Genomic DNA, 66,676 nt, shown 5'->3' with positions numbered 1-66,676 from the left:
ATTTTATTAAAAAAAGTAGGAGTAATCATGAGCTGAATGAACCCTTACCTTCTAAAATCATACTTAAAATAATTTTTAATTGATTCATATAAACATTTTGCACTAACAGTGCATTAAAATTAAACTCTTAAAATAATTAGTAAAAAAATGTTGCAAAAGAATATAACATTCATTTGACAAACCATCAATGCGACATCCTATAATGTATTAATACAATCTTAAAATATTTAAACTTTGATACTTTATTGTAATATATAATTAGAGAATAATGTAATGTAAGTTTACGCCCACAATAAACTAGAGGTCCGGAGCATTGGAAAAGAACACAGCCAAGTCAAAGAAAATAATGCGTTCGACAACAGAAAGGTGATATTTCCATGATTCCCAAAAACTCAAACAAACTACGCACGACAAACTTGCACATTGATGCTTGCATCTAAAAGATATACTCATTCCTTGAACCAAAACTGACGGTTTTGAATTTGAACCCACAGTGTATGTATGGACCCTCATTTTAGTCATTAAAAACAGCATTAACAAATAGTCAAATAAAAAAGTTCATAAAAAACCACGAGTCCTATTTAATTCCTCGACTTCTTTCTTGACTTGGATGAAGGCTTGGTTTGCTCAGAAACCGCATTCTGCGCAGCTCCTTTGGAGGTTCCCTGGTTTGATTTTGGATTTGAATTGTTAGATGAGGCACCAGTATCATGCTTATCTCTAACTACAGCACCCTGAGACCCTCTCACTTGAGCAGCTCTTTTATCCTTCCTCTTGGGCCTATATGTTGATCTCTCCCTCTTGGGAAGCCACCTTTCTGGATCTGGGGCAGGACCTGGATTTGCAGGGTCAAACCCTTTAGGATACCTTGGCTTTCTCTTTCTCTTTTTCTTAGATTTTGTCTTATTCTTTCCTTCCTCGTATGTTTCAGGGACACCAACACGAGGAGCATCAACTTGTTTCACTCCAGAAGTACGCTCCAAGCTGTCCACATCAATTCCCTTTAAACCAGGTAGAGCCTTCAGCTGCTTTTCATAAAGCTCTGCCTTAACAACATCCATGCGAGCAACTGTTGTTACCAGACCAACTAGTGCTTCTATGCTTCCCTGGCTTTTGACGAGCTGCTCATAGAGTTGAGCAGCATCCTCTTCCTTCCCATGCCTGAGTTTGAAAGAAGCAGCCTCTTGTGTTATAGTATTGAGCTTATTGTCCTCAGTCATAGCATTGGACCACCATTTAATTGCAGCGTCAAGCACAGCAGCTGCGCCATCAATGTCACCAGCTCGTTCTTTTAAAGACACAAGGGTGGCAACAGTAGCAGGCATGTGTTGGATATCTGATATCTTAGCCAGAGAATCCGCTGCAATATGTGGGTGGCCAGCAGCAGCAGCTACCTGAGCCCGGGCTAAGTGAACAACTTTGGACTTCTCAGGGAACTTACTAGCAAACTGTGCTAGTATTTCCTCAGCCCTTCCAGCTTTGTTCTCTCTAACCAAGAGGGCAGCTTGCAGCAATATCGGTATCACACTTTCTGGAAACATATCTGGTAATGCAGAAACAAGTTCTCGTGCCTACAAATTTTAATAGTACAGTAATGATCAACAGTATGCTCCCATGCCCAGTTTCAAAAGAAAGAATAAATACACAAAATTGATGATTCAAGAAGGACAAGACAGAGAAAGAAGAAAGACCTGCTCAATCTTATTGGCATGAAGAAGTAACACAACCCTATTTGCATATATTGCTTCCTTTTCTTTTGCTGAAAGTTTCAAGTCTAGTCCAGGAGCTAGTCGGAAGCTTTGATTCTCCTTGTCTTTAAGTCGATCAAGTTTCCTTAGGCTATCAGAAACATCTTTTGGACCTTTCAGTGAAACAAGATTGTTCACTGCCACCGCGATTGATGATTCATCAGCCATATCTCGTTTAATCACGTCTGTATAAGCTTCAATAGCATCTTGCTTACGCCCAAGAAGCTGTTCATCCATGATAAATTAATATTTCCAGCTCTTTGAAAAAATAATAATTGTTTGAAGGAGAAATAATTTTTTTAGATCTAAACTTTTACCTGGTGAACATAGGCTAATTGGACAGCTATAGGAGACAATTCAATTTCTATGTCATCATCGGCCAGGTTATCTTCCATCAGGACCTCTTGACCAATTCTGATCCAAAATATATGAATAAACATAAGTATATGTGGCTTAACTTAATAGGTTATCATTTATCAATTAATGAGTAAGGAAGTAAAACAAACAATAACATCAAAGCAAATTTAAATTAAAATTAAAACAATCAACTATGAAATTCAGATTGTGCCTCATTTCTAGTGCCCAATAAAATAAGTCACTGAATTTAGTGCACAACAATAGTAAATAGCTTCAAGCAATTCTGTTACACAAGGCCCTCTAAATGGAATTCAATAAACATATTATCAATATGCCCTTTACATATCTAGCTGAAAATTAACAGTGAAAAACAGTTTTTTTTTCAGAAATTTGGTTAAACTACCACATGTTTATTATGTTATCTTCCCCATAATGATGTAGGCATATTAGCATTAGCACAGTATTCACGGTACTTACATAATTCCAATTTCCAACACCCAGCACTTACCATCCTAACAAGTAATAACTCTTATGCAATCTGATATAAATGTCAGCAGAAAGATATCAAGCCATACTCAATGAACCACTGCTGGTTGTGATGTATTGTGAACATGATAGAGATTGTCTTAAAAGTGAAACTCACATGAATCATACTTGGCCGTATTCCTAAGACCTAAGGTTTAAAACTGGAAATGGACACAATACTGCATAACACATTTTTCTTGGAACAAAACTTATACTCACTCAAGCAGACACACAGTACCCAAAATGGTATGAACAGCCAATCCATAATCACACTAGAAAAATCCAAAGCCACAACATAGAATATGGGATAAATGTATTTTGGTCATTAAGAGGAGTTCAAGATGTCAGCAAGGAAAAATTAACAGATGACCATATGCACACCAAAACTCTAGAATTCAATTCGGCAAGTCACATGCCTACATGCACATACCCATACAACAACAACAACAACGCCTTATCCCACTAGGTGGGGTCGGCTACATGGATCAACTTCCGCCATAATGTTCTATCAAGTGTCATACTTCTATCCAAACCATTAATTTCGAGATCCTTTTTGATAACCTCTCTTATAGTCTTTTTGGGTCTTCCTCTGCCTCGAATTGTTTGTCTTCTCTCCATCTGGTCTACTCTCCTCACTACAGAGTCTACCGGTCTTCTCTCTACATGCCCAAACCACCTAAGTCTATTTTCCACCATCTTCTCTACAATAGGCGCTACTCCCACCCTCTCTCTAATAGCTTCGTTTCTAATTTTATCCTGTCGAGTCTTACCACACATCCACCGCAACATCCTCATCTCCGCTACACCTACTTTATTCTCATGTTGGCTCTTGACCGCCCAACATTCTGTTCCGTACAAAATCGCCGGTCTTACCGCAGTCCGATAAAACTTTCCCTTTAGCTTGATCGGTACCTTTGCATCACATAACACCCCCGATGCTTTTCTCCATTTCATCCATCCTGCTTGAATGCGATGATTCACATCCCCTTCAATTTCCCCATCATCCTATATTACAGACCCAAGATATTTAAACCGTGTGACTTGAGGGATAATATGGTCTCCTATTTTCACCTCTGAGTTAGAAACCCTCCTACTTTTGTTGAACTTACATTCCATATACTCCGATTTGCTTCTGCTTAGGCGAAAGCCATGTGTTTCTAGAGCTCGTCTCCAAGTTTTCAACCTCTCATTCAACTCCTCCCTCGACTCTCCAAGGAGGACTATGTCATCTGCAAAAAGCATGCATCTCGGCGCTATCTCTTGGATTTGTTCCGTGAAGACATCCAGAATTAAGGTAAAAAGGTAGGGGCTAAGGGTTGACCCTTGATGTAAACCAATTGTGATGGGAAAATCGTCTGACTCTCCACCCTGTGTCCTAACACTAGTCGATACCCTATCATACATATCTTGGATAGCTCGAATATATGCAACCCTAACCCCTTTCTTCTCTAGAGCTTTCCACAAAATCTCTCTAGGTACTCTATCATACGCTTTCTCCAAGTCAATAAAAATCAAGTGCAAGTCTTGTTGGGCCATGCGATATTGCTCCATCACCCGCCGTAATAAATAAATCGCTTCCATGGTCGACCTTCCCGGCATGAAACCAAATTGATTCTCAGTAACTTGAGTCTCCTTTCTTAATCTCCGTTCGATCACTCTTTCCCATAATTTCATGGTATGACTCATGAGCTTGATTCCCCTATAATTTGCACAATTTTGTATATCCCCCTTGTTCTTATAGATTGGCACTAACGTGCTTCTCCTCCATTCCTCCGGCATGCGTTTTGACCTCATAATTTCATTAAAGAGTTCGGTGAGCCACTCAAGACCTCTATCTCCAAGAGTTTTCCACACTTCAATAGGTATGTTGTCTGGCCCCACCGCCTTACCATTACTCATTCTTTTCAACGCTTCCTTTACTTCCTGTTTCTGAATCCGACGATAGTACTTATAGTTCCGGTCCTCTTCTCTTGTGTCTAGACTGCTAGAGTCATATCCATATCCATCATTAAATAAGTTGTGGAAATACGCCTTCCACCTTTCCTTGATATCTTTTTCATGCACTAAGACTTTGCCTTCTTCATCCTTAACACACTTTACTTGATCCAAATCTCTAGTCTTCCTCTCTCTACCCTTAGCAAGCCTATATATAGATCTTTCTCCGTCCCTGGTTCCTAGAGCTTGGTATAGTCCGTCAAAAGCTTGGGCTCTTGCCTCACTCACCGCCTTTTTGGTTTCATTTCTAGCTATCTTATACTTATCCCAAGTTTCAGAATTTCTACACCTAGACCACTCCTTGAAACACTCCTTTTTTACTCTAACTTTGCTCTGAACATTTTCATTCCACCACCACGATTCTTTACCCCTAGGTCCAAAACCTCTAGATTCACCCAACGTCTCTTTAGCCACTTTAATAATCTCTTGGGACATCTTGTTCCACATATCATTTGCACTTCCTTGTGATTGTCCACACCAACCCTCCCATATCTTTTGTTGAAAGATTCCTTGTTTCTCACCCTTCAAGTGCCACCATTTGATCCTTGGTGCTACCAGAGGACTTCTTCTCTTTGCCCTATCTCTAATTCTTACATCCATAACCAAAACTCTATGTTGGGTAGTCAAGCTCTCTCCCGGGATAACTTTACAGTTCAAGCAATACTTCCTATCAGACTTCCTGATAAGGAAGAAATCTATCTGAGAACATGTCCCTCCACTTTTGTAAGTGATAAGATGTTCCTCTCTTTTCTTAAACCATGTATTGGCTATAGAAAGATCCAAAGCCTCCGAAAACTCCAAGATGGATTTACCCTCCCCATTCATCTCCCCTAGGCCAAAACCCCCATGCACCCCCTCAAAACCTCTAGCCACGCTACCTACATGTCCATTGAGATCCCCTCCTAGGAAAACTTTCTCTCCTTGGGGTATATCCTGAAGTACCCCTTCTAGATCCTCCCAAAATTTTACCTTAAAGTGTTCTGCTAACCCAACCTGAGGTGCGTACCCACTAATAACATTAAAGGTGTCCTGTCCCACTACCAATTTTAAGACTATGATACGATCTCCTACTCTTCTTACATCCACGACATCCTTCTTCCACTCCATAGAATAAAAAAAATACACCGAGATAAAACAGAAAAAGAATAATCACCATGTTTAAAACTAAACCCCAAGCCCCTTGTACAACCCCTCTCATAGTCATAAGTCATAACCTAAAAAACTTGGCTCTAACACTCACATAACTAGGCTATTGATTTTATTTATAACCCAGGCTCCTCGGACTCTAGGTTTACTAACAGATATACCACAATTCAATATTAGTATATTTTCAAAGAACTTCCCATTCTCTCAAATACTTAATCCAACGCCCAAAAGTCTTTTGATAATTTCCAAGAGTTTCAACTTCCCAATGTTTCCAGTTTCCCCATCTTTTTCACCTTTGGATCCAGAACCACAGCTCCCAAATCAGAGCTCCAGTGCAAGGGTCTGGTTCCTCCCTGCCCTAAGGCCCCAGTTCCTTATCCCCACTCACCCAACTGAATTCTCCTTCTCACTCATTTCCAACTGCCTCGTAGACAGACTATTATGCTGCAGGTCATTACCACACAACAAGCCACATGACTTTTAACACCATTCATCAACTATAGTTCATCCAATCCTTTTCCAAGTCAAACCATCAGATCTAATACCACTTATTAGGGTCAAGGGCATCCACATTCAAGAAACACCAGGGAGATTTGAATCCAGTGGACTTACCAAGATCACAGCAATGGGCCATATACTATATCTCAACCCAAAACCACGAGGAATTAGGTTCATGGATCTTTTCACTTTATATGGACCTCAATTTGTCCATGCTTTTCCAACGTGGGAGTTCTTTACTCACACCCCACATCTCAATCATATTTGATTTCCCAACATAAAGGACCTAATTACTATTGGTAAAGATAAAAAAAAAAATGTAAGTTTGTGCCATAACTTTCAAGTACATTAAAGCTCAAGAATTCACAGGTACAAGCTCAGAAAGTGTCGTAGATATGGTATCTAGCAACTAATAATCAAAATAGCATATCACCTTCGGCCTGACAATAATAGTTGCTCTGCATCTGAGTACTTATTCCTTGCAATTAAAGAACAAGCAGTATTGTATGCCAATTCAAAGCTACTTGTTGCCTTAACCCGAAGTGAATCCAACATTCCTTGAACTTCAGATGACCTGCCAGCCATAACTAGGGCAGCAACAGAATTTATTTCCATGTTATCAATCTTGGAATTTTGGAACTTGCGGTAGATATCTAAGCAAGCATCCATTTTCCCAAGTCGATACAATATCTGACATTCCAAAAGCATAGTTTCATCATTGCTCTCTTGTCTTTTCAAAGACTCCAAGGCTTCATCCAACTTGTTTTGTCTGTATAAGCAGTATGCCTATTTAGAAACAACAAAGTAAAAAAACAGCAATCAATGGTAAGCATTCATCTTTTCTATTAGATCATGCATGAAGCAATTGTATGATGAACTCAAACAAAGTTTTCTGTGAAATATGTACATGCTTGAGTGTATGAACCTTTCAAAACAATTGAATCTGTATGGTTTTCTTTTAGAAGCAGTGGAGCCTGCATATGGACTTGAATTTATAAAAAAAGAATATAAACATATTATAAAGACAATGAAACATTGAAACAATTAATATAACCAATTTAAGTAAACCAAATAAACGGAAAACAAATACACCAAACAAGAAGATGCAAAAAACAACAAATCACCTAAAAATCAAACTATTTTTCTTGACTATCAAGTTCACTCATTTTTAATTTCCTCGTCTAAGTATCCCAATAACAAACATCAGTAGGAAAAAGCTGTTAAGAGTTCCACATACAGCAGCAGAATGGTTCGATTTCATAAAAAACTCAAAATTAAAAGGTCAGACCTCAGAGATTTTCCAATGACTTAATAACAATTTGCATGCTTGAGTTTGATTGGAGGTATGTTGCCTACAAATCTTTGGTTCCTTCTTCCTCAGTTTCTCTTGCAGTCACAAGTTCACACTTAGTACCTACACTATTATTCCCTTTTTTCTTTCCATCCTAATTGTAAAACCCTTCCTTCTTCTCCACTAACCTAAAAGTTCTAATTAACATGCTTTTTTCCATTTCCATCCAGCATCTCACAATTCCATGCTTGTTCCACTTCAACCAGCTTTTTTTTTAATATCTAATTCAATCCCTAACCTCTAAACACACAGTAAACATTCGAAATCTACAAAACTCATATGGCAATAAGCACATCCTCGGATCTGATTCCAAATTTCGACAATTAACCAACGAAAAAGCAGAACAAAAAGCGAAAATCGACGTGCCTTGAGGAAATGAAAATCATCAAGCTGCTTCTTAGAGGAATGAATGGCGGAGAGCGCGTCCTCGACGCGGTCATTTTTTATCAGCGCGACGACCTTGCATCGGAGCGCGTCCTCGTCGCCGGGAGCAATGGCGAGAACTGCGATGAGAAAAACAAATGAAGGTTTATGATGCGATGAAACGAAAGGCGTTTGAAATGAGAAGTGAGATTAATTGACGGACTCTGATCTGTGAGCTTGACGGCATTGTCGTATGCGGAAGCCTGGATGTGGCGGTTGAGCGTGGTGAAGAGATCTTCGAGGGCAGGAGGAGGAGCAGGCTGCGATGGCGCCGGTTTGGCCTTCGGAGCCATTAGGTTTCAGGCAGCGAACCAAATCTCTGAATCGTGCCGACGCCAATTGACTTGCGTTTTGTGTTGTGTGGTATGGTTCAGTCGAGAAAGAAAGAAGACGGGTCGGGTTGGCTGCGGGGGTTTTCTTCTTTGTCTTTTGCCTAACTTTTGTCTCTCTCTCCCTCTCTTTTTTTAATAAATCTAGTTGCAGCACTGATTCATGTATTAAAGTTGAATCCATATTAAATAAAATGATGATAATAACAATAATAAATAATATAACATGATAGTATTAAAAAAATATATTATGATAATTTTATAATACTACATATTAAAAGGTTTATTACCTAATAAATCGGTGTTTAAAAACTTTATTTTCTTTTCTTTATCTTTCAATTTATGCAATCATGTTACTTATTATTTTATTTTTTTAAACTGTCTGGTTATGTATGATTATAATGCACTCCTTATGATTCTGTCTTTTGTTGAAAAAATGGTAGAACTATGACTTAGGAAGGGTTTTGAGGTTTTGTCTATATTTAACATAAGTTATCTTAGTGTGGGTGTGCATTTTGTGTGTGCTGTTATTTCAAAAATATGAAAAATGCATGAATACACAAAATTTTAGTTGAAAAAAAAATCAGGATTGACATGCATCCAAGTACATGCTAAGACATCAACAATGATTATGTAATGTAATGTCTCGTGTTAATATAAACTTGGATTTATCTAATTTTGATCTTTATCTTTTGCTACGTGCATAGTTTGATTTATCCATTTTGATCTCTATATTGTCGTGTTAAATATTATTAAACATAAGCACGAATAATTGATTTAGTCAAATTTATTCATAATCATTTGTGATTCAAAGTTGATCATGCTTACACATGTACTTAACTACATATGGCGTTCAATAACATTATTAATCTCTAATGAATAAAGTTAACAATAATTTATGATTAACATAACCACCTTATTCGTAGCACGAATAAAAATTTTCATCAAATGATTTGCCTAGATTTAAAACAAAAGTAAGAACTATTATGTGTATTATATACTTATCAAACCATTCAGGTCGTCATTTTTTGTAATTTTTAGTGAAAGATGGATGTAAAATGAAATTCAATCAAATGTAAAAATTTAAGTTACTAAAATAACCTTAACACTAACTTGTAATTGTAGCTTCCATGATTCCCTTGGTACAAGTAGAATTATGACATGACAAGTTTTGCTCATATAAGTTCAAATTTCAGGCATGCAGTAAAAGAAAATTAAATTCATATGTGACTTTTTCAGTAATAATGCTAGAAGGATTAAAATTAACCACAAATGATAAAAAGGTTAACCATTAATTATTATGAAAACAAATTTACATCATATGATGTGCCTAAATTTAAAACAATAGTAAGGGTTAACATGTATATTGTATACTCATCAAATCAATGAAATCATTTAAGATTGTCATTTTTGTAGTTTATAATGAAATTTAGGATTTAAAATAAAATTCAATCAAATGTCAATCAAATGTAACTACTTAAGTTACCAATGTAATCTTAACTATAGGCATAACTAACCAACAAATATATTTTGTTTGATTCTCCTAGTATAGTAGAATTATTTCGTTAAATCTGCTCATATAAACTCAATCTTTTAGACATGAGCTAGTGAAAATCTAGTTTAGGTGTGACTTTTGAGTAATAAAATTATAAGGACTAGAGTTAACCACCATTGAACCAAACTTAACCCATAATTGTTATTGACTTAACAATGATATGAATATCAGGAATACAAATTCCCATACAAAATCCATGTTCATTCATTCGATAATGTGTGTTTCCATTATATGTAAAAATTCCTCATTTACTTATAGAAAAATAAATTTTGATGACCTAGATTTTAACATTAAATTAACTCTCTAAAAAATATGGTTAACCATTTTAATATGAACAATTAGTCATAGTTATAAAACAACATATTCATAATAAACAACAATTTTAATATAAATAAAATCAAAATAAATTCAACACATGTATTATTCTCAAGTTTAGCAATATAAAAACCTTATTCAATTAAAAAAAAATTCAATATGGCCATTGCTGAAAAAGTTGAAGTAAATATAAAATCAAAATAAAGTTTTCATAAATTTTTCTCACAAGAAGTAACTACATATATTATTATACAAATTCAACAATTGTGTGTGTTAAAAAACTCTTTTCATGATTATTACCACAAACAAGAATCTTTTATTCTTGACCATATGAAATTTTGTGGCTTTAACCTTGTGTCCAAAGGCCAAAACTCCTTAAATTTTTACTTTGATCTCCTTAAGCACTTGCTTAACATATGAAAATCTCAACTATATAACCATACATCACCCCAACCCTAATTTGTTCCAACTTATTTTACTTTGATCTAAAAGGTTAAATAGAATATTTATCGCAGTAAAGTGTTATAAAAAGAGAAGAGACAAAAGTCAAAGTAAATAAGAACAAAAAATAAAAGAAACAAAATGAAAATTGAAAGGTGTAGGAGAAGACATTTAAAAAAACAAAAAAATGAAGTTGTAGTTTTATTTGGATCATCCTGCAAGAAGATAATAATCAATGCCCTATAAAAGGTGATTTAAATTGTAAAAGTGAAAAATTAAGTTTATTTTCTAATGATTTAACCCTAATACCAGGTGCATAATCAGGACTTCTGATGACTTTAGGAGCAAAAATGCAACAGGATTGTGAGATTCAATTTGCCTGCAAGTTTAAAGAACAATGTCTTCATGAATAGGTTTGTTGAAGCAATCTTGATAGAAGTAGGGTTCTATGCAATGGATACCAATAACAAAGTAGGTGTTAAAATTTTCAAATAAGTGTAAACCATGATACCACTATACTTAATTGGTTTTGTATACAAACGTTTATCACTTGTGAAAAAATTGACAAATAATAATATAAAGCCTATTATGTATGGTCTAATTTCTAACACTTGAATGATATTATGCTACAAGTCCTAGAAAATATAAACTAATGGTGACAAGATAGTAGGTAATGTTAGATAGATCAACCAATGATCATGGTGTAGCACAAGTAAGCATGGCTGTAAGGAAATAAACAAGTTTGAGATCACATTCAATAAAGAAGTCAAGAGGATAATGCAGTTACACATGAAAAGAATACAAATAAAATGAATAATAATTCAACCTTAATCTTTTGAGATATCCATAGGCCAACATATTCGAAAAACTTGTTTCTGAAAGCATTCTATTTGCTCGTGGATTGCACACTCTCATAAACAAGTTCCTGTCATGCTTCTTCAATAATCACGTCGGTTAAATTGTTGCACATAATTAAACTAGCCTTAATTTATGAATATGTTATATTGTGAACAATTACCATGATCAATTTTGCACATGTCTATGTCAAAAAATGATGGTTAACCAATTAATAAGTTTAATTAACAATATTTATATGAAAAGTTAACAACATACGTCTAAAACTAAAACTTAAGTTACATATGAACCTAAAACGTCAATTACCTCAAAAAATCATATATGAATTGAGTTCTTCGTTGACATTATCATTCACACCATTTCTCTTTAAAAACAAAGACAAATATTAAAAGTCGATTGTGCTGAATATAGAGTCTCAAAATTATTTTTTTCTTAAACCATGTGAGTATAACATGTGTGTCCAACATTTGAATTATGCACTAACACAAGCCAAGAGGACTTGTAGATTGTTAGACCAAGTTAAAACTAGCCATCCCAAAAAACTAGGTGTTTAACAAAAATGAATATGAAAGTTTTTCATCAAGTTAACACTTAACAACAATGTGATGTGGATGATAAAATCCAAGTATTCGAAAAAAGTATTAAGAGCTTGTTGACCATTGATCACTATGGACCAAACTCTTAAGTAATAAGACTCTAATCATTACTATCTTGTGATATGAAACAAACCTAGTACTAATGGTCATTTTACATTAATAATCTAGATCATGCACAAGTGTAGCACAACTAACTCAAGTTGAACCTAAAAATACTCTTAATATAACAAGAGCCCCTTAGTCCCCAAATTTCCCTTACCACACGTGCACATAGCGAAACCCCTAAGTCTCCAAATTAATTTGTTGCAAAGTAATTCAAAGTGTTAACTCATGTATGATTTGTGGTTACCTCTGTTAGGTATAAGGTTAATTATAATTTTCTAATAAGTGATTAATATTATTTGTTAAAGTAGTTAACTGAGTGATTTCTGATATGCAACCTGATATATGTGACTTGTGTATAAATACCTCCTATGTGTAACACAGTGGACACAAGTGACTAAGTGATCAATAAAATTTTTTATCATTCCTTTCATTTTCTCTCTAGAATGTGTGTGTTCTTCTCTTCATCTCCAACAAAATTATTTTCCCACACACAACCACAACCATCTAACTCACACATGCATCCACTCAAGTCACAAACATAAGACTCTTCCCAAATAAACACCCAAGCCAGAATGACAACAACCAAAGAGAAAATGAATGATAAACAAGAAACAAACAAAAGTCAAACCTATAAAGGAAGCTCTTTAATCCTTCACCATGTTAGAAATCAAGCAAGTAAATGAACAGTGGAAATCCATACCATAAGTGGAGACAAAAATGCCTAGAAAAGAGGAAGTGAATACTTTGGATGCACTAAGGAGAAAGAGAAATGTTCTACCCTAAATAAGCCAAATCTCCAATTTCCTTGGAAAATTTTATTTTATTTATTCTTTTTTTATTAAATAATAATATATTTTATATCATGTAAGTAGGTGTTGGATGAATGGTTTTATTGTTAGATACTCTATCTATCATTACTCGTGGAAAAAATGATTAAAGCTTAAACTGCCATTAAATCACAAATAAAATAACTGATATAATTTTAAAGATTTATTTGCCACTTGTACAATCAATATAGCCGTATATATATATATATATATATATATATACCTACTTTGGTACCACTCTTCCTAGCTTGGCAAATCTCAATAAGGCGCATCAGACAATGGGCCAAAAGTTATTATTTTCCATATTCGGTCAATAAAGACAAAGAAAGATGCTTTCTTGCGCAATTCTAGTGAGTACTAAGTACCAAGTAGTATGTTTATTAGGAAATTTTAAGTCAAAATTTAAAACATATTGAAATTATCTTAATATTGTTTTAAAATTTTCTCACTCCTAATAATATTAATTAATAAATTAATAAAAACAAGGCCGGGTCGTTTTAAAATAACAAGGTAGCGTTGACTATGACATAAAATATTATATTACATATACTTTTTATGATTTAAAATTTTCTTCAGTAAAAAAATGATCTAAAATTTTCTAATGAAATGTTATAATTTATTTGTAGTATCCTTGTAGTTTTCAGTTTAAAAATTCAACTACTTTTGTGGGTTTTTTAAAATTAACTAACGCACTCTTAGAGTAGACATGTTTTCAATTTTTTAATAATATTTTTTTCTTAATACTTTTTTTAAAATTTGAATAAAAAATAAATATATTTTACTATCTTCAAATTATATAAAACATTAATATTTATAATCTAATAGAAATTAATAAAAAATATTTTTGGGGGGAGTTTTAAATTATTCTAAAAATTTACCACCTTCTCATCATGTTCCGTTGGATCCACTTGCGGAGGAATAGACAAGTTGATAAAATTAACTATTATTGAAATAATTTATTTAATGAATCGTGGGTAATTAATAAATATGCAAGTGGATATAATCAGTGTCAATTTGAAGTTCTCTTTGTACATTACTTCCATTTTTGGTACACAGTAGTTGTTTACAATGTTTTTTAAAAATTAAATTGAGTATTTTTTTTAATTACCGTGATGAATATATTATATATACTGTAGTTGTTAATTTACAAATTTAATTAAATATGGAATGATATTAATAATACAATGTTATATTTAAATTTTGTTCTAAATTTCATTAAGAAAATTATACAATGATTTATATGAATCAGTACAAAAAATAATGACAAGAAGATCCATTTCCATTTTTCTACATTTATTTACACTCTTCTTTATCTCTCTTCTGTTTTAATTTCTTTACTTCATTCTCCACGGTATTGTATCAATTTTTCCTTTTCTTTTTATTTCTCACCTTTTTAAACAGTACGCCATATATATATATATATATATATATATATATATATATATATATATATATATATATATATATATATATATATATATATATATATATATGCTGCATAGGAGTGTTTAATTAAACAACTAAACATAATTACATATAGGCGTGACAATGAAACCTCTACTCGTGAGTATTCGTCCAAATCTGTTCCGATTTTGATAGAAAATATTCGAATTGATCGGATTTGGGTTCGGGGATTATCGAGGTCGGAGACGGGGATGTCACTACCGTCCCATATCCATTCCGATGATGAAATTATTAAAATTTTATTAATTACTTGTTAATTTTTTTTATAATTTTTATATAATTTAATATTTTTTCTTGATGATTTTTATAAATAAATATGCTGCAAATACAAGTACAAATATATGTTGAAAAATCAGTCAAAAATTGAAGAGATAATACCTGTCTACATCCCATTACCATGTCTAATTATATATCTTATAGTAAAAGTGAATTAGAGTGTATGCAGCTACCCTTGCTTGATATAATTAATTCTAATCAATGACAGTAGGATATATCATATATATCGATCAGTAGCGGTAGTTATCGAGATGCTGCAGGCAGAGCATCCATTGATATATACCATAGTCCTTTTAGTTATAAAAATTATCAAAGAAAATGGAGTTCATATCAAGAGAAACCATCAAACCCTCGAACCCCACCCCTCCTCACCTCAGAATCCATCCTCTCTCCTTCATAGATCACATCGTTTTTCGCAACTACATCCCCTTGCTTTTCTTTTACAACTCCCCAAACCATGAGCAAGCATCCACAATATCAAAACTCAAGAAATCCTTATCCCAAGTTTTATCCCGATACTACCCTTTTGCAGGCAAGCTCAGAGATCAAGTTTCCATCGACTGCAACGACCAAGGAGTGTCCTTTCTAGTCACAAGGCTGAGATGCAACCTATCAACGATCCTCCAAAACCCCACAGAAGAATCGTTGAACCCTTTGTTCCCCGATGAACTACAGTGGAAACCTATGAGTAGCAGTAGTAGTTCAAGTATAATAGCCATACAAATAAACTGTTTTGCATGCGGAGGAATAGCAATGAGCGTGTGCATGTGTCACAAAGTTGGAGACGCGGCCACACTTTCAAATTTCATCAACGACTGGGCCACACTTAACCGCCAAAAAGAACTAGAACAAGAAACAGCAGAGTTGTTATTATTACCCTTCCCAGTACCCGGGGCTTCACTTTTCCCGCAAGAAAACTTGCCCGTTTTCCCAGAAGTTTTGTTCGTGGAAAACGACACCGTATGCAGAAGGTTTGTCTTCGAGGCCTCCAAGATCGACTCCCTCAAATCCACGGTGTCTTCCCACAACGTCCCGAACCCCACGCGCGTAGAAGTCGTCAGCGCGTTGATTTACAACCGCGCGGTTTCGGCTCTAGGGTTGATTTCCAAGACGACGTCGTTCCGCACCGCCGTGAACCTTCGCACGAGAACGGTTCCGCCGCTCCCGGAGAAGAGCGTGGGGAACTTGGTCTGGTTCCTCTTCGTGCTTAGCCCTTGGGAAACGGAGCTGCATGAGTTGGTGCTCAAAATGAAACAAGGCTTAACCGAGTTTTGTGAAACGTATGCGAAGAAATTTGGAGGGGAGGATAAGGACATGTCGTTCATCTCCGAGTGTCTGAAGCAAGCTGCTTCGGTTCCCGAACCACAGCCTGGTGGTTCGGATGATGAGGAGAGTCAAATAGTAACTATGTTTTGTTGTGCGAGTTGGTGCAGGTTTCCGATGTATGAAGCGGATTTTGGTTGGGGGAAACCGGTGTGGTTCACCACTAGTAAGTGTCCCGTGAAGAATAGCATTGTTTTGATGGATACCAGAGATGGGGGTGGGATTGAAGCCATCGTGAACATGGAGGAGCAAGACATGGCCAGGTTTGAGCGTGACGTGGAGCTTCTGAAATATGCTTCTCTTAATCCTGCTGTTGGACATGGTAATTAAGTTGTTAAGATTTATTACATGGTTTTGCAGTTGAAATTGTTGCAGCACGTGATTCAACCGATAAAAATAAGGATTCTAATGCTTTAGTGTTTGCTTGGGGGTGTATTGCGCAATGTAATGTGTACATGAATAATTAAAGAAGAATTTGGTCTGTTAAGTTGGAGAATTTGTATTGTTTATGCTATTGTTAACTTGTAATTACTTGCAAAGATAGTTTGACCCCACTCACCTCTGTGCATGTGGCACTAAAAGAATTTAAAGGATGGGATTGATCGATTCATTTTTCTAAAAGAATTTGAAAAATGTTTTCCTTTACCTGCAGCTACGCTTTTCTCTCTTTACAGTGAATTAAAACAGAAAAAACGTGATCAATTAACTGCACGCATAAATGGGTTTATTGAGTGATGGTTTTGTTTTGGTATGTTGAAGCCCAAATGTGTACATAATTGATGTTAATTTGAACGTCAGACGGGTTAATTTGGATCTATTAAAAAAAATGAGATCAAAGCTTGCAATTATCTCATCTAGTAATTTTGTTATGGATAACTCTCTCTATTCATTTGTCGTAAGAGTAGACTTTTGAAAAATCAAGTCATTCTTTTTTTTCCCAATCAACCTCGGTATATTTGATTAACTTTGACATGGTTAAAATAAAAAAAGTAGATCTAAGTTTAAAGACACTTCTCTGGACTATTTAGGATGAGATTATTTAATCTCATTTTTATTTCAAGCGTTAGATAAGAATTTATTTCCCCTATAGTATTTTTTTTAGTGACACTGACACGATATGATAGAGAAAAATATAGATTTTATCAAATACTAGTTTGTTGGTTTTACAACTAATCATACTGTGTCTTTACTTGATAAAAATTTGTGCCTTTCTCTACATGACCAATATGTCAAACAAACAGTCCGTTTGGTCCTGTTTAACAACATGAAAGAGTCCAATATGTCAAACAAACAGTCCGTTTGGTCCTGTTTCAGCTGAGATCGAGTTCGATTATTTCACTTAGTTGTATCAATGGTTTTACTTCTCCATTTTTTCAAACAGTCATATATACCCTGTGTAGGACCAATCCAAATACATGATAAGCTCCTTCAATTTGCATCTCTTAATCCAAACAATTCATAATGGGCTACCTCTTGCTTAACTGGATCTAGATTCGGGAACGTGTTTTAAGTTATGGTTTAATTTAGCTATGGTAGTAATAAAGTAATTAAGAAAGAGTTTACAAGTTTTTGCAATGCAATGTGGACAAATAATTAACAAGAATTTGGTCTATTAAGTTATGATCATGTTGAGAAAAACAATTTTTTTTATCAAATATAATATAATTTCGTCGGTCTTGCAAGTTGCAACTAATCGTTAGTTTTTCTTGATAAAGAATTGTATCTTTTTAATTTATGACCATATTGTATTAACAAGATGAAATAATCCAAATCTGTGAAACAGTTCATTTGGTACTAGATCCCTATCTATGCTAAGGAAACCCGTACCTAGTGGTGTGTTTGTAAGCTTTAGTCATGTTAAAGTAATGCTAATAATTTTTTTAAATCAAACCATGTTTAGTAAAATTAAGTTAAAGGATGAAGTCATAGAATAGGTGCATAATCATCTGCGATTATAATTTCAGGAATTCTTATACTGGAAGTGGTAAAAGGATCTTTCAATTATGGTTATCATAGGACAACCATTTGATTAGGATCACCAGAGCTTTCTATGGCAGGAGCTGATTGCTTATTAGGAATCATGAAAATATGCATTGAACTATGAACTATTCAATACTGCAGAAGCGAAAAACCATCAGTTAAGCTAGTTGATCAAAGAGATTAACGCACCTGTTCTAGTATGTCTACTCTCACGTACCCTGACTCTCAGCAAATTGCAAATTTAAATGAAAATTTTGTGGACCTAATGTCTTCTAAAATACAAATTACATGTAGGCTTCAGTAAGTTTTGTCATAGGAGAGGAGTATTTCGAAATTTGAACAAATTCTGCAATTGAACTAGGTTCCATCTGATTATGTAAAGGATATAGGAACATATATAAATGATCTTTAGTTGCATTTTCATGGACAAAATTACCTTCAACTCTTTGCTGAGAATCACTCTGGACTTACAAACACAAGAAAATGCTTCTCCAAATATTCAGTTATTAGTATTAAAGGAAGCAAGCTTATTGATAAGCTTAACGTTTGTCATCACACATCATCCACTTTTATCTGTGCTTCAATATCAAAATCCTTTCTAATTGGAAAAAAGAATACCCCAGCCCCCTAAAGTTGATATTCTTGGAAAGGAAAAAGAAAGTTCAAGTTGTGACAGTAAATCGTCCTTTCGTGCATTTAGTTGGATTTTTGTTGAAGATGCAGAAAAGGGAAGAGCAGGACCGATCATGCAATGAATAGACTTTGATCTACCGATGAATAATCTGCTGAATCATAAAAGTGGCTAGGGACTTCAGCAGTAAGCCTTGGATCATAATACTCTGACATATCTATATTCTGCAGTCCAAAATTCATGTTGTAGCATTCACTTTGTAGCAAAAAGAAATTCAGGTCCTCATCCAAAGGTGCAGAAGCTACCTCACCACCCAATAATAGGTTCCTTTGGTAAAAATCCAGATCAGAAATGCAATCTAGATTGAATCCCTGAGTCTTCAAGCTCAAATTCGAGGTGAAAGTGGGCTCTGAAGATTGATCACTCACCATAAGGCTTTTGGACTGACTACGAAAGGCTTCAACTGCAGATCCTATTGAACTCACAGGATTCACATAATCACTCTCGTAACCAGCATACAAAGGTTTGGTCTCTAATTTGGCAGCAACCTCTTCTTCTGTTATAGAGGGATTGGAATTAATTGAGGCAATTGATTGTGATTGATCAATCTGAATGTGATGCTGTGTACCATGCAATGGCAACTGGCAGAGGCTATCCTCTAATTGAACAGGTGTCTTCTGTTCTTCTTTGAGTGGACCTTTTGGAAACTCACTCCAAGAGTATTCTGTTGGTATGGTGCAATCAAAGACTGCATGGTTTGCTTCTGATGACTCTACAGATGTAAAAGGTTTGTTGAGGCTCTTCTGCGAACTTTTTTGTACCTTTGGATCCGGAATTTCACTAGTGGAAGCTCTTCTTTTTTCTGTTGTAGGCTCTGACACAATTCCCTTGAGATCACCTTCATAACTTGTAGCATCCATCTGAATTAGTAAAGTTCCATCTGAATAACTGAAGCTGTCAGTGGCAATATCATTTTGTTGCTTGTTTGCAGTGTTCAGAAAACTAAAACTTCCTAGATCTTTCGAAGGTGAATCCGAGTGCTTTATTCCACTTGATGAAGATTTCTGATCATTTTCCTTTTGCAACCTACTCAAGTAGAGCCTGTATTTCTGCAGAACAATTTGTTTCTCATCAAAGACCATCAAACAGTTTTTTCTCTCCCATTTCTCTGTCTTCATTTTATGAGAGGGTACATCTATGTTGTTATATTTTTTAATCTCAAAAACATACTATTTGGCTCAAAGGACGGAAAGGGAGAAGAAGGAAAATAAAATCTCCCAAACTTTATAGGGGCAGAAAAAGTTGGAGAGGGGAGTTTCCTTCCCCTCCCCTCCAAACTTTTAAACCAAACAAGAAGATTTTATCATAATCTCTCCCTTATCCTTCCCTTTTTACTCTTCCAATCACACAGTATCTTAGAGTGAACCTACATTATGATTCAAGGTCTAACAGAAACAGCATATCAGGTATGATCACTATGGTGTATTAACATACCCAGATGTTTATTGAAATAAAGGTTATGTGACTGAAGTGTCCTATTAGGCAGTCTTTCAATCATAATAGTTGAGGACTGTTAATATAGTATCACTTAAGCAATGCATATGAGTAAGTGATATACCTGCAAGTGACTAGCAACATTTTCTCTAGTCAACCATGGAACATTCATCAGATCTAGAATTTTCTTGGGACCAACTTCTGTCCAAAAGAAATTATGTTATATTTTTGTACATAGAAGATAAGATGGTTAGCATTAATAAAAAGAATATGATCACAATTCAAAATTATACTTTGTAGGGAAGGTTGATAGGAAACTTACTATCAAATCCGATTTGATTCACTGCTTTGACAAACTTCTGATGAAGATCCACAGACCAAACTACTCTAGCTTTCTTTGTGGGAAAATGATCTCCAAATTCTTTGTCATCATGTTTGTTATCTGCATCTTTTCTTTTCTTAATTGACGTAGTTTCTTCTACAGCAAACAGGTTACCATCATCAGAGTGATCTGATCCATTTCTCATTAAGTGAATGCCCTCAAAGTCAAAACCCTCATGGCTTTCAAAATCTCTTGCCTCATGCATCCTTTTTCTAAAGACATGTTGCCATATGTTTCGCAGTTCTTTCATCCTTATAGGCTTAAGGAGATAATCACATGCTCCATGTTGAACACCTTTCATCACCCTGCTTGTTTCTCCATCAACAGACATCACTGTACAACATTGCCAAGTGGGACTTGTCAGCATGAACTTTTTAAGTCAATTTGATAAAAATAAAATAAAATTATAGTGACATCATTTAAGAAAAAGTTGAATAAATTATTAAAAGAGAACTGACTGATAACAGGAAGATCCATCTCAAGTCCTACTTGCTCCAGAAGTTTGAAACCATCCATGTCAGGCATGTTCACATCGCTGATCACTATGTCATATGCTTCTTTCCTTTCACGAAGTTTTTTCAGGGCCTCTGTTGCTAAACAACATGTAGTCACTGAAGCATATAACAGAAATGAGTTAGAAAGAGATATAATGTTGGCTTAGTGGTGAAGGGAGAAGGGAGGGGTGAAAAATCGTGGGTTCAAATCCCCCCACTTACAAAAACTAACAATTAACAACTAAAGGAGAGTAACAAGTAACAACAATCAAAAAGAGGATTTGAATTTGGAAGTTACTAAAGATGTCCAATGAATAAAAAGCATGAGACACCTCCATCTTATTATTGAATTACATGTAGCCTCAGTTTGTTGAGCTCGGGCTTTTGGATAGTCCAATCCAATCCAACTTCATGAACAGCTTGAGTGCTTGACAGATATAAATCTCTTACTGATACAGTGATACCAGTCTCAAGTGGCATGGGGTTTTTATGTGTCATATATAGTATGTACTTGTAAATCAGTTTCTACTGCTTACTTGTGGCTAGTCAAATTAATATAACATCGTACATAATGCATATAAAGGTAGCAATTGAGAAAAAACCTTATTCTTGATTTCCATTCTCTAATTAAGGAGGCTAAGAATTGAAGCTCGGCTCAACTTATCCGTGCAAGTAACTGAACCCAAAGTACAAAGATGCATAATGAATAAAAGTCAGCCTAAGGCTTATTTTCTCTACCAACCTAAAGACAGGAAATTTCGAACTCAACTACAGAGGACAGATGCTTGGTATTTCCATCATTGTATTGCACACACAAGTATTCGGCATTTCTAAAACGCCACAAAAAGTGTACACAGAGTTTTGTTTGTTCAGATTAATTCAGTTACTTGATATATTTTATAAGAACTAATCTCAAATTCCACTATCCTCTCACTGACACTAATGCTGACATATGGTAACACATAATTACCAATGGTAACCATGTGTGTAGGAGGCAGTAAATTCTAAAACCTCAGGAATCAAATTCGACAAGGTCACTTCATTTTTTCCCTCTCTGGCTTTTCGTAGTGGCAATTTGTTACTTAAAAACTTCACTTGGAACCATATGTTGCCGGAAGCCTCATGGCAACAGAACCCTCCTCCCCCCCCCCCCCCCCCCCCCCCGAAAGTTTTGATACTTTTATTATAACCACCTTCAATCTTAATAAGTTTTATCATCCAAACTTCCAAGCTTTCTACTTTCAGAAACACCAAGTTCAAAATCACAAAGAAACAACTTGAACCGACCAAAACAAATAAATCAAACTCAAAACTCAAAACAACCACCAGAATACAACTCAACATGAGCACATCCCCTCACACACTCAAAATTCAGAACAAATAATTCAAAAACCAGAAACCAATTATAGAACATATATTGAATAAAGCAACAGTCATAGTATAAATTTCAAAGTCCTTTTTTTGAGCAACAAAACAATACCAAAACAGAAGTCGAACAAACCAACCTTCATATAAGCACTTCTTGAGCATCTTTTCAAGGATTCTCAACCATGTTAGATCATCATCAACAACAAGAACTCGCAAACCAGCTGGAAAAGCATCGTGGCGTGGAGAACTAGAGAAGCAACCATTGTCCATGTTGTTTGAGAGAAGAGTCCTATGGATCACTGCGTGTGAGTTCAAGAGAAAAATGGGGTTGGCTTCTTTGGGTTTTAATTAAAATTTTAAGGTGAAGGGAATATTATGTATATTTATATGTGTATAAATTTTCATGCACTGTGACAAAAAGCACTAACGAATATTAACGGTCCCAGTGGCGCACGTTATTACATGTCCCCTTTGAGTTTTGGCCTTCCAATCTTTGTGCTGAAAAGAATAGTACTATACTAGGAACAAGGTCCAAGGAAGTTGTTTTGATTAACAAGGAGTAAAGACAAAAAAAAAAAAGATGCATGGTGAGATTAAATTTTAGGAAAAGATGGCAAATTTAATGTACAAAGATGATGGGAATTAGAAGAAAACATTAGGTTGGTTTTTGCTTTATTGCAAATAAAAAGTTAAAAACAAAAAAGTGAGATGACAAGATTGTTCAATTGAAAAACAAAAAAGACAGAGTCATGCTTTTTAAAATGCAATAAAAAAAAGTTCATTTTTGCAAAAAATGGTTGAAAAGAAAGTGTGTTTGTATTAGCGGTTATGGTTGTTCAGCAAACTCGATAGTACCTTTATTTTTAAATGTAAGACTTTTTCAATTAACTCTATCTTTTAAAAAAATTAATTAATTTAGTTAATAGAAATTATTTTATCCAAATTATCCTTTAAAATATTGAGATTTATCATCTCACTTTTTTCACTTAATTACATTTTATCTAATTAATAAATGTATGTTAGTTATCTTATATTTAAGGACGAATGTAATATATAATAAGATATGTTCTAATTTTGAAGAGGTAAGTTTATAATATTTATAATAGCTAGCGGGTTGGTTTCTGTTTTCTTTATATAATGTTGATGAGGTTGAAGTGGGTGATATACGGTTTAAATTGCAAGAGCAAGAACAAAACAAGTATCAAGCCGTATTCTTTTATGGAAAAAGATGTTTGGAGAAAGGAATTTATCAGCAAAGGGGACAAGAAATATGCATAAAGAGGACATCACCTCTATGTTGTCTGCTTAATAGTAAGTATCTTTGTGAAAAGGAAAAATAAGAAGATAAACCGTTTGTGGAAAGGCACGTACGTGGAATGCATTCCAGAGACAAGAGAATATGGTTAGACAAGCCAAGACATTAATTGGAACCCAAATTTAACACGATCAGTTTATTCAAGTTTCTTTAATTTATTTTATTTCTATGAACACTTGCAAAAGTATTTTATAATTTAGAAAAGGTTATCGGAGTAATTTTCAAAATATGTAGGAGTTATTTTAGGGTTTTTTCCCCTCATAAACTAAAATCTGAAGTTGATGAAAATAAGTCATAATTGAAAATAATAATAATAATGTAATTCTGTGTTTAAATTTTTTTATCTACTTTTTACTGTGGTCAGTTTTCAAAATTCACAACGTAAGGTGCAAAAGAACTAAGTGTTATTTGTTTCGGTAGACTATTTAATGGGATTTTGAGATCTAAAAAAATATGAGTAGAGGAAGAACCAATTTTAAACAAAGGGAGGTATTCAGAATTTTATAAATTACAAAGGAAATAAAACTTATGAAACATACTATGAGATTATAATTAAGAAGTCCAGGTGATTGAGCTTAAATAAAAAAAGATAAGTAGTGTTTAAAATTATAAAAATGGCTTTAATATTTCTTAAGATATTATAATTCATAATTAACATAATTATGATAAATTTAAATTCAAATCGCATGTTATATTTAAGCAAATGTAATCACACAAATGAACAAATGAAGCATCCGCCAACCCCATTTAATTGGACAAATATTAATGCCTTCTTGGCCAATTTGCTTGCGACATGCATTCAAATTCTCCATCCTTGAGATCTTTTTTTCTCTCTGATATATGTTCCTTTAATAAAATAATAAATTAAAAGTTACCCATTTCTTTTAATTAATAGTATTGAAGCAACACAATTAATAGGAGATGGAAAGAGAATAGAATAATTGAGTCCCTTAATTTCAGTAACTCAATGATTTCGGTCCAAAAACCTTAAAATATATAAGTGGGTGCATGAAAACCTTTTTTTTAGTGTCTGATGCCCAGTAAGCCCTTATAATTCAAAGCAACTTTATGTACTTGGAACTTTATTTTATGGTTAAAATGGTGCAATTTTATACGACATATGTGTCTTAGCATAAGCATCCAACATTTTCAGGTTTAGAAACCCATGATGTTGTCAACGCGTAAATGATGACGAGCTTCAAAAAGAAGGCATTCTAATTCTAACCAAGACAAAACACATCAAAACGCAGAGGGATAAAACATCAATGTCAGGTCAAGAAACACTAATAAGTAATACATCAAGTGAATTGTTTGTCTCCGCACCATTGGTGCGTGTTTTCTCCGTTTTGTTGATTAATAATAGCATTTTCTATGTAACCACGTAAATATGACGAAATAAGGATTATAGCACGCGGCAAAAGAGGGAAAATTAATAAATAGTCTTAAATCACGTAGTTGTTTCGAGTAATATTGTATTCAGTCTTTTTTTTTTTCTTAAGTTTAAGTATTATGAATAAAAAATACGTAATTGAAATAAAAAAATCTTATTAAAAGTATTTAATCAGATTAAAAAAAAGTAATTAATGAAGATTAATTATCAACAAAATTGATGGATACTTTATATAAATTTCATGATTAAAAAAACACCACAAATTATAATCTTAACTCATTTTTATGTAATATGTAAAAAAAAAACTAATAGTATTCAATTACACGTTATGTAAAGAATAATTTTTTTAAAAACAAATGTAAAGAACAATTAGAACTAAGGTTGCTCTAACAAAAAAAAAATAGAACTATGATATTGCTAGACTATGTAATAATTTTTAAACTCCAATGTTGATTCCAAACCAACCGAAGAGCCGAACCTTGTACAACTACCTTGATCATTTATAAAATTAATTTAAAGTAAATGTTACGGTGGAAACTTAATCACCACAATGAAAAATAAAGGTGATGACCACTAACCAGGCAACAATACTACTCCTTAAATGCAAATACTATAACATAGTTTGGTAAAAATAAAAATAAAAATAAAAGGGTTGATGTTGGAAGCCACCATGGATGATTACTAAATATTAATGGAGGTTGCACTAAAACAAACCAAAATAAAAATCAATAGGTATCTAATTATCCCATCGCATTATAATCAATAGACCCAATACGTCTCCATAATGACATAAGATATCCAATCAACGTAAATTAACAGACCCACATTATATATTATATATACCTACTAAAAACATGAAAAGAAAAAGGGGAGAAAACGAAAGAAATAGTGTTACAACTTACAACTGTTACGCGCGTACCGATGTAGGGATGGATAGGTAGCTCTAATCACGTTCATTGATAGAGGCCACGATACCCCTATCAATATAACATTTGAAGGCTACGATAGCTCCATTTGCAACGCATAAGAGGCCTAAAAGGTGGCATCTTCTTTAAACCTCTTTTAAACAATGGTTTATTTGAATCAAATGCCACTAATTAAGTTCCGTGACCAACAGAAGCAAGAGCAATGGACACTTGTTTTATATCTCCTATTTATTCTCTTTCATTTTCTTTGTACAATATAAAAAGTTTAAAGAGATGGGCGACTTGTCACATTTTAAGACCATGGTACACTATATATATTGTCTTAAAATTTAGAGCAAATAATGTAATGGATGCAATAATTTATATTGTCATTTAATTATGAATTCATTTACTTTTATAATAATAAATATCTTTAAAATCATACAATAATATAGATTAATAATGTAAACAATTTACATTTCATAAAATTAAAGTCCAAAAGTTTACGACAACAACAAAAATTACCAATAAAAGCTACTCAATTTTTTATATCTTATCATATAAGCTAACTCTTATTCACTCATTATTTTCTTTTTGTCCGGGGAAAAGTTTGTTTTGGAGGTTTCTCTTTCATGTTTGGGGCTAAAGGTATACTTTTGTTGAGTGGGATGGAGTACGGAGGGGGGGTTTCAATGTAAAAGGAAAAGGGAAAAGAAGTGTACTAAGCAAAAATTGAATGACCCTAAGAAGGAAATTCCCACTAAGAAATTCTTTATGAAAAGGAGAGAATTATTTTATGTAAAGAGAGGGTGATGAGGCGGCGAATGATTGGCAACTCACAAAACACAAAGTGGATCAACTCCATGCAACTTCTCCTAAGTGGAATAGCTTTTCATTAGTTTAATTAATAATGCAAAGTTAAGAAAATGGTTTTGCCTTATATTCCCCCTCTATACATGATGCTTCTTCAGTTGCTCTTTCCTATATATATATATATATATATATATAGGAATTTATTTACTTTTCGTTGTGAAATTTTTTCACTGTTCTTACTTGTAACTGGGAGAATATGCTGAATAATGCAATGGGCGACTTCAATTGGGAGAATATGCTTGCTCCTAATCATTTGAGCCACTTGCTTTCACATATTTTTCTGGTACCATTATTATGCCATAGCAGATTTTGATTGTTATATACGGAGGGTGGGGTTGTGTCATGTGTGTTTATATGTACTTGAATGTATTCAACAAAAAAAACTGTGTACTTTTTTTAGGGAGAAAAAAACTGTACCTATAAATGTATGTAATATTTTAACATGGAATTTTTTAAAAATAAATACATTTATTTATAAATAATTAAAACTGTATACGGTGTTGTAAGAGGTCATTAATTTGTTATTGAATTTTTTTTAATGTTTTGTCATGAACGAAAATCATTGGATATATGACAACATAATATCTAAAGAAGTTAATATAAATGAAGACAATGAAGAGGAACATGATGTGTTTGAAAATAATGATTATTCTGATGCTTTCAATACTTCTCAGGTATTGATATGATTTTGTATTTTGTTAAAGTAAGTAAATGAATGTCCCTTGAAAACTTTTAAATATTTGTAAATGAATGAAAAGATTAATTTTATATTTTTTTAACTTTGAAACAATATTTATATAAATATTTAATACTATTAAATATTTAATATTTATACAAATATATTAATAAAAAACATTTTTCTTATACAATATTACCTATTTTTGTTTAACTACAATTTAAAATATATACATTATAAAAACTTGGAATTTTTGATATTTAACTATTTTAAATATATAAAATTCACAGTTATTTATAAAATAATTAAATAACAAAAAATTCAATCACTAAATTTTAAATAAACAATTTTATTAAATAAATTATTTATTTAATAAAAAAATATAAAGTTAACAAAAATACGGATTGAGAATCCGTATAATCCATACGGATTGACAATGTGTATGGATTATATGGATTCACAATTCATATGAATCATACGGATTGATAATCTGTATGATCGTATGCATTCAATACACACAAAAAACAAAGAGGGTGACAACTGAAGTCATAGCGGCGATATCGGGATATGACGGACACCAACGAGAAGCACACACGAATTGATGAAGATGAACTACGGATTGATGAAGATCAAACATGGATTGAAGAGAAAATGAGAGAATTTGAGAGGAGAAAACCAGTAAGTGTGAATGAATGATGCAGACGGATGGATTCCCAATCCGTATTTCACTTTTTAAGCGTCAATGAATGAGGGACAAAATTGATTTTTCATTGAAAATGCTGGGTGTAGAAGAAATTGTACGGGATGCAGGAAGAAAACCCCTTCAATAGATACCACAGCCCACTAACACGCACATAACTATTATTGGGCCTAACGACAGTGAAGGCCTGCTAAGCAGAATTGTCCTTTGGGTTCAGCGCTACAGTGTATTCAATTTTAAGAATAATTCATTTTTTAATAAGGCTGCAAAATTTTAAGAATAATTTTAATTTTTAACTATTAAATATAAAAATAATGCATATTTTTATGTTTTTAAAATAGTAAAATTTTTTGTTTTTATTTAACATCTTTCATTAATTATTGAGATGTTATTATTTATTAGAACAATATCTTATAAAAATATAATAATGTTTTATGCATTTCTGATTAATAAAGGTATATAAGAATATCATGCATGAACTCAAATAAAAAAGAAGAGATAGTTTGTGAAAAAAACTATTGGAATAAGAATAATATCTAATTATAGAAAATGAATCAGAAATTATGAATATAAAGTATCTTTCATTACTTATATATGTTTTATAACTACCATAAAAGAAAATTAACCACCTTTAACTAATTATAACAGACTTAATTAATTAGGTAGCTAACAACTAACAAATTTAATTAATTAGATAACTAACAACTAACTCAAGTTACTAGGATGATTAATACTGATTGTTAAAAGTTTAACTTTAAAACAAATACTTTGGAGTCCATCATGCATCGGATAAGATCGAGACAAGAAAGAAGATTAGGTTTGGTTTATCATTCGGTAACAATGTAGTGGTTAGACATGCTGCTTGTGTTGTGTACACTTTTATTGATTATTATTGAAAATCCATTTATTTATTTTTAAAGGCAGAGGCGGTTGTTGCTCTTGAGCTTGTTGAGCTCCAAGTATCTAACTTTGAGTCATGGCATGTTGCCTGAGGAAAGAGTTTGTGTAGAGATCCTATGTGAACAATATTGTTTTTTAAAATTTAATGACCAAATTTACAAATATAAAATTATATAAAGAACTTTAATCATATTTGATCAAAAGTATAAAAATTTAAAATACTTTTTTTCCTATTTATAAGTAATTATGCACCGAGCGATACAATGAACTTAAGTACACATTAATATTAACCTCTTGGAACAATACCTCTTATAAAGAAACATATATAAAAAAATACTATAAACTTCAAAATACATTTGACATATAAATATTTTTTTACTATTACTCAATTTTTCAACATTATTTTTGATATATACTCACCTCGTAGATATCATCTCTTAAGTTTTAACTTTCCATTTTTTTTATGCCTCGTATTGCATGCCAAAACTTGCAATCCTAGGAGTCAGAGGGATGCTGCCATACGGGAAATAATAGAGAACAAACTGAAGGGCTTTCCTTTTCTGATGGCAAGTTGCAATTGAAAAACACTTGGAACATGTCAATGTGAAATCTGTTACTTGGACAACTGGATTGATTCAGCGATTCGAGATGGACCACACTCTTCTAGACTTGGTCTGTCTTGATGCCGAGGTCACACACTTTTTCCAACGTTAAAAGGCTATGTTGGGTAATTTTGAAGAGGATAAAATGAGGGTGTGGTTTAACCACACACACAGAATTTGAGTGATTAAGGTGAAAATTGTAAATGAATATCCAAAATGGTAAAAGATGAATGCTCCACTACAAATCCCAAAATTGAAAGTAAAAAAATATAGAATTCTGAGAAATATTGGGTGGTTGGGTTCTCCCACTTAACCAAATCTTCACAGTTAACATGGGTCGAACTTTTTTTACCATTTACTTGTAACCCCTTGTTCTATCCATTCAATTGTCCAAACATAAAAAAAACACAAGACAACATGGTCCAAAGTTACACAGTTAACAAAGATTTTGCGGTCTGCAAAAGCACAAATTAAAGTACATAATTTATGGCCCTCCATTGTAATCACGTACCTCCTTTTTCAATCATATTTGGCATTGGCCATTCTTTTTGCGTAGTCTAAGCCCTTTTCGATTCATAACATATTAGTACCTCATAATTTCGTTAACATTTTCTTATAGTATATATTATCAACCTATAAGGGTGGTTTTAAAATTCAAATTCTGTGTAAAATATTGCTAAAAACTCATACCATTAATGTGGCGCATGGTGGCATCAAAGATACAACCTATTACCAACACGACATCGTATGTCTTCGTGTTGTCCCGAAGCCCCAAGACAAATTGTTAATTGTTTTTAGGAGTTTCTTACAATAAAAACAAGTGCATGGGTCGCCTTGTAGCTTGTGCTAGCTTGTTCTTTTCGTGACACTTCTTTTTAGAAAAATAATAGAGAAGAAAAAGAAAAGGTGAACCTAAAATCTTCTTTTGTAGGAAAAAGAGGATTCCAACATCAGATTTAGATAAAGACACGAACGTGAATGAATAATCAAACATTCAACAAAGTCATCAATCCAAAAAGTTAAAGTTAATTAGTGGGAGAAAGCTGGGTCTTGTTGAGATGCTGCCTGAACTGACTCAACTCACAAAACAAAGAGTTAAATTAATCGACCACTTAAAATTCTTGTAGCAAAATTATTATTTTCTTTTCCTTACATCCATGGATTTATCTTCTCTCTTTCTTGTTTTAATCCCTCTATTGACATCACTTGCTGTTTGCCAACTTGAAGGTGAGTTTCATGTACCTTTTTCCAATTCAATTTCAGTTGAAGGAACCATAAACCATGATTACTAATTTAATTTTTTTTAACCATATTCATGTCATGTAATGATACAAAACACAAAATCTGACTTCTTCACATGTAGAATTTGTTAGCATTGATTGTGGAGGGACAAGTAACTACAGTGATACCAGCACGGGGTTGGCATGGATCTCAGATTCTAGTATCATGCAACATGGCATTTCAGTGGAAGTGGAAAATCCAAATGGAAGAAGCATGTTGCAGTATCAAAAGCGAAGAGACTTTCCCATAGACAGCAACAAGAAGTACTGTTACACACTAAGCACAGAAGAGAGAAGAAGATATTTGGTGAGAGCAACGTTTCAATATGGAAGCTTGGACAGTGGAGACACATACCCTCAGTTTCAGCTCTACTTGGATGCAACAAAATGGGCTACTGTGTCAATTTATGATGCCTCAAGAGTATATGTTAAGGAAATGATCATCAGGGCACCCTCAAATTCTATTGATGTCTGCATGTGTTGTGCTACGACTGGTTCTCCTTTTATATCTACCCTTGAGTTGCGACCCTTGAATCTTTCAATGTATGCCACAGATTTTGAGGACAATTTCTTCTTGGAAGTTGCTGCAAGAATAAACTTTGGTGCTCCAACTGAAGATGCTGTCAGGTGTGATTTGTGAAAGCTCCCTCAATTTTTATTTTTTTTAATTTGATGTTGCTTTTGGCACATAAATGAATGAAGACTTTCCAAAAATTTTACTTGAGAGAATAAACATCAGTAAAAGTATTATTGCCTTATCAAGGAAAAATTGCAGCATGGTTAACTTGATTGGGAAGAAATAATCACTAATGTGATGGCATAAGTTTGGTTTAATCTTTTTAAACAAATTTGTTTCTCAGGTACCCGGATGACCCGTATGATAGAATTTGGGATTCTGATCTTATTAAAAGGCAAAATTATCTTGTTGGGGTGGCGCCAGGCACAGAAAGAATTAGCACTACGAAGAACATAGATATAGAGACTAGAGAATACCCACCTGTTAAAGTTATGCAAAGTGCAGTTGTTGGCACAAAAGGAGTACTCAGCTACAGATTGAACCTGGAAGACTTCCCCGCCAATGCTCGAGCTTATGCATATTTTGCAGAAATTGAAGATTTGGGTCAGAATGAGAGTCGAAAATTCAAACTAAAGCAACCTTATATAGCTGACTATAGCAATGCAGTAGTTAACATTGCTGAGAATGCCAATGGGAGCTACACTTTATATGAACCAAGTTACATGAATGTGACTCTCGAATTTGTTTTATCATTCTCCTTTGTTATGGCCCCAGATTCTACTCGAGGACCTCTTCTAAATGCATTGGAAATAAGTAAATATGTACAGATTGCTTCAAAGACAGACAAGCAAGACTGTAAGTTCTTAATGTTAGTATTTGTGAAGATAGATCTTTTGTTGCTTCAAGCATACATGGCTGATGTATGAACTGATTTCTAACCAAACTTTCGTCTTGCAGCAACCGTTGTAACTGCATTTCAATTATTGTCTGCTGAAAGTTCCCAAACAAACGAAGGCGATCCTTGTGTCCCAACTCCCTGGGAATGGGTGAATTGTAGTACCACCACGCCTCCAAGAATTACTAAAATGTAACATCTCCAATCACTTTTGTTCACAATTTTGTTTCATAGCAAGTAAATTGTCATTCTTTGAATCACTAATCTCTGACAGCAGCTTTTGAATACTTAAGAATGTTAAATTCCAAAATGCATCAAAAGAGTTTGAGTTATAGAATGGCAAATACTGCTGTATCATTTATGTTTGGAATAAAATAGGCTGGGGCATTATGAAAATCATGATCAAACATTTCAAAAAGTTCACTGAACATTTTGCTATGCTAAACACTTATTGGAAGTTAAAGTTGAACAATTTTTACTAATTGCTATTGTTTGTATTAGAATTCTTTCGAGGAGGAATGTGAAGGGTGAAATCTCACCTGAGCTTAGCAATATGGAAGCTTTGACAGAGTTGTAAGTACATTTATCTTCATGATAAAAGTACTTGAAGTTTTTCTTTAATGAGATTTCTTTTGTAATTCATTCTGATTTACTAAGGTGGTTAGATGGCAACTTGCTTACTGGACAGTTACCTGACATGAGCAAACTTATAAATCTAAAGATTGTGTAAGTTCTTCAGTTTGACGCATGCCCCTCCTTGGAGGGTTGGAGTGCAATAAAAAAACTTCAGTTCATATTTCAAATTTATTAGTTTTTAACCCCAAAACATTCTTCTTTCTATGTTTTCTTTTTTCTTATTTTCATTTCTTAATTGATGACATGCAGGCATTTAGAGAACAACAAGTTGACAGGTCGACTACCATCTTACATGGGTAGTTTGCCAAGCTTACAAGCATTGTATGTAGCACTTATTCACAAATGTTTCTCATCTCTAATTTCAGCACTTGAAGTACTTCCCTAGTTAGCCTGACTTTTCCTAATTGAGCATAATTGATATTGCTATCCTCGTAAGTTTATTAATCACACAGCATCTGTGAATTTGTGACAGGTTCATACAGAACAACTCATTTAGCGGGGAAATACCAGCCGGATTAATATCTAAAAAAATCGTTTTCAAGTAAGTATGCTCAGCAACAAAACAATTTTTCTTGTATAATGTTAATGTAAATGCAAATTCTTTAAATACTCACTGATTTGACTTGACAATGAAATCATTATGAACATAATAGAACAAGGATCTTTTCAACTAGCCTTGTACCAAGATTGAAGTAACAGACATATTTAATTTCTGTTCCAGCTATGATGGTAATCCTGAACTATACAGAGGAAACAAGAAGCATTTTAAGATGGTTGTGGGAATTTCAATTGGAGTACTAGTGATTCTATTAATATTATTCTTAGTAAGTTTGGTGCTATTGCTTAAAACACGTAGAAAGGCATCTCAAAAGAAACGTGAGGAAAAAGGTTTGCCATCCAATTTAAATTTAATGCTTTTGTTTCAACTTGATTACAATCAAACGTCTTCAACTAAGCATTCTTTTCCCCATCAGGCATTTCTGGACGCACTAATAGTAAACCTGGATACTCATTTCTTCGGGGTGGAAATTTAATGGATGAAAATACTACTTGCCATATTACACTCTCAGAGTTGAAAGAAGCTACTGACAATTTTTCAAAGAAAATTGGCAAAGGAAGCTTTGGATCTGTCTACTATGGGAAAATGAGAGATGGAAAAGAAATAGCAGTTAAAAGTATGAATGAATCATCTTGTCACGGGAACCAGCAATTTGTTAATGAGGTAGAGTTTAATTTTGTCCCTTCAGCATTTTCAAATTTGAATTCTGATAGACAACAAGTTCTGTTATGAGTAATTTTTACCTTAAGAAGTGCATATCAACCAAAAAGAATTGTACTCCATGAATTTCATTAGTATAATGTGAACACCTCTCTGTAACAACCTTCTTGATTCTTGCTCGTGTCGAACTGCAGAATGCCTGCTTTAGAACATGATTTTCTTACATAGATAAACAGAACAACAATAACACATGAATATCTTGATTTTCAGTTATTTGACAATAGAATCACAAATGCAGGTGGCCCTCCTATCCAGAATTCATCACAGAAATTTGGTTCCTTTGATTGGATATTGTGAAGAAGAATGTCAGCATATTCTGGTTTACGAGTATATGCACAATGGCACTTTACGCGATCACATTCATGGTCTAGTGACTAACCTCACAACCTTGTATGCATTTTATTAATTAATAGTGAAGCTTGACATTTATTTCCAATGTTCTGCAGAGAGTTCCAAGAAGAAGAACTTGGACTGGTTAACTCGTCTTCGTATTGCAGAAGATGCCGCTAAAGGTTGCTCAATGACTACCTTCATGGTCCATAAGTAATTATAGTATGGTTTAACATGTTTGTTAGTTCTTGTAAATATGGCAAGTTTTAGTTTTAGTCCTTGTAATTTCTTTTTGTTAGTTTTCGTCATTATAAATTTTAAAAGTTTTGACAATGATTTCATCAGTTAATCATATGGCACATATTTAGACATGTCATGGTCATCTGATGACATGACATACATCTAGACATGTCACATTACATGTCATTTTAGAGTGATTGTCTACATAACATTTAAATTTATGAGTATTGAAACCAAATTTCTCATATTTACACAGATTAAAAACATATTTAAATTATTTAGTACCAAATTTTGATTTCTACAGGTCTTGAATATTTACACACAGGATGCAATCCAAGTATCATTCACCGTGACATAAAGACAGGAAATATTCTCCTAGACATCAATATGAGAGCAAAAGTATCAGATTTTGGACTCTCTAGATTAGCCGAAGAAGATTTAACCCATATATCAAGCATTGCACGAGGAACTGTTGGCTACTTGGATCCTGAGTAAGTCATGAGTCTCATGTGTTTGTCTTTTTTCCATTGAATGTGTTAAATTCAGTTAGTATTTATTCTCTACAATTACAGGTACTATGCAAGTCAGCAATTGACAGAAAAGAGTGACGTGTATAGTTTTGGAGTTGTTCTGCTAGAACTGATATCTGGAAAAAAACCTGTGTCATCTGAAGATTATGGTGACGAAATGAACATTGTTCACTGGGTATGTTTCCCTTTCATTAACCACAAGATGAAACATTGGCATCAGTAAATGATGTTAAACAAGAACTAAACATGAGCATGTACAACATCCTACGTCGAATGCAATTAGTTCTTCCCGGAGTTTTTTTTTTCCGACAGATATTAATTGTTAGTTTGTTAATTTTTTATTAGCAAAGAGGAATCAAATTCATGATCTTTTCCTTTTTCCCTTTTTTATTAACCACTCAATCAACCTTATATCTCCCGGTATTCGTTTTGCTAGGAGTATATTGCAAACATATCTTAAAAATTTTACTAGTTTAAAAAAACATTGTTTTGCAGGCAAGATCCTTAACTCGTAAAGGAGATGCAATGAGCATCATTGACCCTTCTCTTGCTGGAAATGCCAAAACCGAGTCCATTTGGAGGGTGGTAGAAATTGCCATGCAGTGTGTAGCACAACATGGTGCCTCCAGGCCAAGGATGCAAGAAATCATTTTGGCTATACAAGATGCAACCAAGATTGAAAAAGGAACAGAAAATAAGCTAAAATCATCATCATTTTCAGGTAGTAGTAGTTCAAAGCCACAACATTCTTCCCGGAAAACTCTACTCACAAGCTTTCTTGAAATTGAGAGCCCTGACGTGTCAAATGGTTGCCTTCCATCGGCAAGATAATTAAATTGGACATACCTTACAACATTCCATGGGTTGATTTTGTTTGTATTTTTACTTCTTTTTAACCATTATTATTCTACCATGTTTACACCAGTAACAATGTGACACTAACTAGTTACAACATTCCATATTTTGGAACCAATAGTAATCCTCTTCCAGATTTATTTTTTTGTTTAACCTGGTTATTGTAAACTGGAATGGAAAACTAGATTTATTTATATGAAAAGTCATACCTTTAATAAATATATATATATATATATATATATATATATATATATTACATTTATTAAATATAGTTAATATAATATTATGAAGTTTAATTATATGTTATCTTTAGTAATTAATTTAATTAATACTATATTAGAAAAATATTTTGATTTGTTTATTTATGTAAATATCGCACTAATAAAATTAAATAAGGCATTAAAACTTTTTTTATATCTAATTTACTATATATATAAACATCAGTATAGATAGATTATAGAGTAATTATCTTTGTTATCCAGAATCTTCAGATTTTATCGTATTTTGATGAATTGTGCATCTATGCTCACCTAATCATAATAAAAACCTAAGATTATTAATAATTTAATAATAATTGCCAGTTTGTCTAAAATATTCAACGATATGCTTCAAAGGTGATGACATATTGTTTTCTATTGAGTAGCCACCCATGCATGAATCTCCCAGAAGCAAATCAGGATAAGATACATGATTTAAAAAGCTATAAAAATAAGCATCTAATTTTTCTTCCACTTCAACCCATTTACAAAACCTCGTTGAACTCCATAATATTTTTTAACGAATTTATATTGTACTTTAATTTAAATCTTCACCTAATGTGTTACATGTGCAATATCTTAATTAGTGATAGTTTGACTGTCATTATAGTTCCCTCTTACATTATAATTTATTTTTTAAAAAAATAAAAACTAATTCAATTGGTGGAAGGGGGAGCAGAGAGAACTGTTAATTCTTATGAAGAGATTTCTTACTATAAATTAAATAATGAATGAGTAGGATATGTTTTGGTATAATTAAAAATAAATAAAAATTCATTAAAATTAATGCAAGGAATCTATGATGAGACAATAATCTAAAACAAACTCTTTGAAGGTAAACGTCTAAGCTTGGCAACTTGAAACAAGGAAGCCTACAAATACCCTTTCCTTTTTTGTAAGGGAGTAACTATAATACCTTATCAATAGCCACCATACGATCAGATATGATGAGGAGAGAGAAAGCGATAACCAGTAAAATATTTTTTAAGCAAAATTTAAAATAAAAAATTAAATAACTTCTTAATTTTTTTTTTTGGTGAATAAATAACTTCTTAATTGATCCTTGTGAAGATGTTATATGGAGATATTTTGGTTCTTTTTATTTTAATTTTTTTGTCCTTACTCTTTATTATATACATTTTTTTTTTATATTTCATTGTGACTTTTGGGGTTAGGTTTTGTGACTTTTGTCCGTTAAATGTAACAAAGGTTCAACTCACAGGCATTGAATAGAAAGAAAAAAAAAAAGAAAGAGAAATAAAATGAAAAATTAACAGGATCAAATTAAAAATAAATCTTCTATTATAGGGACTAAAAATTTATTGAAGCCACCTTTATAAAAATCAAACTTTCATGAAAAAGTATTGTGTGGTATTTCAAAAGATTGGGTGAGGTAATTCAATTATTTTTGGTTGTGGTATCCTGAATGGTAGAATTGTTTAGTGAAGTATATCACACTGCACTATCTACCGCGTGTTCTATTAGAAAAAGGCGTGTGATATCTTTTGTTTTGCTTCATAAGTAGGATTCCAAGAAATTATTTCTAAATCCAACAAGAATTTGCTAATGATTTCACTAAGATTTATGATGGATTTTATATTAAGATGGAATCTTATCATTTACTAGTACTTTGTTTCTTATATTAAGATGGAATCTTATCATTTACTAGGATTTGCTATTATTAAGATTTATTTTCAATTATTATGAGGATTTCTTTTCTATTACATGTTTTTTCTACCATTTTTTTTTCATATGAATAATAAACACTAACATGAATTTGAATGAATATTATTTTATTTTTTTTAAAATTGCGAGAGCTTTTCGTTGATCTTGTGACGAAAAAAATCACATGATGTATCACTTACATTTTCACACATGTCAATATCTTTTATTATATAAAAAAAATAAACCTGTATTTTTCAAGGCATGTTCATGTCTATGTTCATATTGTAAAGTAGTTTGAGATGGTTGAGATTGCTTTTTGCTATTTATGAAAAAAAGTGTAAAATATATATTTAAAAAGAGAAGGAAAATAATATTGATAATGTTTAAACAAAAGAGTGAGAAGAATGAGACTACAAGAGTCTCACCTTATAAATGATGCATGTATTTTAATTTATAATATAAAAATATATCAATTATATGATTTTGTCTTTGTGTAATGAATTTTACTATTTAAGTATGGATCTTGTCATAGAAAAATTTATTTTAAATGAATATTAAAATATAGGGTATCTCGTTAAATAATTAATAATCTTTCTTTTTTGGAACATCGATAGTTTTGATTATCTAGAAACAGTAAAATTTTGAAATGATTTTTACACAACAAACACTCTTAACAAAAATATGTTAACTTTTATTCTCTTAATCAGTTGCTTAAAGCATTTTTCCTAAGTAGCTAATCACAACTAGGGGTAGAATGGATCTCTCATATTAAAATTTTACATGCTTGATATTTTCTTTGTTTCTCAAACGATATATTATAAGATTTTGTTTAGAAATATAAAAATAATCAGATAATTATGAAGGATGAAGAAAGAAGAAAGAAGAAAGAAAAATTCTCTGTTTGAATTCTTATTCTTTCACGGACATTTTTAATAAATTTTAAATACTAACTGATAAAAAAATGAAATAAAATAAAAATTTGCACAAATTTTATCTCCTGAAAAAAATACACACAAAATTTACGTATATTATTAAGATCTATCTATCCATATAGATATAGAATTATAGATACGGGACCCTTTTGATTCCTTTCCCTCTGCAAAGAGACGAGACATGAATTAATTAACAAGAAAACACAGTGTTTGAGTGTGAGCCAGCACAGTAAATATCATCACACTCGTGTTATCTCATGTCTCATGACTCCTCTCGGTCTCATCACATCATATGACTCAGCATTCCACACAATCATAGAAAGCAACGAAACGCAACACAACACATCGTAATACGGCATTCCGTTCATTGTTTCTTTCAACTCAACTCAACTCTCTCTCACCCACCACAAAACTAGCAGCAAAATTTGAACAAACTACCGAAACAAAAACAAAACCAAAGCAAAAATCGTTTTTTTTTTTTCTGTTCCCTCATCCTCATCTATTGGATTAACTGATTAATATTATTAGGGTCCCTTGTAAAAAGAAGATTCTTCATCCTTCCACACACCCCCCACAACTACTGGGAGAGAAAAAAGGAAGGAAATTTTGCTATTTTCTGAGACTCTTGATTTTATTTTATTTTTATATTTTTTCTGCTCTGAAGAAGAAAGATGGAAATGATGGCATACCAGTTTACTCGGTTACCTTACTCGGATTCCCTCAAACTGCTCGAGGCTGATATACAGCATGCAAATGCTTTGTTAGTTTCATCTCTCTCTCTCTTCATCTTAACAACTTATCTATTACTTTCTTTCTTCTTATGTGTAGTTTTCTATTTTATGAAAATTGAAAAAAAAAAAAGAAGGATTTTTTTGTTTGTTTGTAGAGAACGGGTTTTGACTTTATTAAAGGCTATAGGATTTGAAATGGGGTGTCATAATCACTTGATAAGCATCTGCCTGTTACTGATTGAGATTGATCATCTTTAATTGCTTTCTAGTGGTTGATAAAGTGGGAAATTTGTGCTTTTTCATTGAAATTGTGTCAGACTGGAATTTGGTGGTTAATTTGATTGTGAAATTCTTTGTTTGGGACTATGAAATGTACTGTGTGTGTGTTTTACTTTCTTTTGTGTTGTGAATCTTCTGAATTTCAATACTGGGTATGTACTCTCTAGGGCTGCTGCAATTCCCAGAGCCAAGGGTGGGACTCTTCTCCAAATGAAATTGGTTTACAACCACTTGGCTCCTCTCTTTCTGTTGTTGCTACAGTGGATGAAATGTTCTTGTACATGCTTTCTACATAGATATCTCGACCTCTTCCACATAGTTGTATACAAGGTAAACTCCTTGGTGGATGGATATTTGTAATTCTTGTAGTAACTTGTAAGGTTAATCTATTCACTTGGTCGCTATAGTTGTCTCCATTTTAAGTTTTGGTCCCTATAGGGAAAACTGTAAGTTTTATTTCTCCACACATGCTTAAAAGTTAAATTTTGGTATCTGATGCTTACACTAGAGACGGATTTCTGGCAGTGTAAAACTGCTATAAAATCTCTGGCAGTGATAAATCACTGCTAAAACTTATAATTTTCTTAAAATGAGGACAACTATATGGACCAAGTGAATAGTTTAACCTTCTTGCAATAATCTTTTGATTCAACGAAATTGGTTTTGTGCAGTTCTTTTTCTCTTGTTTTTTTTTTTTTTTTTAAGGTATAGGATTGCCAGTGTTTGTAATTGACCCTTGTTTCTGTTTTGTTGTTGCTCTCCTATTTTTTTACCAAAGGTACACGATGATGGTAGATCAAATGTGGCTTCTCATGGGAGGAAAGCAAGCATCCGGGACTTTTATGGTGCGTGAATCTTTGACTTTCAAAAAAGCACCTTTTATTTTAGTTATTCCACCCTTAAAAAAAGTGCTAATTTTTGTGGCTGCCTTTATTAATTATTCCTCACTGTTTTTTGGGGTTAAATATTGTACTTTAGCTGTTATCCTTCCATCTCTCGAGCGGCTTCTTGGTAGCTTGGAGAAGTTGGACATTTGTAAGAAAAGTCATTCTAGCATAGATGGTATTAGTTATGGCAAGAAAATGATGGAAGGTGATGGGAAACTAATCAATATCGATCTGGAAAGAGAAGATGAATGTGGCATATGCTTAGAGCCTTGCACCAAAATGGTTTTGCCTAATTGCTGTCATGCCATGTGTATCAAATGCTACCGCAAGTGGTATGTATTCATATTAGACATGCATATTTAGTCGCCTTACTTTATATTCAAATTGGTTTATCATCATTTTTTTTGTGAACAATGGTCGCACTGAGGTTCGATCCTAGATCTCACGTATATTACCCAAACCCTCCCCCACTATATTGACCTAGTGATTCTAGTTTAGCATCAATTGTAACACCCTCATGCTGAATCTTTCCAACTTGCAGGAACACAAGGTCAGAATCTTGTCCTTTTTGCCGTGGTAGCTTAAGGAGAGTTAATTCTGAGGATCTATGGGTACTCACTTGTAATGAAGATGTTGTTGATGCTGAAACAGTTTCCAAGGAAGACTTGTTGCGTTTCTACCTTTATATCAACAGCCTACCTAAAGATCACCCTGATGCACTTTTCTTAATGTATTATGAATACCTGATTTGATATTTTTTTTACTAAATAAGGAGAGAAAAAAATTGTACAGATAGGAAAATTCGAACTGCAATTGTGAATAGAGTCTGGTAGGTGTCCATATTTAATGTTTGAAGGAAGATATATGTAGGGGGAGACACATAATACTCTTGCTCCCCATTTCAAGGGTCTATATCCTAATGGAATTGATAACCGATCCATAATTTGACCAAGAAATTGATATTTGTTTTTTATGCATTCCAAAGAAAAGCAAACAACAACAACAACGTTCGAAAAGATTTGACTTGCAAGATCTATTTTAACTTGCAGATCTATTTGGAAAATGCATGAAAATTGAATAATATGCATAATTAAAAAATTATAAAATTTAATATCAAATTCTTTAACAGGTGCTAATGAAATTTATTTTTCACGCTAGTATTCCATGTTTTGGATATTTTTAGGCTTGAAAATCAGTTATTTTCATGGTTTTCATTAGCTGAAATGGTTAAGAGTTTAATGTCTTAAATTAGTAAAAGAAAAATTACAAAAGCGTGTCTCAATATAAATAAAAAAATTATGACTATCTCAAAAAGACCAACTTAACCCATAAAAAATAAAGGATCGAAATAATTCTTTTACAAGATGAAGGATTAAAATAAATTTTAAAATTAAGATAAAGCTATAATTTATCCTAGTTTCAGGGACTCATTTTTCGTTTCTTTTTTTAAGTATTAAAATTAAAATTTGAAAAGGTAAAAGACAACTTCCGAAGTCCGAAGTGACATACCTACAAAAAATGAAATATTGGAAACTTGTTGTGTTCCCAGATCAAAATCTTGTTTTGGTTCAAAATTGGCAAACAACAACCTTACATTCTCTCTCTCTGCTTTTTTTCTCAGGTATTTTCTCTTGTTCATTTTCAGGGCTTTGTTTCACCAAGGGTATTTCATCGGATCTACATCCGTTGCTTGCCCCTTGTCTTCAATTCGCTCTGATCGTGTAAAGTTTTTAACTTTATTAGATAATCATGCATTTGGGTATTGGGGTGGATTTGTTTTTATGCTTTTTTTATGGGAAAGCCATTTTCTCGGATGGGTTTATTGTCTGAGATAGTTTGCTGCATGCTTTTACGTATATCATGTATGTGTTAGATAAGATTCTTTAATCCCAGATTTTGTTGAGTGTACAACTTTCAGTGCTTAGAAACTTCCTCAGTTGTCCATTTTTCAGGCAGTAACTTCCAGTGGGTGGTGGATGTATTTGTTGATTGTAATTTGGTAGATGCATTTTGTGAGGTCATCTGAAAGATGGATCTAGAAGGCAAAAAATTTGGGAGGGGTAAGAACTTGACATTTAGCTTATTGATTGTTTGCTTCTCTATCATATGAATTTGTGATTACTTCGTTAGAATAGTTGAACAGGAACACTGTGTGAGCATATGCAATATAATCATTCACAGAATACAAATTGGATTTCTTTTGTAATTCCCATGATTAAATCAATGGACTGTTAAAAACAAAAGATTGGTAGTTATCAGCTTTCTGTACCACAGAAAATGTTTACAGTAGAACTTTTTTTATGTCTTGGTTCACTGTTTATTGGAGCCACACGAACAGAGAATTTCATGAGGTTTAAAGTCAGTGATACAGCAAATGGAGCTTAATGGTCCTTATATGATCATGAGATGGTTATTTATAAGAATCCTGTTGAGGGTTCGCTCTAACATTTAAAAGTATGAATTCCCCACCTTTCTTTTGACATTAGGTCATTGATGACTAGATAACATTGTGGTCAGGCTCTATCATGTATGTTAATTTATTATTTATCCTCAGTGAGTTATTTGATAAACTAATGTCCAATGCCCTTATTGACTTTTATTACTACATGCATATGGCCATATGTGTAAAATCTAGTATGACTGAACTGATTGTTCTTTCTTTTCTAGTAAAACTTAAGCCTGTTTGATGTTGTGTTTTAGAGGTTATTTTCTTTATGATCCCCTACTTACAAGTTTTCACCCCATTATGATCCTATATAATCTCAAGTTTAACAACATTGTGTAATTGTAACTGAATCCCTTCTTGGCATGGCTCTCACTTGTGAAAACCTTTTCCTTTCTAAATCCCTTTGAGAGTGTTGGCCTCTGGGGATGCTCAGTTCAAGTATTTTGATCAGATTTACTTTTTAAAACCATCACATGCAATATTATTATATTAGCTGTTATTAGGTGCTGCCGATTAATATGTCAGAACATTGATTTAGATGGCGCCTCAATTTCTTTTCTTTCTTCTTGAAAACTTGCAATCAATGCATGAAATTCATATTTCTTTAAGTATATTTTGTTTAGTAAGGTTATTTCTTGGAATCAGGCAACAAAGAACTTGGAGGTACTCGTGATCTCATAAATCAGTATAGACTTTGGCCCTACTATGAATTCTTCTGCAAGAAGTCACTCCCAGTGTCAATTTCAGAGACACATTATCTTCACAATGTGGTGGGTGACACAAAAATCAGGAAGGGAGAAGGAATGGAACTGGATCAGCTCTGTAAAAACACAGACACGAGTGAGAAAAAAGCTTGCTTATGTCCTTTTGACTTGGATGTACTCAGTGAAGCTTTCCATATGAGGGATATGAATCCAGTCCACCTTTCTTCTGTAAGATTTTTGTGGCTGCACATTTGATCCTATATTCTTGAAAGAAAACTGAATAGTTCAAATTGCCGTTTGATTTTTGTGTTAAAAAGACGCATTGAGCTGATGTGTTATACTCTGCCAGAAGGGGCTACCAAATGCAGTGCCCAAGTTAGAAAACCAGTCTAGAGATCATGAGAGGAAGAACAAAAAGGTAAAAGATAAAGGTGAGAAGTATAGGAAGCAGAAGCATAGATTACATCGAGTAAATAATGGAAGTTGTATAGAGAACATCAGAATTAGACCCCATGATCCTCATCCCTTGCTGCAGTTGAAGAACCAACGAGGCAAGGTTTGCTCTCAGTCCTTTATCCCACTCTTCTATGTTGTTACAATATTTCATAGTTTACATGACAATGATGACATAACTAGTATATTTCATAGTTTCTGATTGAAAGAGGAATAGACAATAGTTATTAGTATTAACCATATTAAGGTAATACATGATTTTGGTTTGACAAAAACATTAATGAGCCGTGTTATTCATACAACAGCTCATACGACAACAATTTTTGTAACCATCTCTCTCCATTGCATCATTTATTACATCTCACATTTCTCTCTTTTTCTCTTAATTGTATACTTGGTTGTACAAATAACATTTCTCTATTAACATATTGAGGTTACCATTTTTTATTGTTACTACACATGCGTCAATGTTTTGTTCCTTTATTTTTTGAAGTAGAAAATGATATTTATTTGCAGCTTAAATTGCACTTAAACATAATTTTATCTTTATTTAACTCTTTCAGAAAAGGAGGGCAGAGACAAGCAATAATGATCCTTCTGTTTGCAAGCGATAAGATACTAGAATGAGAGCAGAATTTGAATTTTTTTTTTCTGGAAATATGTGATTAATTCAGAAGCTGACAGTGAACTCTGTTTTTGTCACATTTAACATTTTTTGTTCTCTCCTACTCTAAATCTCTTGTTTCTATTTGGCTCACCTAAATACTTAATTTCCAAAGTGCGGGAACAAAAGAATTTCATGTTCTGGAGTTTGTTTATTAATTTAATTAAAGCATTATCATTTTCTTTCTTTCGATTTTAAGTTTTTTCTTATTGTTTATCACTAGTTTTTCCTAGTATTTCAATTGTATTTTTTATTAAAACAAGTGATGGTGTTAATGTTTTTAAATTGGACGGATCATTAAATCGGGAAAAGTATTAATCCATGATTTATTTGACCATCTTTGGTAGTAGTAATTATGTGTACATTTTATTTATTTAATATTATATATTATAAGCTCATAAAAAAAATTAAAAAATGACTTACCCCACTGTCAAGAATTTTTACACTGATTAATATCTTTTCATTATTGCTAAATTGAGACTCAATACAACCCCTGCGGCCTTGAATCCTGTTGAAAATCAACTTACACACGTTAGTTTTTAGATAAGTTAAATAAGCATTTTTTTAAAAAAATTAAGTGCATATGTTAATTTTAATTTATAAAAAAGATCAGTTGGTTTACTTTTTAATTTTATTCTCCTATAAAAAGGTTGATAGAGAATTTAATCCAAACAATAATGGATGAGTTGTTTAAGCTTCTTTTGTTATATTAAAAAAGCACTTATTTTAATAAAACAATCAATTTTATGTTTTTTATGTGTTTATTTAAATTGGTTTTACTTAAAATAAACAATTTTCTGCTTATTTAAAAAAATAAATTCCATCTGTTTGCTAAAATAGACTTTTTCCAAAACACTTATTTTAATTTTTTTTTTTAAGTTTAAACAAACTCACTCAATAACTAACTTAAAAAAAAAAAACTAACAGTTTACCTAAAATACAATTCATTAATTCTAATAAAGGTTTCAGCAATTGAAAACCAAATGAATGAATCATTTTAATTTTTTTCCACCATTGGTCAAATAAGAGATTATCACCTGTCGTTACATTTCTAACCTACTAACATAAATGTTTTTTTTTTTTTACAAATGTTTTTTAAATATATAAAAATTCGTAATAAAAAAAATTAAACATATACACTAAACTTGAACTTTAAAGTGGCTATAAAACTATTTTGGTGGATGGAGTCACAAGTTCCAATCTTGGGAATTATTTAGCACACCCAACATTTTTTGATACACCCAATAATTTTTCATTTTTTCAAAATTACCCCTTAAAAACATACAGATTGCAAATCCATATGAAAGAATCATACGGCTTGTTAATCTACGGATTCGTAATCCGTAACGGCAAATTCATAAGACCATTACTTTTCGCACCTCCTCATCAACTCCGCTACGCCACCTCCGCCACGCCACAACACTACCATCGCCCTTTGCTCCAACCTTTTACATGTCGCAGCACCGCCACCTCCTTCATGGCCATCACCCTCCCTCTGGTCGTGTCACCGCCAACCTCCTTCGTGTGAGGTCACTACTACCTCCTTCATCGTCACACGAGGTCCCTTCACTCCTCCTTCATCTCACACGAGCACCTCCCCCTCATGCCGCACACGTCCTTTGTCACCGCCAACCTTGTTGCGAAGGTCCATGGCCTTACGAATTGCGAATTCATAATGGTCTTACAAATTGTGAATCCGTAGTGACCTTACAGATTGACAATCCGTATAGGTTATACGTAAGGGTGCTTTTGGTTTTTCACCCTAAATGTTGGGTGTATAAGAACAAATGTTGGGTGTAAGAAGAAAAAGCCTAAATCTATTGTTTAAAAAGATTGGTGCAATGCCTACCAAGGAAAACCCTAGGAAAAATAAAAACATTAAAACAAAAGAAGTCAGGGCTTTGAAGGCAAAAATCAAATGCAGCACTATTCACTAAGGTCATCATAAAGGAATTTAACTTTTGCTCTAGGTGATGCTCGATCCATTTGCAACAAATCACATGAAATACTTAACAATACAGATGCATCTGATCGATTTAGACCAAGACCAACCCTGAAAGTAAGGATCTTCAATGCCGGTGATCTTGCAAGCACAAGCCGTATCAAATCAAGTGCAGGCTTATAGGAAGTTTTAACTGTGATTTTCACATCTTGAAGCAGATTAAAGTAACAGTTACTATAGTCAAACACATCCAAAATCTGTTGTAGCTCCACTGCCATGCTATTGCACTATGAAACAAACAAAGAAAACTAAATCAAAATATGACAATTACAAGAACAAACTAAGAAGCATAGGTCTTCTTGGTCACCTTTATAGTAAATGTCTCTAGGTTAGAAGAACTTCCATGTAATAAACAAATAGTTAACAAAAGTTCTCTTGCTTCATTGAAATCCACACCATCCATTCCAGATATTTTATAGCTCTAAGCTCCACTTGCGGATAGAAGCCTGCAGACAAAATCTATGCATAGAAACAATGCAAGGGTGAGATATATTTGAACACATCCATCTCAAAATACAGAGTTCTTAGTATAAGACAAGGCATCAAATTAAGAATGTTGGTTCATGAACAAAAATACAACCTTGTTTCTCTTCCTGACCAACAAATAAATGAATAGGATAATTTTAGAAAATAAAAAAGGGCAACCAAGCTAGGTAGAAGAAATGTGAACAATTGTCAATTTGTGATGAGAATATAAAGCACTCCATGCATGATGCATCGTTCATTAATCTTTGGGTTTCATTTTTGTCATGCATAACATAACTTAGCAGCTTACATTCACTTGTGGAAAAATCACTCCACGGAGCTGTGTAATTAGACAGAACATGTCCATAAGTCAACAAATTACAAATTACTACATTGTTCAATAGTTTTAAATGAAATCTGCCAGGCTAACATAAGAGCCAAAAAATCAAATCCAACTAAACAAAAGTGAATAGACTCAGATATGTGTCACTCTTTACTCACCTTAATGTAACTTGTTCCCAAAAATAACCTCTCAACATTCGGCGAGTCTTCCAACAGATCAGCTACCCAAGCTCTATCAATGTTATCCCCAGGACCATCAGCAAAGAGTTGGATAAGAATCAAATCATGTGGTTCCTTCAAACAAATTGACTTGATAACCTCATCACCTTCTATCATTAGGAATTGGAGAAAAGGAGCAGAGACATCAATATGTTCAAAACCAGAACAGTAAGAAAGCTGGAGGTTCGTAAGTAAGGGACAACCAGATATAAGACTCTCAAGTGCACCTGACTCAAATATAATGCCAAATAAGTGAAGTTCAATCATACTTGGAAAGCCACGGAAAGTAGCTGCAACTGAGAATCTAAAATTATTAAGTAAAAGGTAAATCAAGTCCCTACAAGAGAAAATATGAGTTGGCATTCAATAGGGATCTTCTTGTTCACTCGCAAGCCCAATATATTTAACCCCTTTCCTCGACAAAAACAGAATCCACTTGTTGAGGCATTCTAATTTGATAGGATAGTGCGGAGGAGGGATGACAGCAAAGACGTGTATGGGGCCGGTGTGGAGAAGAAGAGCTTCCGTAATAATGGCGGAAGTTTCAAGGTATCCAAGATGGTTACACTTCTCAAAAAAGTCATCTCTAAATTCACGCCGTGGGGTCGACGACCACATATACCTCCATGCCCTTGCCAGTACACTGGTCTTCACTAAGTCTTGGAAGGGCAGGCGTTGTAGGATGCTAACAATCACATTCATCGGTAAGTCGCCAATTCGATTAACGTGTTCATCATCACAATCAGCCATCTTCTCGCACCTAATCAAAAGCAAACTAGAAATTCAAGCAAAGGGTACATGATATATATTATGATTACCACTATAAAAGTAGAAGCATCTGTGTTCAACCACATTACACACCATACGTAGATTTGATACTTACTACTTTTACAGAGTTAACTTTCCTCCAACCCTTACTCTCTCCTTTTTCTTTTCTTAATTTATATTATTCCTTACCGAAATAATGTTCCTAAAACATAAATTACTACTTAGAGAACATAGAAGCAGAGAAGATGATAACTTGCAAAATTACACAGAAAAAATTGAATTGCATATCCCATTCGGAACCAAAAGCGAAAAAAATGTGAAAGACGGGCGCAATTGCAGAATGAACCAACCTGTGCGAGAACTTTAACACCAAACGGAAGGCACTGCCAGAGCTTCTACGATGTGTGACCGCAAAGGGATTTTCGATTTTGAATGCGACGGAGATGCAAAGACTAAATGCGAGATGAATCAGAATGGGTTAGGGTTAGAGCGATTCCAAGGAATTTGTAACCCTCTGTTTTCATCTCATCTTGAACCAGGGCTTTTCACATTTTCTTTTTTAGTTTTTTTAGGGCATTTTTTTAGTTAAAATAACATTTTAGTCATTTTCTGATAATAGGTTTAATTTTTCTTTTTTTAATTCAATTTGATCTTTTATTATTTAAATTTGGTTTAATTTGATCATTTCTTAACAATAAGGCTGAATGTAAGAAAAGAAAAAATTGAATGTCATTTTTTATCCTTTATGCCTTATTTTTTTGTTTTTCTATTCATAAATTGGATACAAAGATTTATAATATTAACAATTAAGTTTTTTTAGAAGAAAAATTAAATATGTAAACAAAAAAAGTGTAACATATCTATTAATGTTAATTGGAATGATGATATAATATATTAATTGAAACACATCATTTTAAATGATTTTATTTTGATCATATGTTTTTAAATTATTTTATTTTGGTATTTTAATTTTTTTAAAAGATTTCATTTTTATTTATCAAATTTACAAAGTGATTCATTTTAATATAAACTTTTACACATGTCTAGTGAATATAATTAAGGATATTCTATCAAAATTTCTAAGATCCTAACTATTTTGGAATGAATTTAAATTCTTTTTTGACTTAGTGAAGACATATTACATTCATGTAATGTTTGAACTAAAAGGTTATAAATATGATAAAAAAAATTACTTGAGTGAATTCAACAAACAATAAAAAAAATTAAAAAAATAATATCAAATTCTTTCTTAATTATTTGTGAAACTTATTTTTTATATACATGAATGGACAAGTTAGTTTTACGTCTAATAAGGAAAAAAGATTCAAAAATATGTTCTAAATTTACAAGATAGAGGAACAAATTGAATTAAAAAAAAGATAAATAATTAAGTCTATTTTAGTTAATGCAATGATGTAAGACTTTGCTGTATTCATCTCTGGGTTGGAAAACATCCATGATTTCTGACCAAGGACAAAAAAAGTGTATTTTAGCTTTTTTGAATTTTACATTAAATTTAATATATATTTTTGTTGTAGGATAAAAGAAGGTTCAATTGTACTTTCATCTTTAAGAAGATTATAATTTCAACAAATTTCAATCAATCAAGCAGGATGTTAGAAATGAATATCACTACTAGCATTCTTTTTGTCAACCAACCTATGACGTTTATGTATTTTGTCATGCAACTTTTTAAATTTATTGCATCTTAAATGTACTAGATAATCAACGCTCTCACAAACAAAATTATCCACACCTATTAAGGATCATGAGAACACACACAAAAATTACACCGTAAGAAAAATAATAACAAACATAAGAATTTAACGTGATTCGGTACCTCTTACTTACGTCCACGGAATCGTCTCAAACATATTTTCACTATCACAAGAATGATTACAAGATTGTAACTCACCCCAAATAGTGTATCGTTCTACAAATCCGAATACATCACTCAATGGTTACAAAAAATAATAACACTCTCATACAAAGACACTTTTTTTCAACAAAGTGACTTTGATTTACAATTTTTCTTATCGCACATTCTCTGTGTTGTGTTTCTCCACTAATTTTCTTATCTTTTTATAGTGAAGATTGTCATCAACTATAATAAAAAAGTTCTCTTGAAAGTTGAAACAAAAATAACTTTGAAAGCATCCATTCAATTAAAATTCATCTAGTAAAATATAATCTTTTATTTTGCATTTAAGTCATCTAAACCTTAGATATAAAAAATCAAATTTCTAATATGTATGCACTTTATCTTTTTGGCTTGAAACTCTACAAAATGTCAATCCTTTGATTCTTGTTATCACTTTGAGAGTTGTTAATTAATCTTTCATAGATCCAATGGTTGTATAGTTAGCCAAGATCACTCTTAACTTTGGTTGATTTTTTGTTATTGTTCACTTCATATTTGGTGTGTATGCTTTTCACATGAGTTATTTTTTTATTCTCCTTTTTTTTGTAATATTTTGTTGACGTGACTTTGACGAAGGTTAGAGAAAAAAAGAATAAATGAAATAATATTTTGGTATCAATATCATGATTATTAAAAAAATGAATCATAATAATAATATTATTATTATTTTAATTGATTATGCCGATTTTTCTGCTGAAAACTCTAATTTTAATTTTGAAAGTAATAGTGATAATTTTAAAAACCCTCCAAAAATTATATTTTAAAATTTTTAACTTAGCAAACTACCTAACTTCAACAATAAAAATAAAATTCCGTTAAAAATATATTTAACCTTATTTAATTTTTTCCATAGTGTCGCAAGTTCTGAAAAACCTATTGTTTAAAGAGATTGGAACACCTATAAAAAATAAAAAAAGAAATTGGAGCATAACCAAACATCAAAAAGGAGTTGGGGCGTTGAGGGCCAAAATCAAATACAACACTATTTACCAAGGTCGTAATAAAGGAATTTAATTTGTGCTGTGGGTGAGGCTCAATCCATCTGCAACAAATCACACGAAATACTTAACAATACAGATGCATCTGATTGATTTAGACCAGGATCAACCGTGAAAGTAAGAATCTTCAATGCCGGCGATCTTGCAAGCACAAACCGTATCAAACCAAGTGCAGGCTTATAGGAAGTTTGAACTGTGATGTTCACATCTTGAATCTGATTAAAGTAACAGTTACTTTAGTCAAAATCCTTCGAAATCTGTTGTAGCTCCACTTCCGTGCTATTGTACTATGAAACAAACAAAGAAAACTAAATAAAATATGACAATTACAAAAACAAACTAGGAAGCACAGGCCTTATATGTCACCTTTATAACAAGTTTCTCTAGGTTAGAAGAACTTTGAAGTAAAGAAATAATAAACAAATGTTCTCTTGCTTCATTGAAATTCACAGCGTCCAATTCCAGATATTTTATAGCTTTAAGCTGCATTTGCAGACAAAATCTATGCATAGAAACAATGCAAAGGTGAGATATAATTGAACACATCCATCTCGAAATACAGAGTTTTCTAGTATAAGGCAAGGCACCAAATTAAGAATGTCGGTTCATGAACCAAAATGCAACCTTGTGGTAATTTAAGGCAATAAAATAGGGTGACCAAGCAAGGTAGAAAGTAATGTGAAAAGATATGATACCCAATCTCTATGTATAGAAAGTAATGCATTTGTCTTTCAACAGATCAGATACCCAATCTCTCTCAATGTTATTCCCAGGACCATCGGCAAAGAGTCGGATAAAAGTCAAATCTTGTGCTTCCTTCAAACAAATTGACTTGATAACCCCATCACCTTCTATTTTTAGGTATTCGAGAAAAGGAGCGGATACATTAATACATTAATCTTGTGCTTCAAGATGCTTACACTTCTCAAAAATGTAATTTTCAAATTCAAGCCGCGGGTCTATGACAGGCAGGCATTGTAGGATGCTATCAATTACATTCTCTGGCAAGCCTCTGATTTGATCAATGTGTTCACCACAATCAGCCTTCTTCTCGCACCAAATCATAAGTAAACTAGAAATCCAAGCAAATGGTATATTTTGTGATCAACATTATTAAAGCGCATGCATCAGTATTCAACCACATTACACACCCACAAAATTGAAATACAAATTAGCTAATGGAGAGAATTTAATTATATATGCACAACATGTAGGTTTACATTATACCAAGTCAGTTTGGCATCCCTTAAAATTTGGGCTTGAAAAAATTCTCAGTACAGACTTTCTCGTATAATTCTAGCCTAAATTTGCATTTTTATCTTTAAGGGGAGACCAAACTCATCCAATATGTTCACATTACAACTCCAAGACCAGCATTGAATACTTCGCTAGCATGTGAAGGAATATCATCATTGTCTCTTTTGGGCTTAACCCATCTTCCATGAGCATTACAAACCAATCCTTTGTTGGCCAATTGGTACCAACAATGTGGGATTCTAAGCTCATCAACTAACATATCACATGACTTGTTAACTAGTGCAATATCCCTCCTAGCTTCTGACCTAAACGGTGTCTCATGACTCAAGTACCCATCAATAAGATGAAGGTAAGTCTCCAAGCTATGAAACCCTGACAAGTTCATTCCACCTTTAAGATAAGGAGATGAATGAACATCAAGCGCCAATTCAGCCCCAACGTGTGTGTAAACCCATTCCAACCCCGTAATCTCATCAAACATTTTTAGCTTCTCATTGAACAAAAGCCCAGGCATTTTTGGTACCCAATCTTGTTTCACCACCACACGCAACAATTTCACCCCCATTTGATGCAATTCATCTTTGAAGGCAATGTTTCCAACTCTTGGTGCCCCAAAAGAAATCACACTTACTGGAAGGTCAAGAAAAGTAGTTGCTACCTCGTAAGCATTAATCAATGCCAAAGCACCTCCTAGGCTATGCCCTGTGATTGTAAGGCTAACTTCCTCACCTTTTTTTCCCTTATAAAAATTCACCAATTTTGTCACTTCCTTCATGACTTGATCTGAGGCACTTGATTTGTTGTACCTTGTAGTCTCACTCTTGGATTTATAAATGCTAAGAAATCCATGTTCAACTTTGGCATCCCCATGCCCAATTGGGTCCAACTTCCTTTGAAAATCCTCGTACCACTCACACGGTGCCACGGTGCCACGCCACGCCACCACAATGTCCCTCCTCCCAATCCTACGTGTCTCGTCATCGTCACTAACCGCCACAAAACCGATCCAATTAGAGTCTTTGCTCCACGTGTCAGCAACATGTGACCTCTCGAGCCAACGTGGTAGCTCTATGTGTGACATGGCATATATGTACCTAGTCACGGTGTAACTGTTTCTAGTGAGACCCAATTTCTCAAATAACTTGTTTTGGTTGTAACGACAACTTCCACAATATTCCGAGAAAGAATCATAGTCAAAGGCATCGTAGGTTGCTTGTGCAAATTCTCCATACTTGACAATTTCTCTACGTAACCACGGCTGAAGAGGGTCTAAAATGTCCTCCCAATTGTGATACCCTTGAATTTCACGCCATTTTTGTGATATGTTCTCTCTTGGAGACATGGTTGGAGTTGAGTGCTTCTCTTCATGAACACTTAGCAAGTCCAAGTTTTTGTGTGAAGTGGGGTCAATGTGAAGGTGAAGGACATGTGAAAGGGATTCAGCTAAACGTGTAGCTCTATTGGGGGTCTTGGTTTTGGGGTGATCAAGAAGCACATGATGGTGTTGGGCTCGAACCATGTTGAACCGGTTCAAACCGGGTTCGTGGGTGGCCAGAAAGTGGTTATGTCTCACCGTGGAAAGTGCCATCAGGGGTAAACAATGTGTGTGCGCCAAGCAGATCAACAAGAATAGAAGCTTGAATATTTAGAGACAAAGAAGAGAGAGTTTGGTGGTTGAAAAAATTGAAGATTATTAATTAGAAGAAGTATAAGATTATATATGGTGGGAGGTTAGGTAGTGAAAGCACATGCAACGCGGGGTCGTAGACAAAAACAAATTATAAGGCTGACTTGTAAATACAAGAAGTCTTTAAATTAATGGAGTATAGTATACTTGGTCTTTTCTTTTTATTTATTTATTTTCAAAGTTGGTTTCTTACTTTTACTCTAGCTAATTAAATAATTTATGTGACTGTTTCAAAATTATACATGTATTTGATTATACTTTTTTCATGAGATTTCTGTAATATTTCTGGCCTAACAACTACTTCGGACTAGTTATATTACCAATTTCCAATCAAACCGATCCACATCCAATTTTTACAACACTGGCAATCCTTTATGACAATATGTAACATCACCTTATGACTAAATCACTTGTTCAATATTTTAAACCTCTTTCACACTACACCAAACACATGTGGATTAATTAAACACACACGGCAACACCATTTTGTTCTATTTAAATAACACAAATATTTTACTTCTAATTTTTAACCAAACTGTCATCTCGTCATGAGCTTTAAAAATATATATAGCATTACTGTAGTAAGTCATTTTAAGGATATTAAATCAATTTTTTATACAATTAATATTATTGGTAATTGAATAGATTTAACTTGATTTTTTTGATTTTTCTTTTTTGAATTAGACCAAGTTTTATTTTAATATTATTGGAAAGAATATTTTAACTTATATTTTGCAGTACAAGTATTAGGGACTAGTTCATGACCTTATTAATTTATAGTAAGTCATAAAAAAAATATAAGATAAGCATGATGGAAGGAAAATGATAAAATAAATGAAGTCCATGATAAGATTAATGGCTTGACTTTTACATTTTATATTTTATTTTTTAATCACAAATTGCAAAAAAAAAAAAAACTATAATTATCGTCTGCCACTTTAGTGTTTTTTTCTTTTTAAGTATTCCTTGAAATCGTAAGCACCTTGTACGACTTATAATTAATTTTACCAAAGTTGTAAAGTTGTGTATGACTTTTAATCTATTTGCTATAATATCTTATAAAAGTCTTTATGATACCATACTACTGTATGTCTACTGACATTGCAAAACACAGAATTTCCTAATCGTAAAAGAACACAGAAGTCCAAGGGGAAAACATCACTGGCTTTTTTGCTGTTAGTGTTGCTAAACATGCTATCCTTTATTCAGCTTTTTTGCAAATTTCCTTAATAAAATAATTAGCTGGTTAATCTTATTGCTGCTGTCTAATGCTTATGACATAAATGCATAAGCATGAAATTCATCTCAATTTCCATTGTTTTTACTTTTTAGTGATGTGTGTCCCAGAAAGTCCTCTAATTTTGTTGAATGTCCTATTTGCCATCTAAACAAATTTCCATGGTTCTTGTGGGAATAATATAATTTGCTCAAATAATTTTATTTGTTTGCATATTTGCAGTTGATTTAGCTTTAAAGGGATTAAAAGTCGTTGAGGGTGAGACAAAGTTATAGTTTCAAGGATCGATACAATAATAAAATTTAGAAGTTGTGAATCTTGTGACGACTTTATATTATATTAATAAAAATAAATAAATTTTAGAAGTTGTACATGATTTTACGACATTAGCAGTATAATAATAACAATACATGACATTTACGACGTCTAAAGTCTTAAAAAAATAGAATTGTAAATAAAAGTTATAATTTATATAATTTTTTATTAAAAATATCATTAATCCCGTAATCAACTTTATTTATTTTAGATTTAAATATATTTTTAATCTTTTAGGATAATTATTTTTTAGTCCTTTAAAATAAATTGTGCAGATTTTAATCCTCCAAATCTTCGAAAATCTGATTTTATTGCTTTTGTGTTAAAATCTTCCTACTTAAAAAGTTAAAATTTTGTTTAATATAAATCAAATAATACGATTTCCGGCGGCTGAAAAACCGCTAGAATATGTAACAAAAAAAAATGATTGGTGCAGCATAACATACCATGCCCATCTTCGTCGAAAGAAGCAGATCTTGATTCAACGGAAGCATAGACCCCCAAATTCAATCCCACATCCCCAAATCCTCACCCTCCTCTACACAAACTCAAAACAAAATAACGCACTCCTACTCTCACGTCCCTCATTCCAACCCCATTATCAAGAGTTGGTTCATTCCCCTTTCCCCCATGTGGAACTTTGAATACTCTGTTTAATTTTTTGTTGCCATGGTGTTTATGTTTATTTTCTTTTTGTTTAATTGTGTGACTAAAAATTGATTTTGTTAGGAGGGTGAGGATTTGGGGTTTGTGAGATTGAATTTGGGAGGTCTATGCTTCTATTGAATATGAGATCCGCTTCCTTGGACGGAGATGGTGTGTGTCGCGGCATGATTATATATATATATATATAAGGATTAAAATAGATTTTTAAATTTGGAGGACTAAAATTTGCAGATTTTTTTAGAAACTAAAAAAAATTGTTGTCAAAGTAAATTAAAGGACTAAAAATATATTTTATTTAAGATTTATTTTATTAGTCCCCTTTTATTACATTTATTTTAGAAGTGGTGAGGATGGGAACTGGGAAGTACTAACCTTATCCTAATTTAAAAAGTTTCCCTTGACTTGACCACAAATGTAAGAGTTTGCAGATAAAAAAAATGTTAAGAGTTTGGGTCAAATTAATTCGCCGGTATCTGGCGTGTGTAAAGGTCAACTGAATTTAGTATTGAAGAAAGAATTGTGAAGTTGGGCAAGTAGAGACTCGTCTTGTCTAGAGTGCCAAAACGAAGCTAATTTTGATCCCATTCTACATAGTACATACGCAAGGGTGGAGTGTGTTCACATTACTGTTTGTTTTTTTAGTGATGTTCATATTACATTTTAGTAATGACTTTTTTTCTCCCTTTGTATACTTAGACTTAAAGAAACTTTATCATTGAAATATAATATGTTAATTAAATTTAACAATGTGTCTTTTCCATCTGTGACTTTATATGAAATTATTTATATTGCTGCAATACACGAAATTTATTTCAGATCTAACATTAATTTATTTATTTTTAATGGTATTATCCACTCATTTGTTAGCATAACTTTAAGATACAGTTAGGCTCAATTCTATTTTTAGGCCCTTAATTTAAACTGATTTTAATCCTCCATATTGTTTTCAAACTAATTAAATTTATCTATACTTAAAAATTAATAATTTTAATCTACTTAAAATTCTCAAATTGTAATTTTCTACAAAATCTTACACCTAAAAAAGAGAACATCAAAATCTCCTCTTTCAAATCCTAATGTCACATCTTATAAAATCCTTCAACTTTTATCAAATTTCCACTAAATTTCTAACCTCTAAACATAAAAAAAAATCCCATATATTTGAATAGAAATTAAGAATTTAAGAGTTTTGGATAAAAGAAAACTTCCAGAATGACCAAATTTGTTTAATTTTAAAAATAAAGGAACTTAATGCTAAAAAAAACTTAGAGAATCAAATTTCACTGGGTCTAAATAAAAGAAACCAAAGAAATAATTAAGTCAAAACAGTAAGAACAAATAAGTGATATTAAAAAAATACATAAGCATTATTTAAAATTAAACCCTAATACACAACTGTAAAGAACAGTGCTAACTAATAACTCAGTAAGATTGAGTTTTTAAAATAACATGATATTAGGTACAATTTCTACTACTATACTTTCATTGCCATAAGCCCTAAATAAAGCATACCTTAGCCATGAAATAAGGCACTCCCCTCCCCTCCCCTAAACTTTTACTAATAAAAAATGTATATTGCAGTTGTCAATTTGGATGGACAGTAAGAGCAGTCAAACTGTTCAACTGCGCCACCACCTAAGTAAATGACCTTAGAGATCCTGGGAGGGACAGTAGACACTAAGATATGAAGCAAGGAAATACCCACAGAATTTAACTCTCGGCCAGAAGAAGTATGCACAAGTATCAATTGGAAGTGGTCTAAAACTACTGTGTTTCCACCTTTTCCCCCTCCCCCAGCCCAACCATATAGTACTGTACGATGCTTCATCTGATCATCTCAGTTCTTTTTTTCCCTCTCTTTTGGAAACATTGGTACAAAATTCTATTGCTTGCAAATTCAATTTGTGGCACCTTTTGTTGTCATTGTAGTTTTCTCCAGATATTAACCTAGGTGAACTTAGGATCAGCACAAGGGTATAAAGAATACAGAGATACAGTGACACGTCCAAGAAGCAAAGTTGTTCGTGTGGTCATCTGAAGTTGCAGCAACGAGCTCGACCTCTTGACAATTTGTCCCAAAGACAGATCATCTGCCTTGGTGATTGGTAATGTGCAGTGAAGTAGCCCTCCATGCATCCATACTGACAAAACTTCCAATTGTGGGAGTACTGGACTGCTGCAATGGTATTGTTATATCGCTCAACCCACATTCCCATGCTTACATCCTCCATTTTAAACAGCTGCCATAAAAATATATTTCAGTCACCTATGATTTTGATTGGTGTGGCAACTTGGAAAGGGAAGGGGGGACTGCAAAAGTTAAAAATACAGATAAAAATTTAAAGGTTAACTATAACTTACCCTTAGTTTCCTATCCTTGTGTTGAGATCGGATGAAAGTAACAATATCACTAGAAATTACATATGCAGGCCCATTTGCATAAGGAGGATATACTTCTTCTGGCCATTCCTGCAACAACAATGCACAACACCTCAGAGAATGGAACAAGAACAATTTATAACATTCTATGCATTCTCTGTACTTGCCACCAAATATATTTTAAACAACCACAATAACCAAGGACAAAAATCCAATTACAAAACAGAAATATAATTATGAAACACTACTGCATCCTACTACAAAGTGTCAACCAAAACTAGCAAAAGTGTGGCACCAATGCACTGGCGCATTACAGTAATATATAAAACAACTAAAATCATATTTACATTCCTATGCTTACTAACTAGAAGTAATGGCATTGCTAAATCTTGGGTTTATAGCCCACCCTTTAGGACCCAATTTGGGCAAACAAACATCACCCACACAAGTGGTCATGGCAGCAAAGCAGTTGGTCTAGAGGTTTCTGTTCTCCCATGTTTTCAAGACCCTATGCAAGGCCAAACAGACTTCACTAACATGTGTTAGGGGGTGTAATAGGATATGAAGGGAATTAAAAGCCTAATCTCTACATACTATATTTAAGCTCGAAGGAGAGCTGCCAATTGATTGTTAAAATTAACAAACAAAAGAAATAGAGGATACACAATTCATGTATGTAGTAACTATCATACCTCATAAGTGACTGCCCATTTGCCATTCCTCAGAGGCCGATGCCGAAGATTGAGATTGCCCATATAAAGGGATTTTCCCTGGGGTACCTTCTCAATTTCTTCCAAGACAGTATCAACCCTAATAAATGTATCATCATCACATTTCATAACATATGCAGCAGTCACATTCTGAATCTGCATAAATGAACCTTAACTTCTTTACTCTAGAGAACACAAACAAAAGAACTTAAGGAATCCGAAGGGGGGGAGAATTGAACTCACCCCAAACTCACTAATGCCCACAGTTTTAAGCACAACAAGCTCATAGCGGTCCATAAAGGGCAAAATGACAATATCACCAAAGTAAGCAGCCTCCTTCTTCAGCACTGCATTTACTTCCGCCCTTGGATTCTTTAATTGTTGTTTACAACAGGAACAAAAACAGAAGTTAGCCTTACAATATCACTACAAGGAACAATTCTTATATTAAACACATTCCCTCATGCAAGATCCCTTTCGGCTTTAAGCATGGACTATGGATAAACTTAGCCAACTGTGTGCTAAAATTTAGCTTTTATTAAGAATAAGGGAGGCAATAAGAACTCTGGACCACATGGTCATAAAGGCTCTTATACCACACCATGAACCAAATATCCAAAAGCATAAGTTTTTAGGAAAGTGAAAAAGCAGATGAATGGTTTGTATATCAAACACAACTGATGTAATGATTTATGGTTTAACCTAAAACATCAATCTTGTCTCATGCATTTGCAATTGATTTATAGCAACAACATTATGTGTAAGAATAAAAGTTGTACTTGTAGTCATCTTATTCAACGAAGCTAGCTTCATGGAACACAAAATAGCTTAGTCAAGGTGGTAGCTACTCCTAAAAGTCTGTTATCACTCATATAACATGCTTAAGTCACATAACAAAGTCAATGAGTTCCATTGCCAAAGAGAACCGTGCTACTACATCTGAAACCTTACCAGTGCAACAAAGAACCGTGCTACTACATCTGAAGACTTGATTGCAGCTGATTGCATCCATGTCTTTCTAACTGCCATACGTTCTGCAAAGTGATTTGAAGCTGAAAGAACTCCAATAAAAAGTTTAATAGGATGTTTAGGTAAAGGTGAGGCTTTCCAGGTCTCTGACATTTCCAGTACTCTTTGAGGTGAGAAACTTGGATGGGAAGTAGGAAGAGAAGTAGCATAAATTGAATGAACATCCACATCCCCTTTAATTGCCAATCCTGTAGCATCCTCAAGTGTAAACCCCTGAAGATTAGACGGGGAAAACTGTGACCACAGAAGCAGATTATAGAAAAACGGAAATATATTCCATGTATTTTCAAATTTTAAGCTATAAGAGTCACCCTTCAACATGTAGAACAGGAGTTATTACCATTACCACAAATTATTGAGGGTAAACCGAAATTCTATATCTATAGCCCATAACATATACAAAAGGAATTCACCAGAATTTTTTGAACTCTAATACAATAAAATTAAATCAAATAAAAACTTATATCTCAACATATTATTGTCATTAAGAAGCTAGATATCCAATTTCACACCATCTAGATGTTTAGCAAAAGCATTAGATGGAAACACCTATATTATCTCAAGAAACTTACAGTCCGATATGGAAATGAAGTTACATGGCGGCCCCCAATATTAATATGGTATCCATCAACACCAGCACGCAATGTAAGGACAAACATTCTGCCCTCAACTAAAGGAAATGGCCAGGTCATTTCTGGCTTTTGCTCACGCCCTATAAACCGCTTAAACCAGGATGTCGTCTTGGACTCTTTAGAATCTATAATATCATTCCGCAACCATTTCTCACACCGTCTGTATCCATCAACTGCCAAATATAATAATAAAAATTATAAGGATAGAAACAGACAGATGTTAGACATCACCAGACTTCACCATAAATAACTGGAATATCATATTGACAATAAAGTAAAAATATTCATAAAACAACTAATTTTAAAGACATAAGATCCTATTACTAAGTAAATGATATCAACGCTAACTACAATAACCATTACATGTAATACGTTGTATAGCTTTATATCAAATACACCGACCAGGAAGATAAACCTTATCTTTCTGTTGACCATGCAATGACCAAGAATTAAGGTGTGCATATTTTCATGATTTTTTTTTCTTTTCTTTATTCCACCTTTACAATGCTATCAAATGCTTTTTATATTTTACAATAATGACAATGGTGGAGACTAAATTCTGCAACACTTTTTTTCTAAACAACACATAAAGATGAATATGAAATATGATATATCATACCAAGCATTTCTTCTTCATCCCCAGACGGTAGACCATCACATCTTTGAGAGGTTCCCCAGTGCATTCTGTAACAGGTATTATGCTCAATTACTGGCTGTCTGCTCCAATCCCCCCTTATTCGAGGATTCAAGTGAAGAATCTTCGGAGGATCCTCCCCATCCACTGACTTCAGCCCTTGCAATTCAACCATGAATTGTGAAACTAAAACCAACCCTCCACCTCTCTTCATCTTGGCAAGCTGGGGAACATACTCCTTATGAGCATGATGGGGTGTCCCCACCACAGTGATTGAAGAACCAGCTGCAAGCCCACAGGGAAGAAACATCAAACTATCTCCTTTAATCAACTCATCCCCATTCATTGACACCCAAGAAGGGCATGACTCGGGCTTTCCATCAAGGACCGAGTTTTTCATCGAACCCTTCTCATCAACCTTATCTACTTCCTTCCAAGCCTTCAATCCCAATATCCACGCCTCATCCGCCATCCTCTCAAGCACAGACAAATCATTGGTCCTCTTATATTCCCGCATTATCTTCCCAGTTATCCTACCATATCGCAGTGGAATCTGCTTCGGAGATTCCGGAAGACGCTCTTCCTCCTTCTTTGGCTCCGTGTTTGGTCTCAAGGGGGCACCCTCCTGGTCCCTATTATCTTCCAATCTCCTGTGAAATGCATCTTTATAAACAGAACTCACAAAAGATTTACTCAAATCTGAATCTTCAGAGTCCCCAACAGCTGCCCCCTCCAACCTATCTTCACTCCCATCCCCACTTAACGTTGATACAATTCTCAAAAACTGTGGAAACTTACATGACACAAACAACAAGTACAACACCCCAATGCCAAACAAAAAATGAGACAATCTAAACCTCCTCGAGTTGGGAGGATCACTTTTCGTTCTCTTCATCTTCAAAAACAACAAGACACTCTACAAACACAAGCAACAATCTCCTCTCCTCACAAGACCAAATTTTGAAGGCAAACCCACATTCAAATTTTCAACAACAAAAAAAAAAAAAAGGTCATGCATTAGGCAATATAACCGAGCATTTTTTTTTTCACGAGAATTTGAAGAATCAATCCTCAATGAAGAGGGAGAGATCGAGTTTCGGAAATCAACCAATGTAACGAGGAATCAACAAATTGGGAAGAAACCCGTTTCAATTGGACTCCGGAGAACCCTTAAAGCTTCAAGCTTTAGACAGAACTCGGCGAAAAACTCGATCTCCACCCTGAACCCTATTGCACAACCCTGACGTGAATGGCGCTGACTGAGCCTGAAAATGAACACTGTAATGATGACACTTGAAATGAAAACGAAGAGGAGGGGACCCAGAATTTTAAAATTAAATAAAAAAATTACAAAAAGAATGTTCATTACTTTATTGTATTATTTTAATTTAATTCTTATTCTTATAGCCGAATTTCCGATACTAACTGTGTACCCTATTATTTAATGTCTTTCGTTTGCAAGGAGGGTATTTGGAATTTTTTTGTACTGTTGCCGTTAGTCGGGGGGGATATTTTTTTGTTTTTTTGCTGGATAAGGAGGAGAAATATTAAGAGTGACATAAATAATCCCATGAGAATTTTTCAGGCTTTGAAATTTATTAAAAATTACTACTACATTAGGTGAGTTTAACACTTTTACTTTTACTTCTAGTTTTGTAATAAAGTTTATTTATAATTTTATAATACATTAATGTCCTATCAAAAAATAAATGTTAATTAATGAATAAGAGTGCGCGAAAAAAATACAGTATATGTTTTTTTATATTTTTTTGTGATTTTTTTTTTGTTCTTTCATATCTAACACAGTATTAAAAAATAGTATTATGTTATTAATATCTCTCTAATTATTAAAGAGAATTGAAACTCACGGCATTTTTAATTTGCTTACAATTTAGTTTTCGTGTAAACTGGAGTACTTTTTTACAAGGAGGGAATAAAATACAATTTGCAACGTTGGTTAATTCAATTGGTATTTTTTAATTTATAATAGTAATAATAATTTATTAACTTTACTAAACCTCTAAAAAGAGAGCACAAGACGTGCGTTTTTAAGATATATTTTAGTCTAATCATTTCTTCCACCACTTCACATTTCTAATTTTATTTTTATAACAAAATTGGTATTTATTTACTTCTTAAGATCGGGAAAAACAGAACAGACGCAACAAGTATAGATTTTTTATTTAATTGAAATTATTTTAGCACTAAAAAAATAATTTCTTTAATGGAAAAAATATGATTTGTTAAATGGAGATATGAACAACACAAAATGTAAGTTCCTTCTCATTATTAAGCTGAAAATTTATTTAAATTTTATTTATTTTTCCTTTCTCCGATAATCTGATTATACATCTTTTTGGTAAAACCCTTTTTGTTTTTATCATTTTGGGCATATGTGTCTTGCTTCAACACTAATTAGCTGTTCTCATGTATTGGTACCTTGTGCAACTTTCTTTATTAATTAAGGGAACCACGTTCTCATTATTTGCTGGCCTACGTTTCTCAGTTTCTTGGTATTTAGAAGTATGCATCAAACAAAAGGAAAATAATGAAAATATCGATTAGCTGGATTTTCTCCATCCATCTCTGGTTGGCAAATTGGCAAGGTCATTCTTTACCTATATAAGTTTAAAGTAAGATGCTAACTTAAACTTGATATTTCATTTACTGTAGATTTTTTCATTTGGAATGATCTTTACTGAAAAATAAAATTTGAGATTGTCAATAAAACACATTTAAAACTTTATATCACATGAAAATATTTTAACGTTTTTAAATAATTGTATGACTAATAATTTATACAAATTATAATTTTAAATTATATTTAAATGATAAATAAATGAGTTAGCCTATTAGTTGAAATGACTTTTTAAAAAGTTCTTAATAATTTACCTCTTCCAATAATGATATTTCTTAGTCGACTATCAGATAACAATTATTTTTTTTTACCAAAAAAAAGAGTAATTATTTTTTTGACATAAAGATTAATAAAATGTGTCTCTTCCAATAAAACATAATTTTAACATGTATAATTAAATAGAATTTTCTAAAAACACAAATTTCATGTTAAACAAGTTAGATAATGGGGTTTTCTTATGTGTTTATCATTTTCATCCCTGCATCATTATAATTATTTTTATATTTAAGATTATGGAAACGAATAAATATTATTACTTTATCATTTTACTTGAACACAGATCGCATTGATCAATTGGTGTTACATTATTTCAATTTCATCATATGTCTTGAGTTCAAATTTTGGTATATAATTACATCAAATATTCAGAGGGAGAGTTTTATCATACATAATAATTTTATTTTGTTAGAACAAGATTGAGGATACATGTTTTGTATACCATTTTTTTTTAGAATAGAGTAAAATAGAATTGAATCAAATGATATTTATTTCATTTCATTCCACCTGATAGCTCTATTTTTGTTCCCCTTAATTATGAAGTATAAAATATAATTGACTTATTCGTTATTCATTTTTTAATTTTAATAATATAATAAAAATATTTCAGCATGATGACAATCAGTGTGCCTAATTTTTCCCTCCAAGAAAATTCCAAACTATAAAGAATCATCTGGGATAAAAAAACAATAAGTGAAGAATCGAGATAGAAAAGCAACAAAGTCAAAAATGGTTAGGGCATCTTGTCAGACAACAAATGGTTTATCTCTTTAATTAATCTCACTTCACACCAAAATGCATAAAAAAATCACTAGTACACTAAAAACTTCCGAGAAAAATATGATTTAATTAGAATAGTGGTTATGATTAATTCATGACTACTTGAAAACAGAAATTTTCGTACATATTAGGAACGAATTCAATTTTGAAACTTATGTACCTATAATATTTCTTGCACGAACTCGACATCATTTGGCCCTATCTGACCTTGTGTGTTGCTTTGAAAACGAGTACATGGCACTCAGAACAAAAGGTAATGTAAATAGTAATGAGAATTTAATTCATACTCACAATCCCTATTG

General features: G+C 33.0%; 8 protein-coding genes and 1 long non-coding RNA gene across 18 annotated transcripts; 4 read left to right on the top strand and 5 right to left on the bottom strand.

Moving 5' to 3' along the window:
- Positions 1-351: 351 nt before the first annotated feature.
- Positions 352-8,505, bottom strand: LOC100810125 (signal recognition particle subunit SRP72). Its single transcript, XM_003531130.5, has 6 exons — positions 8,207-8,505; positions 7,987-8,123; positions 6,703-7,055; positions 2,066-2,162; positions 1,692-1,973; positions 352-1,571 (listed from the first exon to the last, which is right to left on the bottom strand). The coding sequence occupies exons 1-6, from the start codon at positions 8,334-8,336 to the stop codon at positions 582-584; spliced, it is 1,989 nt and encodes a 662-aa protein (XP_003531178.1). The 5' UTR covers positions 8,337-8,505; the 3' UTR covers positions 352-581.
- A 6,497-nt stretch (positions 8,506-15,002) lies between these two features.
- On the top strand, positions 15,003-16,683 carry LOC100806928 (stemmadenine O-acetyltransferase). The gene has a single exon (XM_003532663.5). The coding sequence runs from the start codon at positions 15,125-15,127 to the stop codon at positions 16,457-16,459; it is 1,335 nt and encodes a 444-aa protein (XP_003532711.3). The 5' UTR covers positions 15,003-15,124; the 3' UTR covers positions 16,460-16,683.
- A 1,592-nt stretch (positions 16,684-18,275) lies between these two features.
- On the bottom strand, positions 18,276-22,818 carry LOC100806394 (two-component response regulator ARR11). Of its 2 annotated transcripts, none has more exons than XM_041018053.1 (5): positions 22,616-22,818; positions 21,075-21,227; positions 20,557-20,949; positions 20,359-20,432; positions 18,276-19,849 (listed from the first exon to the last, which is right to left on the bottom strand). In XM_041018053.1, the coding sequence occupies exons 1-5, from the start codon at positions 22,746-22,748 to the stop codon at positions 18,854-18,856; spliced, it is 1,749 nt and encodes a 582-aa protein (XP_040873987.1). In that variant the 5' UTR covers positions 22,749-22,818; the 3' UTR covers positions 18,276-18,853. The 2 variants fall into 2 exon arrangements, with proteins under 2 accessions (XP_040873987.1, XP_040873986.1); XM_041018052.1 differs by having other exon boundaries at positions 18,277-19,849; positions 20,359-20,435.
- Positions 22,819-30,689: 7,871 nt separating this feature from the next.
- On the top strand, positions 30,690-36,519 carry LOC100809222 (probable LRR receptor-like serine/threonine-protein kinase At1g67720-like). 4 transcript variants are annotated; one of them, XM_006584535.4, is made up of 15 exons: positions 30,690-31,066; positions 31,203-31,746; positions 31,980-32,491; positions 32,594-32,723; positions 33,033-33,104; positions 33,189-33,257; positions 33,417-33,488; positions 33,640-33,708; positions 33,889-34,055; positions 34,142-34,389; positions 34,685-34,811; positions 34,893-34,958; positions 35,342-35,507; positions 35,589-35,721; positions 36,042-36,519. In XM_006584535.4, exons 1-15 carry the CDS (start codon positions 30,997-30,999, stop codon positions 36,375-36,377), a joined length of 2,781 nt encoding a protein of 926 aa, XP_006584598.1. In that variant the 5' UTR covers positions 30,690-30,996; the 3' UTR covers positions 36,378-36,519. The 4 variants fall into 4 exon arrangements, with proteins under 4 accessions (XP_006584598.1, XP_006584597.1, XP_014633854.1 ...); XM_006584534.4 differs by having other exon boundaries at positions 30,691-31,066; positions 35,321-35,507; XM_014778368.3 differs by lacking the exon at positions 33,189-33,257 and having other exon boundaries at positions 30,691-31,066; positions 35,321-35,507.
- Positions 36,520-39,347: 2,828 nt separating this feature from the next.
- On the top strand, positions 39,348-42,108 carry LOC100499999 (E3 ubiquitin-protein ligase AIRP2). The gene is made up of 5 exons (XM_003531127.5): positions 39,348-40,015; positions 40,433-40,595; positions 41,044-41,110; positions 41,244-41,484; positions 41,694-42,108. The coding sequence occupies exons 1-5, from the start codon at positions 39,927-39,929 to the stop codon at positions 41,902-41,904; spliced, it is 771 nt and encodes a 256-aa protein (XP_003531175.1). The 5' UTR covers positions 39,348-39,926; the 3' UTR covers positions 41,905-42,108.
- A 511-nt stretch (positions 42,109-42,619) lies between these two features.
- On the top strand, positions 42,620-45,483 carry LOC100805870 (probable mediator of RNA polymerase II transcription subunit 19b). 5 transcript variants are annotated; one of them, XM_041018088.1, is made up of 5 exons: positions 42,620-42,773; positions 43,105-43,212; positions 44,244-44,530; positions 44,652-44,853; positions 45,319-45,483. In XM_041018088.1, the coding sequence occupies exons 2-5, from the start codon at positions 43,182-43,184 to the stop codon at positions 45,342-45,344; spliced, it is 546 nt and encodes a 181-aa protein (XP_040874022.1). In that variant the 5' UTR covers positions 42,620-42,773; positions 43,105-43,181; the 3' UTR covers positions 45,345-45,483. The 5 variants fall into 5 exon arrangements, with proteins under 5 accessions (XP_040874022.1, XP_040874021.1, XP_003532709.1 ...); XM_041018087.1 differs by having other exon boundaries at positions 44,652-44,858; XM_003532661.5 differs by having other exon boundaries at positions 44,652-45,396.
- A 1,836-nt stretch (positions 45,484-47,319) lies between these two features.
- LOC121175280 (uncharacterized) lies at positions 47,320-49,784 on the bottom strand. Of its 2 annotated transcripts, XR_005892536.1 has the most exons (5): positions 49,566-49,784; positions 48,789-49,207; positions 48,388-48,674; positions 47,729-47,880; positions 47,320-47,648 (listed from the first exon to the last, which is right to left on the bottom strand). It is a non-coding gene; the product is annotated as an uncharacterized lncRNA (long non-coding RNA). The 2 variants fall into 2 exon arrangements; XR_005892535.1 differs by having other exon boundaries at positions 48,388-49,207; positions 49,566-49,783.
- Positions 49,785-53,416: 3,632 nt separating this feature from the next.
- LOC100805331 (phospholipase A1-Igamma1, chloroplastic) lies at positions 53,417-55,078 on the bottom strand. Its single transcript, XM_003532660.5, has one exon. The coding sequence runs from the start codon at positions 54,977-54,979 to the stop codon at positions 53,486-53,488; it is 1,494 nt and encodes a 497-aa protein (XP_003532708.1). The 5' UTR covers positions 54,980-55,078; the 3' UTR covers positions 53,417-53,485.
- A 3,620-nt stretch (positions 55,079-58,698) lies between these two features.
- Positions 58,699-64,063, bottom strand: LOC100807629 (hydroxyproline O-galactosyltransferase GALT2). The gene is made up of 7 exons (XM_003531125.5): positions 62,666-64,063; positions 61,987-62,219; positions 61,337-61,627; positions 60,629-60,757; positions 60,368-60,541; positions 59,658-59,765; positions 58,699-59,536 (listed from the first exon to the last, which is right to left on the bottom strand). The coding sequence occupies exons 1-7, from the start codon at positions 63,573-63,575 to the stop codon at positions 59,327-59,329; spliced, it is 2,055 nt and encodes a 684-aa protein (XP_003531173.1). The 5' UTR covers positions 63,576-64,063; the 3' UTR covers positions 58,699-59,326.
- Positions 64,064-66,676: the final 2,613 nt, after the last annotated feature.

This window comes from Glycine max, chromosome 8, assembly GCF_000004515.6.
Source record: "Glycine max cultivar Williams 82 chromosome 8, Glycine_max_v4.0, whole genome shotgun sequence".
Lineage (NCBI taxonomy): Eukaryota > Viridiplantae > Streptophyta > Magnoliopsida > Fabales > Fabaceae > Glycine > Glycine max.
This window is presented reverse-complemented; position numbering and strand designations above follow the sequence as displayed.

Coding starts and splice junctions, on each gene's coding strand:
- LOC100805331 (XM_003532660.5), bottom strand. CDS start 54,979: ATGGCACTTTCCACGGTGAGACATAACCACTTTCTGGCCACCCACGAA.
- LOC100805870 (XM_003532661.5), top strand. CDS start 43,182: ATGGATCTAGAAGGCAAAAAATTTGGGAGGG. Junction 43,213..44,243: donor AGGCAAAAAATTTGGGAGGG/GTAAGAACTTGA, acceptor TCTTGGAATCAG/GCAACAAAGAACTTGGAGGT. Junction 44,531..44,651: donor ATCCAGTCCACCTTTCTTCT/GTAAGATTTTTG, acceptor ATACTCTGCCAG/AAGGGGCTACCAAATGCAGT.
- LOC100810125 (XM_003531130.5), bottom strand. CDS start 8,336: ATGGCTCCGAAGGCCAAACCGGCGCCATCGCAGCCTGCTCCTCCTCCT. Junction 8,124..8,206: donor CGTCAAGCTCACAGATCAGA/GTCCGTCAATTA, acceptor TTCTCATCGCAG/TTCTCGCCATTGCTCCCGGC. Junction 2,163..6,702: donor CTATTATTGTCAGGCCGAAG/GTGATATGCTAT, acceptor ATTTTGGATCAG/AATTGGTCAAGAGGTCCTGA.
- LOC100806394 (XM_041018052.1), bottom strand. CDS start 22,748: ATGGACAATGGTTGCTTCTCTAGTTCTCCACGCCACGATGCTTTTCCA. Junction 21,228..22,615: donor CAAGAAGTGCTTATATGAAG/GTTGGTTTGTTC, acceptor TATATGCTTCAG/TGACTACATGTTGTTTAGCA. Junction 20,950..21,074: donor GATGGATCTTCCTGTTATCA/GTCAGTTCTCTT, acceptor AATGTTGTACAG/TGATGTCTGTTGATGGAGAA.
- LOC100806928 (XM_003532663.5), top strand. CDS start 15,125: ATGGAGTTCATATCAAGAGAAACCATCAAACCCTCGAACCCCACCCCT.
- LOC100499999 (XM_003531127.5), top strand. CDS start 39,927: ATGGAAATGATGGCATACCAGTTTACTCGGTTACCTTACTCGGATTCC. Junction 40,016..40,432: donor ATACAGCATGCAAATGCTTT/GTTAGTTTCATC, acceptor TGTACTCTCTAG/GGCTGCTGCAATTCCCAGAG. Junction 40,596..41,043: donor TCCACATAGTTGTATACAAG/GTAAACTCCTTG, acceptor TTTTTACCAAAG/GTACACGATGATGGTAGATC.
- LOC100809222 (XM_006584534.4), top strand. CDS start 30,997: ATGGATTTATCTTCTCTCTTTCTTGTTTTAATCCCTCTATTGACATCA. Junction 31,747..31,979: donor CCAACTGAAGATGCTGTCAG/GTGTGATTTGTG, acceptor TTTGTTTCTCAG/GTACCCGGATGACCCGTATG. Junction 32,492..32,593: donor AAAGACAGACAAGCAAGACT/GTAAGTTCTTAA, acceptor TTCGTCTTGCAG/CAACCGTTGTAACTGCATTT.
- LOC100807629 (XM_003531125.5), bottom strand. CDS start 63,575: ATGAAGAGAACGAAAAGTGATCCTCCCAACTCGAGGAGGTTTAGATTG. Junction 61,628..61,986: donor CTTCATTTCCATATCGGACT/GTAAGTTTCTTG, acceptor TCTAATCTTCAG/GGGTTTACACTTGAGGATGC. Junction 60,542..60,628: donor TGGGCATTAGTGAGTTTGGG/GTGAGTTCAATT, acceptor TCATTTATGCAG/ATTCAGAATGTGACTGCTGC.